This window comes from Globicephala melas, chromosome 6 (assembly GCF_963455315.2).
Source record: "Globicephala melas chromosome 6, mGloMel1.2, whole genome shotgun sequence".
NCBI classification, from domain to species: Eukaryota; Metazoa; Chordata; class Mammalia; order Artiodactyla; family Delphinidae; genus Globicephala; species Globicephala melas.
The window spans coordinates 40749493-40821581 of record NC_083319.1 but is presented as its reverse complement, the minus strand read 5'-3'; the positions used below and the strand labels follow the sequence as shown (position 1 = coordinate 40821581).

Here is a 72089-nt window from a genome sequence, read left to right as displayed (position 1 = left end):
CTGCATCTATTGAGATGACCATATGGTTTTTCTCCTTCAATTTGTTAATATGGTGTATCACCATATTGAAGAATCTTTGCATTCCTGGAATAAACCCCACTTGATCATGGTATATGATCCTTTTAATGTGCTACTGGATTCTGTTTGCTAGTATTTTGTTGAGGATTTTTGCATCTATGTTTTCAGTGATATTGGACTGTAGTTTTCTTTCTTTGTGTCATCCTTCTCTGGTATTGGTATCAGGGTGATGGTGGCCTCGTAGAATGAGTTTGGTTGTGTTCCTCCCTCTGCTATATTTTGGAAGAGTTTGAGAAGGATAAGTGTTAGCTCTTCTCTAAATGTTTGATAGAATTCGCCAGTGAAGCCATCTGGTCCTGGGCTTTTGTTTATTGGAAGATTTTTAATCACAGTTCCAATTTCAGTGCTTGTGATTGGTCTGTTCATATTTTCTATTTCTTCCTGATTCAGTCTTGGAAGGCTGTACATTTCTAAGAATTTGTCCATGTCTTCCAGGTTGTCTATTTTATTGGCATAGAGTTGCTTGTAGTAGTCTCTTAGGATGCTTTGTATTTCTGTGCTGTCTGTTGTAACTTCTCCTTTTTCATTTCTAATTCTATTGATTTGGGTCTTCCCCCTTTTTTTCTTGATGAGTCTGGCTAATGGTTTATCAATTTTGTTTATCTTGTCAAAGAACCAGCTTTTAGTTTTATTGATCTTTGCTATCGTTTCTTTCATTTCTTTTTCATTTATTTTTGATCTGATCTTTATGATTTCTTTCCTTCTGCTAACTTTGGGTTTTTTTTGTTCTTTCTCTAATTGCTTTAGGTGCAAGGTTAGGATGTTTATTTGAGATGTTTCCTCTGTCTTAAGGTAGGATTGTATTGCTATAAACTTCCCTCTTAGAACTGCTTTTGCTGCATCCCATAGGTTTTGGGTCGTCGTGTCTCCATTGTCATTTGTTTTTAGGTATTTTTTGATTTCGTCTTTGATTTCTTCAGTGATCACTTCATTATTAAGTAGTGTATTGTTTAGCCTTCATGTGTTTGTATTTTTTACAGAGCTTTTCCTGTAATTGATATCTAGTCTCATATTGTTGTGGTCGGAAAAGATACTTGATACAATTTCAGTTTTCTTAAATTTACCAAGACTTGATTTGTGACCCAAGATATGATATATCCTGGAGAATGTTCCATGAGCACTTGAGAAAAATGTGTATTCTGTTGTTTTAGGATAGAATGTCCTATAAATATCAATTAAGTCTATCTTGTTTAATGTATCATTTAAAGCTTGTGTTTCCTTATTTATTTTCATTTTAGATGATCTGTCCATTGGTGAAAGTGGGGTGTTAACGTCCCCTACTATGAATGTGTTAAGGTCGATTTCCCCTTTTATGGCTGTTAGTATTTGCCTTATGTATTGAGGTGCTCCTATGTTAGGTGCATAAATATTTACAATTGTTATATCTTCTTCTTGGATCGATACCTTGATCACTATGTAGTGTCCTCTTTATCTCTTCTAATGGTCTTTATTTTAAAGTCTATTTTGTCTGATATGAGAATTGCTACTCCAGCTTTCTTTTGGTTTCCATTTGCATGGAATATCTTTTCCTGTCTCCTCACTTTCAGTCTGTATGTGTCCCTAGGTCTGAAGTGTGTCTCTTGTAGACAGCATATATATGGATCTTGTTTTTGTATCCATTCAGCCAGTCTGTATCTTTTGGTGGGAGCATTTAATCCATTTACATTTAAGGTAATTATCAATATGTATGTTCCTATTCCCATTTTCTTAATTGTTTTGGGTTTGTTATTATAGGTCTTTTCCTTGTCTTGTGTTTCTTGCCTAGAGAAGATCCTTTAGCATTTGTTGTAAAGCTGGTTTGGTGGTGCTGAACTCTCTCAGCTTTTGCTTGTCTGTAAAGGTTTTAATTTCTCCATCAAATCTGAATGAGATCCTTGCTGGGTAGAGTAATCTTGGTTGTAGGTTTTTCTTCTTCATCACTTTAAATATGTCCTGCCAGTCCCTTCTGGCTTGCAGAGTTTCTGCTGAAAGATCAGCTGTTAACCTTATGGGGATTCCCTTGTGTGTTATTTGTTGTTTTTCCCTTGCTGCTTTTAATATGTTTTCTTTGTATTTAATTTTTGACAGTTTGATTAATATGTGTCTTGGTGTATTTCTCCTTGTATTTATCCTGTATGGGACTCTGTGCTTCCTGGACTTGATTAACTATTTCCTTTCCCATATTAGGGAAGTTTTCAACTATAATCTCTTCAAATATTTTCTCAGTCCCTTTTTCTCTTCTTCTTCTGGAACCCCTATAATTTGAATGTTGGTGCGTTTAATGTTGTCCCAGAGGTCTCTGAGACTGTCCTCAGTTCTTTTCATTCTTTTTTCTTTATCCTGCTCTGCAGTAGTTATTTCCACTATTTTATCTTCCAGGTCACTTATCCATTCTTCTGCCTCAGTTATTCTTCTATTGATCCCTTCTAGAGTATTTTTAATTTCATTTATTGTGTTGTTCATCGTTGCTTGTTTCATCTTTAGTTCTTCTAGGTCCTTGTTAAATGTTTCTTGCATTTTCTCTATTCTATTTCCAAGATTTTGGATCATCTTTACTATCATTACTCGAATTCTTTTTCAGGTAGACTGCCTATTTCCTCTTCATCTGGTGGGTTTTTGTCTTGCTCCTTCATCTGCTGTGTATTTTTCTGTCTTCTCATTTTGCTTATCTTACTGTGTTTGGGGTCTCCTTTTTGCAGGCTACAGGTTTGTAGTTCCCGTTGTTTTTGGTGTCTGTCGTCGGTGGCTAAAGTTGGTTCAGTGGGTTGTGTAGGCTTCCTGGTGGAGGGGACTAGTGCCTGTGTTCTGGTGGATGAGGCTGGATCTTGTCTTTCTGGTGGGCAGGTCCACGTCTGGTGGTGTGTTTTGGGGTGTCTGTGGAGTTATTATGATTTTAGGCAGCCTCTCTGCTAATGGATGGGGTTGTGTTCCTGTCTTGCTAGTTGTTTGGCATAGGGTGTCCAGCACTGTAGTTTGCTGGTCGTTGAGTGAAGCTGGGTGTTTGTGTTGAGATGGTGATCTCTGGGAGCTTTTCGCCGTTTGATATTATGTGGAGCTGGGAGGTCTCTTGTGGACCAGTGTCCTGAAGTTGGCTCTCCCACCTCAGAGGCACAGCAGTGACTCCTGGCTGCAGCACCAAGAGCCTTTCATCCACATGGCTTATTTGTAAAGCATGCAACATCAATGTGTGCTATTCTGCACAGCAGAGCTGGAGAGGAACTAGCTCTGCTCCACAGCACAGCAAAAAACAAAAAAACCCTCGTGCAGCTGCGTCCGCACACACGCGTGTTCCGTCGCTGGGCTATACAAGGGCGATTCAGCCTAACTTGTTGCAGCCAGGTCGGGCCTATCATGGAGAATTTTACACATATACAAAAGTAGAAAGCCTGGTAAATGAACCCCCATATACTTTTAGTCACCCCAAAATTCATCAAACCATGGCCAGTCTTGTCACATACTTTATTAGTTATCTATTTGGGTAAAATGAATTACCCCAAATTTAGCAGTTTAAAACAACATACATTTATTATCTCACAGTTTTTGTGGAGTAGGTCTCTAGATGGGGTTTTTTTGGATCCTCTGGCTTTGGGTCTCTCACAAGACTGTAGTCATCTCAGATCTCACCTGAAGGGTCCACTTCCAAGTTTACTGAAGTGGTCGTTGGCAGGATTCAGTTACGAGAGCTGTTGATGGGAGGCCTCCCTCCTTCCTTTCCACATGGACATCTCTATAGAGCATCTCACAATATGGCAGCTTGCTTCATCAGATTGCCCACAAGAAGGAGAGCAAGAGAGGGTGAACAAGAAGGGAAGTTACAGTCTTTTGAACCTAATCATAAAAGAAGTATCCCATCATCCTTGCTGAATTCTGTTCTTTAGAAAAAAGTCACCAAGTCCAGCCCACACTCAAGGGGAAGGTATTACATAAGGGTGTAACTACCAGAAGGTGGGGACAATAGGGAACTGTTTTAGGAGTCTGCCCATCACACACACACATTCGCATTCTTTCTACCCGCCCAGATTATTTTGAAGCAGATCCCAGATTTCATATCATCCCTTCTGTAACTGTTTTAACATGTATTCCTAAAAGATAAGGGTTCTTTTGAAAAATACATAACCAAAGCACCATTGTTACACCTAAAATTTAATAATATTTTCAGATATGCAGTGTTCAAATTTCCAGTTGTCTCATGAATATAGTAATCCATTGAGATATATTCATGTATTTTAAAATGTCAGAATTCTAAGTCTCTCTTTAATCTATTGTTTTCCCCTTCTCTCTCTCTTTTTTTCCTTCCTTGTAATTTATTTGAAACAGCTACCTTGTTTGACCTGTAGAGTTTCCTGCAGTCTGAGTTTTGCTGATTGGATTCCTGAGTTAAAGTTTATCACATTCCTAATATTTCCATATAAATTGATAAGTATTGATTTTAAGATGGCAGTATTTACACATTGAAATCAAGGTGCATCTTACCATCAAAGGCATTGTGTAATTTCTCAGGTGACAGTTATGATACTGTTGTCATTGCCTCAGCATGAGCAAACTCGTCTTGACTATATTGTTATCGCTTCAGTTGAATTATGTACATTGTTCCTGTTACATGTGTTGAGTTTTATTGCTGTTTAAATTTTTTTTCAAGAAGATTACATTTTGATTTTGCATTGAAAGAAAAAGTTACTGCAAGTTCAGGAAAACACAGAAGCAGAACAGAGGGGATTAAATTTGATTCATTCATGACTGGGCCACTAAAATCCCTTGATGTTTCAGGCTGCAAACCAAATAAGGACATTTGAAGAAGGAATGGAAGTCCTGATGTTGTCTGAAATGGATCAAGGAAGCACCAACATCAGCATTTGCCAACAGAGCGTCAGTCCCTTGGAATAAAATTCCATAGTCAGTAGCGGAGCACTCTTTCAAGTTCTATTCAAGATATATATTATCCTTCAATAAAATAGTGTGGAAAAACACAGAGATCAATGGCTTTGAATATAAAAGTGATTCCTGTTGGATTATTATTTTTTTTCAGAATATTCTGTTGGCTTCAGGAAATACTAAGTGAAAACAAAACTAACAAAATTACATCACTAGTATTAGTCTAATTAAGGCACAGGAAAAGGATGGGCAGGAAATACATCAAATTGCTATCAATATTGATGAGATTCTGGGACATACATTTTTCCTTTATATTTTGTTATTGTGTTGTTTTCCTGAATTATTTACAATCACAAGAATACCTTTTAAAATCAAGGGAAAAAAACCCCAGTAAATATTATTCTTGTAAAAGCACCATGTCAGAGAAGTGACAAGCCAGATTGTGGGATGGCTTCTGTAGGGTGGCTGTGAGGTTCTCAGGCTTGTAGGCTGCAAGGTGAATTTTAGTTTTTGACCTTGGAGGCTCTTGGCAGTCTTCCTGTGGATGGACCGCTGTCTTCTCCCTGCTTGGGACGTGCCCCATCCATCCGGACTCTGGAACTGTTTCAGTGTTGTCTGTGAGGGATGTTCTTCAATCCTTGTTAATTTTTGCCCGAAGTGCTCAAGTATGTTGTTCTCATGATGATCTATCTTGGAGTTCAGAAAGGTCTGTTGGATTCTTCACGTGAAGAATTTTTTATAGCATCTTAATCATTGGCATTTTTGCTAATGTTTTCCTTTTTGTGGATACTACATGGGAGTGATAAATGATATAACTCTCTAAAAATAAGTTTTAAGAAATCATTCCAATAAATGTAAAATAAAAAATTCTAAATGATAGGAAGGTACTTGTATCAGTTTAATTGGCAGGGGGTTTTTTTCTTAGTCACTTTGAAAATAATTGTGTGTTTTTCAATTAAGTTACCAGGTTCAGTGAAATGCATTACTAACAATAAAACTAATGAAATTAAATAAAATTTAAAAAGCTCTGTCCTCTAGAGCTAAGTTTAGGGGATCGGGGATTTGTCTTTTCTCTCCTCATATGTCTCTTCTTGCTGATAATCCCATATTTCCTTGATACCAGATATCATAAGTTGTTAGATACATCATGAATTTTATAACAACTTTTCAGAAAAAAGAAGCACCTATAAAATCACAAAACTTTTTTTTCCTGATAGACATACATTCTTCAGTTTTTAAGTTTGGTTGGAGCCTAAGCTTTTTTCACAGTCAAAGTCTGAAAGTTCTCCTGAGTCGATTTTGGTTTGGACACTATCTGTAGCACCATGGTGACCTCCTCCACCCCACCTCAAAACCTACCTTTTATAATCTGTTCCTCTTTAGCATATTTAAGAACAAAGGACATTTTAAGGCATATCTCAGTATTCAGGCTTGATGAATAATTCCTGTGTGGTTAAAATCATCATTATGCTTTTCCCTCCTAATTGAATTATATATTAATGGACATTAAACAGTTCTTAAGAATCAACTGGGTATTTCTGATAGATGGATACTGGTACCAGAATGATCACTAGAATTCAAGAAAAGATATCATCAAACCTTCATAGTTTTGAGAAACCTATTCCTATTCCAAGAGATTTGGCAATTTCTATTGCCTTTAATTGTATTTTGTAGAGCCTGACAATATTCTGCAAAGACAATTATTATTTGTTTCTCTGTTAAATTTTAATATATTCTTTTTTGAAGACATTTTCAAGGACAATTGGAATCCAAACTTAAAATAAGGTTCAACTACATGCCATGCAAACAAGGCTTATTTCCCAGCTTAGGTGAGACTCAGATGAATCTATAACCTTCTACACACGTGCTAATTTGCACATGTGCAGGCATTGACATCTATGTCACAACTCACTTCTCTGCCAAGTTTCTATTGGCACTGACTGTAAATTACATACAAATTTGAGATATGTTAAAATGTGAAAAGTTCTGCATCTTAGACTTGATGAAATACAGTAGTAAATAACATTTATCGATTGTGTGTATATGCTAGATACCTTACCTATATTATTTCACTTAATTTTCATAATTACCCTATAAAGCAGTGCTGTTATTGCCTCAGTTTTACAGATGAAGAAAACTGAGTCTTGGGGAGTTTAAGTCATTAGCCTAAGGAAAAGGCAGAATTGAGTCAAAGCTTGAACTTGAAGGCACATAGGATCTTTACTTCCCTGCTTCTCTCTTGGTAAACCTTATGTTTTTATGCACTATTAGCACTGTCCAATAGAACTTTCTATTATGGAAATGTTCTCTGTGCTGTCCAACATGGCAGTCACTAGCCTCCTGGGGCTATTGAGCATTTGAAATGTGCTTAGTATGACTGAGCAATTAAAATTAATGTTATTTAATTTTAATTTAGATGGACACGTGTGGCTGGTGGCTCCCACACTGGAGAGTGCAACACTAGAATGAAGGTCACTATAGTCTCATGATAATTCTAAAGAGTTGAGGACACAGAGTTCACTTTTGTGCTTGCAAAAGTCAGGTCTACACAATTGCAAATATTCGGAAGTAATTACTTCTCTGAGACAACTTGACTATTCTCGTGGCTTTTTGGAAGCTGGTCAGCAGTTTTAAACAAGAAGGGGCAGCTAGAAAACTATCTTACCACTGATTGGGGTGCTTACTCATGATCTAGAGAAGTCCCTTATGGGATTCTTCTTAGGTTTACTGTGATGTGTTTTTGTTGATGTTGTTATTTTTTCATTTTTTTTTTACCGTTTAAATATTTCATTTATTTATTTGGCTGTGCCGGGTCTTAGTTGTGGCATGCGGGATCTTTGTTGCTGCATGCAAGTTCTTCATTGTGGCATGTGGGATCTTTAGTTGTGGCACACGGGATATTTTAGTTGAGGCACGCAGGATCTCTTAGTTGTGGCACACGGGATCTAGTTCCCTGACCAGGGATCGAACCCAGGCACCCTGTATTGGTAGTGTGGGGTCTTAACCACTGGACCACCAGGGAAGTCCCTTGTTGATGTTGTTATTAATCCTGTATTTTACATTTTACCTACCAGTTTGCAGTTATCTTATGAAACTTTCCCAAACATTCTATAAGGTAAGTAGATTGGTATTACCATTCCTGTTTTACAGATGAGGGAATTAAGACTCAGAGAGGTTATGTGATTTGCCTAGGGTCACCCAGATAAGGAGTGACTTACCTGGGGTTGGTATCTAGATCTTTGGACTTCTTATCTGTTGTGCTTTCCATACTAGGAGCTATTTCTCCATTTTTGCATTCAAGCATATTTTATTTAAAAACAGCAAACAGACTCTGCAGGAAGAAACTCTGACTTTGGGTGAGGATGATTCCAGGCAAGCTGGTAGAACAAGGTGTCACCCAATGGGCATTGGCCCTCCCAAAGGAAGCCTTTACCAATGGCTTGAGTAATGTCACTGTTTTCAGGGTGATTGGCTTCAAGCCAGGTGGTTGTGGTGGAAGATCAGTTGCTGGGGCACTAATTCTGCTTCTTCTCAATGTGACCGTTTTTTTTGCACTTTGTAGAGAAAATGAGTAGGTCATAATATCAATTACTTCTTGGGTATTTTGGTTGGCTTCAAGTATTTTTCCTTTTGTAATTAAGTGGGAAAGGGAAAACAGATGGTCACCTTGTCAAATCTCGTTTTCAAGTTAAATACACAGCCCTCTTTTCTAAGTAGGCTAATTCCCCCTTTTTTTTTTTGGCGGTACGTGGGCCTCTCACTGCTGTGGCGTCTCCTGTTGTGGAGCACAGGCTCCGGACGCACAGGCTCAGCGGCCATGGCTCACGGGCCTAGCCGCTCCGCGGCACGCGGGATCCTCCCGGACTGGGGCACGAACCCATGTCCCCTGCATCGGCAGGCGGACCCCCAACCACTGTGCCACCAGAGAAGCCCTAATTCCCTTTAAATGGGGATGCTTTAAAATAGGGAGACACTGGTGGTTTTGCATAGGATCTAATGAATGTGTACATAATGTCACCTGCTTGGACAGTGCACTTGGAAAAAATGCCTTAATTTTTATGGAAGTACCACCTGTAATCTTCTGTTGTCTAGAACAGTAATCATTTAGCTTCTCTGTACTTTAGTCTCTTCAGGGTTTTACCTTCTGTACACATAGCCAAAGCACACACAGGGAGCATTGATATGTATCTGGGCACTGGAAGGTGCCATTCAGTTGGAGATTACAGGAACAGTGGGAGAGTTCTGCAGATCGTCCCACCGTCATCTCATTTTGGTTACTTTTTGGATATTGAGGAGGAGCTTCAGAGATGAAGGAATAATAATTACTCAAAACTGGAAGTCGTTTCTTTCTTTTTTTAAATTTTATTTTATTGAAGTATAGTTGATATACAATGTTGTATTAATTTTTACTGTACAGCAAAGTGATTCCGTTATACATATATATATATATACACATTCTTTTTCATATTCTTTTCCATTATGGTTTATCGCAGGATATTGAATATAGTTCCCTGTGCTATATAGTAGGACCTTGTTGTTCATCCATTCTATATGTTATAATAGTTTGCATCTGCTAACCCCAAACTCCCAATCCATCCCTCTCTCACCCCCTCCCCCTTGGCAACCACAAGTCTGTTCTCTATGTCTGTGGGTCTGTTTCTCTTTTGTAGATATGTTCATTTGTGTCATATTTTAGATTCCACATATAAGTGGCATCATATGGTATTTGTCTTTTCTCCTTATGGCTTACTTCACTTAGTATGATAATCTGTAGGTCCATCCATGTTGCTGCAAATGGCATTATTTCATTCTTTTTTATTGGAAGCCATCTCTTTCTATCCCACTTACTTCCTAGAACAATGAGGACCAATTGATTAGGGAGATCTTATGCCCTTCCCAGAATTATTCTCCATATTAAGGAGAAAACAGAAAAAAATACCTTCAGTTTAAAAAAATCCTTTTTTTGAGATGGTGTGAAAACGAGAAGCTGGTCTTCTTGTCTTTGCCAATCCTAACGTCTCTTTTTCACACCTTTTTATGAATGTCTACTTACTTCCTTGCCCTTATAAAGTCACACTCTCTGAATCGGCCACATTACACAGAATAAAAGTAGACTTCCAGACAAAGAGAAAGCCTAGATTCTGCCTCTGTTTCTAGAAAAACATGAGATTCTTGTCACTGCTTTTTTGTTAATCAACAATTTATTGAGCACCTAGTGTGTACTTAGAACTGTGTTGGAATTTTCTTTCTTGCCCTGAAGCAGAACACATTGATTTTTTTTTAAAGATTTAATTAATTAATTAATTGGCTGCATTGGGTCTTTGTTGCTGCGCACAGGCTTTCGCTAGTTGCGGTGAGCAGGGGCTACTCTTCATTGCGGTGCGCGGGCTTTTCATTGCGGTGGCTTCTCTTGTGGAGCACAGGCTCTAGGTGCACGGGCTTCAGTAGTTGTGGCACGCGGACCTCAGTAGTTGTGGCTTGCAGGCTCTAGAGTGCAGGCTCAGTAGTTGTGGCACATGGGCTTAGTTACTCCTCAGCATGTGGGATCTTCCCAGACCAGGGCTCGAATCCTTGTCCCCTTCATTGGCAGTCAGATTCTTAACCACTGCGCCACCAGGGAAGCCCCAAGCACATTGATTTTTAGAACCATCTTTAGTTAAGACTTTAATTTAAAATCCAGTGGTGCCATTCCTCTTGGAGTTCTGAAGTCTTCTGCTTTCTGCCTATTGTTGGCTTGGGAGAAATCTCCTTTTTCTTTATTTCATTTAGCCAGAAGTAAAGGAAACAACTTAAACTTGGTATGAAATTTCTTTTAAAGTGTTTTGACGTTGTGTCTAATGGCCTGGCTAATTCATAAAAGATTTGTAGTTACTTTACATTCTTACTATTTAAAAACATACAGTGTGGAAGGTTAACTAATGTTGTGTGCACACATAAAATATATGCCTACATACAGCACGAGTGGATTTAGGCTTAGTTTATTGAAATATCTTTTAAACTAGAACAACATTATGTACCACCCCCTAACCCTTATGCTTAAATGTTGGCTAACTAGGGGACAATAAAAGATATATATGTAAAAACTTATTTGATAATCATTTTGTATCCTGTGAACATATTGTAGAACCTACATAAGTCTAAATTTAAAAGACAAACAAACCCTGCATTCTACCATTACTGAATAAACATTGTTACTAGCTGGGAAGTGGAGACTTAGATGCCAATTCATTGATATTTAATGAAATTTATTTTTAATGAATTAATTGGTCAGAAGACAAGTCTGGGTCATGTGAGTTTCACTATGTATGAGGCTACACTGCAAAAATAAATGACTTTTTCACTGAATCTTGTTTTCCTCTGTAGTTCTTAAGGAGGGTCCCCTTTGCATCAGTGTTTTGGGCTTATTTATAATTCTTGGACGTAATGTTACACAAAATCACAAATATTTCTGATATCACTGTTATCACTGCATTACTCACTCAGACTGCACATGAGACCAGGAATGTTTTTGCCATTTAAAACTTCCAGAACAAGAGGGAGCAAAACCATGAGTCTCCAAGGTTAAGCAGATGTGGTAAAAGCACATTCACTTGATGTTTGCTTTGCTAGCAAAAGCTAAAGCTTAGTATATGTTACAGATCTCTTTCCCTTTTCCTTTTGTTAAATTGTTAGTTGGTTATTGTTCCAACAGTAATTCCTTTTATTGCTTAAAAAGGAAATTATAAGAACATACTCTTCTTTAAGATCTGAAAACTCAAGTATCCTTGATTCTGTGAAATATATCTTTTATTTTTTAATGAATGCATTGTCTGTGTGATATTAGAATTTAGAAGTTATATTTTACTGGAAATGGCTTTAATAGTTTTGTTTGCTAAGCCAGGTTCAACTTTATATGTAAGAAAACCATATTCAAGCTCTTCAGAATCATTTCTAAGACTCAGATCTCCTTAAGGATGCCTTATTCACTGTTGGCCTTTACGCTTGATCTTTAATTTATAAAATGAGATTTTCCTGTATCTCTATGCCCTATATCCTAACTTCCTACTTTCTTTGTGTGGGGCAGATTTGGAGATGGTCACAAGAATTTATCTTTTTCCCCTCTTTGCATCTTGAAGATGAGAAAAACATTACCTATAGAAACTCCTAGATTATTATTTAGGATAATAATAATGGCATGTGGTACTTACATGAAAGGATGCTATAAATTAAGAGAAATCTGATTCTGATTTGCTTTTAAATGGTTTTTAATCTGGGTACATTCAGAAAAATGTCTATGAGGTACTCTGGATGGTGGGCTTCATGTTCTTGTTGCCAATGGTTTCTGGCATTTATAACTATTTTAAAAAAATTTTATCTTTTTGGGTGCGTTGGGTCTTCGTTGTGGCATGCAGGATCTTCGTTGAGGCATGTGGGGTCTTTCACTGCAGCGCATGGACTCTTCGTTGTGGCGTGCAGGCTTCTCTCTAGTTGTGGCGCGTGGGTTTTCTCTCTCTAGTTGTGGTGCGCAGGCTCCAGGGCACATGGGCTTTGTAGTTTGTGGCAGGCAGTCTCTCTAGTTGAGGGGTGTTGGCTCAGTAGTTGTGGCATGTGGGCTTAGTTGCCCTGCGGCATGTGGGATCTTAGTTCCCTGACCAGGGATTGAACACGCTTCCCCTACATTGGAAGGCGGATTCTTTACCACTGGACCACCAGGGAAGTCCCTGGCATTTATATCCAGATTTCCATTATTTACCCACTTTTGCCTTATCTTCAAAGCCTATTCCCCTGCAGTCACCATCTGCTTTCCCTTCCCTGACACGAGCGCACAGTATTTCATACTCAGCATTGAATACCATAGTTTGCTATTGAGTTCAATATCTAACTAAATACGAACAATGAGTGATCAATATCCATCTGAAAGTTAAAACATTCTATGAGGCCTCACCTTCCCCACCCCAGGGGTTACAACTTGAAAATCAACATTTGTATCCACCTCAGGGAAAATTATTATGGAAATTTTTGGAATAGCTACACACTCCCTATTTGATTTCAAATGATAATATAATCAATCCAGGAAAGGAAATGATAAAATTTAGTATTATGATTAGAAGTGTAATCTGGCTGAAAGAGAAAATTTCTAATTATTAAATTAGAAGAGTCGCAGTTCCTGAAACACAGATTCTGAGCACTGCATCTCTGGAGAAAATGGCTACTTTGGATGAAAAAGTACAGTTGGCACTCTGCCTGTCACGTGGTAAGTGCTCAATAAATATTTGTCGTGTTAGAATGTAAAAGTTAGCCCACTCCCCAAACCATAGGAAGCTTTTCTAATTTTTCTTTTGCCATTTAAAAATAGCATACTGATTTATTTCCATTACGAAAAGAAAATTTTCCTTCTAAACCTAGCTAAAAATTTAATTATATAGTGGAGGCGTAAGAGAAGAAAAAAGACTGAGAAAGAAAAGAGAAAATAAGGGGAAAAAAGGAAGGGAAAGAGGAAGAAAAGAGAAGGAAGGAAGTAAAGGCAGTCTGCGTTCACATTTGGTTGCTGTCCTGAGATTAAGCCCGACCACACAAAAACCCAAAGGAAGCAAGTATCATTTAACATTCCACTTGCAATTCATTTTGTGACTCTATCATTATGCCAGCTCATTTGCAGTTTAAAATGTGTTATAAAGTCAAAACTTAGAAGTAAAATTCTTTCACTTCCTCATACTAGAGTGAGCATAGTACATCTGCCTGTTTTGGATCATTTCTAAGCATTTCTCAAAGGTTAGTTCCACTTTGCCTCAAAGATGGTGTTGTGAACTATTGAAAACTGTTTCATCAAAACTTTATCAGATCATCATTTCTTTTTTAAAACTCCCTATTGGTAGATATTACCATTCAAACAGTTTATCATTAGTCACCTTGCCCTATTAATTTTATTTCTAAAATGTCTCTTGAATATGTCCCCTTTTATCTCTGCCGCAGACATCGTCTTTATGTTCTGAACGCCTCTCACCAGGCCTGCTACTGGGTCCTGGGTTGACTTCTATTCCACTCTTTTTCCTAATTTAATTGTTTCCTTAGGCAGGGAATTATTTTCTGAAGGATTATTTTCTGAAGAAATAGGATAAATCACGAGGTTTTTTTTTTTCCCCCAGGTTTTCATTTTCTTACATAATAAAGTCTGAACTGCTTCAAGATCTTTTATCATCTAGCTCCCAAATACTTCCCCAGCCTCAACTTCTCCTTCCTCCGTCTATGTATATATATATATTTTGTATCAGTGAGTTCCACAGATGCACCAGAAGCTTCCACATTTCTTTGTGAAAGTCTTTGTTCACACTGATTCCTCATCCCAAATGTCCTTACTCTGCTTTTACATGGAAAACCCTAGCTCAATTCAAATATCACCCCTTTATGAAGCCTTGGGTACCTTCCCCAGCTGAAGGTAATTCTTCTTTCCTCTACCCTCCTATAGCATCTGGAGTAAATTAATATATTAGAGGTGGAATAAGTTTTACAGTTCAATCGAACTTCATTCAGGAATCACCTTGGTGTTAGATTATTTAGTTTTCAATGAAAGAAACACAAACTAAATTTGGGTAAATAAAAAAAGTATCTATTGGTTCACGTAACCAAAAATTGCGCTGGCTGAATGCAGTGCCCAGCTAGTGTTCTCAGGGATCTGTCCCATTTCTTGGCTCTCGTTTCCTCCCTGTTGATTTTAGTCTTCAGCAGACCCTTCATTCAGCATGATAGGAAAGTGGTTCTCAGAGGCCCCAGATATACGTGGTATTTTTAGCTCTTAATCTCAGAAGGAAAGAAACCCTCTTCCACAGCACTGATATCAGCCCTCTTCCCCCTCGGACACTGACTGTCCCTGTTTGGGTCATTTGTCCACCTGGTCTCTCTCACTGTTTCTGGGAAGTTGGGTTCTCTCATTGGTCAGTCCAAGTCTTGTGTTCCTTCTGGTGAAGGAGGTGGAGCCACGTGATGGACAGATACACCAGAATACTGTAGAATGAGAAAGAAGCAGTCTCCAAGAGGAAAGTGATTCTTATTACATCCTCTGTTGGGTATTTTAATTTTACCCTTTGTTGTAACTCAGTGTTCAAGTAGATCTTACCCTTTTAATTCTAAGCTTCTTGAGGGCAAGTATCAACACACATTCAATAAATGTTAGCTGATTCAATAAATGTTAGCCCAGTGAAGGACTTATCAGGCAGATAACAAATGAAATAGCACCCAGAGTTACCATTTTAATGGACTAAAGGTTCTTTTTGACCTTTTCAAAGCCTCATTAGTGAGACTTGATATTTTCCGGTGATTAAGGGAGATTGGAGTTCACAGAAAATGGGGAAGGGGATTAATATTTAAGATATAACAGATTTATTTAAAATATCAGATCCCAAATGCTTCTAGTTATGATTTGGCTATCAGAAACCATTTAAAGTAAGATGTTTTGAAGTAGAAAAATTATTGCTTTTAAAGGTAGAGAAAACGTTGATATAGTTTATTACCATCACGAAAACAATACTACTGCATTTCTAATCTCTCACAGTTAGACAGTTTTGTTTTACACTCTTAGAAAGTATGAGGTCTTGCCAACTAGAGTTTTAAAGTATTCAAAATGGGAAATTAAAGTTTAGTTCCTCATTTCTTTTCTTAGTAACTTTAAATAACCTAAGAAAATGACCCTGCTTTGCAATTTTTTGCTCTAAATAGTTTGTGCTTTATTTAAACTAGTTATTTCATTAGCATGATGCTACACAGGAGAGTTGATCACACTTGGCCATGCCACAAGCAGTACCATATTGTGAACACTGAATCTATATTGTTGCTTTTAATGAGCTTTTAATAAAGCAATTTCTAAGGTTGTTATAATCAAATCTGTGTTCTAGAGGTTGTTAGTATAGAGGTTAAGCATTCTGGATTTGGAACCAGACTTAACCTGATGTGAAATCTGACTCTGCCACTAGTTATCTTTGGGTGTCCTTAGACAAGTTACATCAGCTCCCTGAATTTTTTACTTATCTATAAAATGGGGTTAATACTAACTGGCTCAGAGAATTGTGAGAATTAAAGGGGATAATGTGATATTGTGTATGGAGTGTATGGGACATTATAAAGGCTCAGTGTAGTATATGGGCTATTGTCACGATAGCCGTTACTTTACTTCAACCGGTACCTATTGCTTTAGAGAGGAAGCAAAGCTGGAAATCACTGGGGAAGGAATATTTGAGCAGTTGTAATAAAAGTACTCCTGCTTAAAATGGAAAATGTGGCATTTAAAAGAGAGAACAGTGTCCTTATTTCATCACCGATAAGATGTCCTGCTTTCAATCCTTCATGGACTGGTGCCTCTACTACGTGATTCTCTCTGCCTCTCACCTGGACCACCAATGCTTCTCTTCCTTAACTGCAACTGCCAGTATTTTGCAACAAAAGACCCCTCCTCCATAGATGGACCATGAGGACCACGAGGCCAGACCCAGTGTGACTTTTCATCTCCCTCAAGATAAAAATATCTTGCTCCATTTGAGATTAAATTTAATCTTTTTGCCAAATGTGAAGCTGCTATACTCCAGTTTCTTAAATATAAAAGATGTGAGATGAAGCAAGGCATAGCATACAGGGAGATCTAACCAGACATCTCAGAGTTCCAATGAGGCCACAAATCACAGAGCTTCATTATTTGTGATGAGAGTAATGGTAGAAATAGACTGATGGTGGCTTGCTCAACCTAACCCTTGCCACGATTCTGGATTGAACACGCTGTCTCCTGTAAAGAACATCTGTGCTTAGTACGTGCACACAGCAGGTATTGGTTCATTCTTGCACCAATTTCCACCTACTATCATTTGTTGTTTATAGTGATTTTCGAAACTTTTTATTTTGCAAACATTTCAAGCTTACAGAAGTGCTGCAATCTTCGTTAAGAGAACTATATAGCTTTTACCCAAATTCACCAATTTTGTTTTGAATGAACACGTTAAATATTTTAACTCATTATTAACGAGGGAAAAAGGCAATGTCACAACCGGTTCAAAGGTTCATTTATAGATCAGAAATATGGATATGAATTTGCAAATGGATGCAAAACTGGCTTCTTCCACAAAGGGGGAAGGAAGTCAGCTGCACCTCCACTTGACAGAATTTATGTACAAGAATTATTTTGCCTCGCTGTGATGACTCACTGACTTTTAACATTTTGCCACAAATCCTTTATCATTCCCTTTTTCTCTAATTAAATTTTTCTGAACCCTTTGAGAATAATTTGCATGCATCGTGCTCCTATAACCATTAATACCTTTAATTCACTGTGAATTGTGAAAGAAAACACATTTTCTTACATAACCATGGCAGATTATTGAATTCAGAAAATTTAGCATTGATATGGTACTTTTCTTTAATCTACAATCCATGTTTTGTTAGTTATTCTAATAACATCCTTTTTTAACTGTTTTATCATTTAAATTTTATCTTATTTATATTTTTATACAGCAGGTTCTTATTAGTTATCTGTTTTATACATATTAGTGTATATATGTCAATCCCAATCTCCCAGTTCATCCCCCCACCATCCCCCCCCCCGTTCCATTAACATCCTTGATGGCATTTTTCTTTCTTTAGTACTGAATTCAGTCTGGGGTCATATATTTCATATACTTATCATGTCTCTTGTTTTTTATTGAGGTGTAATTGACACACAACATTATATTAGTTTCAGGTGTACAACGTAATGATTCGATATTTGTATATATATATATTTGATTGGATATTTGTATATAAAATGATCACCAAAATAAGTCTGGTTAACATCTGTCACCATACATAGTCACAGAATGTTTTTCTTATGATCAGAACATTTAAGACCTACTCTCCTAGCAACTTTCAAATATGCAACACAGTATTATTAACTATAGTCACCAAGCTGGTCATTACATCTCCAGGACTTGTTTATTTTATAATAAACCACCTTCACTCATTTCACTCTTCAACCCTCCACCCCCCTGCCTCTGGCCACCACCAATCTGATCTCTGTAGTTATCATATCTCTTTACGTTCTTAATATTTTTCAGAAAAAGTTTGAAGTTTGTGTTGGAAATTGTGGCATTTCTATATTTGTGTGTTTGTGTGTGTGTGTGTTGCTTCATTTACGATAATATCCTTAGCTATTATGTCAAAAGCTGACTTAAAAAAATACATTTCAACTCCAAAGTGATACTGGGGGAAAATAGCAAACATAAATCAGAACATCAAAGTAAGTCCCACCATACCTACAGTGTACAAATAGCTGTTGATGAGTTTGCCATGCTTACTGAACTGAATAAATATAAAAGCTTATACGTGTGCATTCCTATTTTCAGGCCCAGTACAGTACGTTAACCTCAGAATATCAAATTGAATCAAGGGTTCTGAGAAGAGCCGCCTGCAAAGCAGTTAGAATGACAACTCTTCATTACACTATCTAGATTTGGGTTTCAGACAACCATAACCGGGGCCTTTTCTAACCTCTCACCTATAGTCAGATACGCACAGCCACTCAAATCAAGGGCTCTGTACCTCTTAAATGTGAGGTCCACTGAGGCCCGCAAAGCTGAGCCCAAAATTGTTAGGACCGATGACATTTTTCCTGGTGAGGCCCAAATAACCAGCCCTTGCAAGGCTGCTGGCCACACAGTATGTCAGCACATGTTATGCAGTCTGGGGCTGAGTGGATGTGTCAGCTGCCCATTAGACCACACTAAAATAGAATTGCTGGGCGCCTGAAGCATGAAGCATGATATTAGATAAAGTGATGAAATTTCACTCGATGAAAGAGCCAGGTCAAGGACAGTTACCTCAGGAAATTCCTTCTTTCCTCGAATATTCTCACAGCTTTGATGAATTTATCGTTTTCTTGCTTATTTTTCATTATCGTTTGGGGCGTTATGAACAATAAAAGGTGCACTCAGCAGGCACTGACATATTGGAGTGATCAGAATCATAGGTTATATTGATTCAAAGAAAGAAAGGGGGGAAAAAGATGGAATTGACATTGCCGCAGGTCAAAAGCCCTTGGAAATGTTGGATTGATTTGTTTAGACAGTTGTTTGATTTCTCTCTCTCTTTCTCTTTCTCTAGCTCTTTTGTTTTGTTTTTGCCTTTTGTTTTTCTTAATAAAGGCATAGGAAAAAGAACAGAAAACAGTAATCTTTTTTATTTTAGGCCAGTTGAAGGATAGGAACAGAAGCATATGGCTTGGCAGAAAGTTTTATTTTTATTTATTTGACTTATAAGGACAGGAGAGAGATGCTTCTTGCAAAGGGCTTCTTTTATCAAAAGGACTTGCAGACTGAGGGTAATGACTGCATACCTGCATTGCTTCTTAAATCTGTGTTGGAAAACCACAGCTGGCCAGGGTAAAGCAGCAGGGAAACAAACAAAAAACACCATTTCGTTTCATTAGTACTGTACTCTGACTTATTTTCATTTACAGTAACATTTGAGAAGCAAAAGAAATGAGAAGTGAATATTCAGATCACTTCAGTTCCACGCTTAGAGCTTAATGATTCTCCCACCTCTCCTCCTCCCCTCCTATCATGCCAGTGAGGGTGAGGTTCTTAAGTGAGCATGGCATCCCGGGACATCCCCGAGGGAGCAGCGCTGAGGCCAGCTAGTCGGAACGTGTAGAGCTCTAATTCAGTTGGTTCAGCTGCTCCTTCTTTGGGTCAGAAAATCCACATTTGCAAATGTGCTCATCTGGGGGGTTGAGGACATTTTGGAGGAATAAGCTTTCGGCACCACCACTTGAGGGTCATTACAAACTCTCAACTCAATAAATGATTGAGGAGCCTTAGTTTAGTAAATTTTGCAGGCAATATTTTGACTTTGGTGCGCCTCTTCTACCTTATAAGAATATAAAGAAGATGAGAAAAAGGGCATCTATTTACAGGTTTGTTGAGTTCTAAAGAGAAAAAGTATTATCTAGATTCCAAATGGTGTCATGATTATATTTCCATATAATATTAATTTTTAATACTAGTGGACAAAGAATTTGTGTGACCCAGTGATCTGTACTTACTTGGAATGTGAACCATAGACACACCTAAAATTTACATCTGCTTTTTTAGCAGACTCCTTACGCATTACAGGAATGTTTCTATAAATTGAACTTCTTTTATAACACCATTTCCTAGGTAAGAGTCTCTGTCCAAGGAAGAAATAATGTTAAATGATAGCCTAGTGGAATGCACAGGAAATGCAGGAAGCCTTGTTGGGTATAATGCTGGTTTTTCAGTGTCTTTATAATTGATAGAACAAAAGTGAGAGGGCAAATTTTTTTTTTATATATATATTACAGGAAAAAAGGACAATTACTTGTTACATAGAAATGTTTGGATCTGATCAACTGTAGTCTTTATTTTCTTTTTCCCCGGGGGTTTTATTTTTTGTTTTTCAAAATATTGAAGTGGTTTGAAAGATCAGAAGGCAGTTATGCCTGGTTTTCTATTATTAGCATGGAAGTGATAGCATCTTTCTTATCCCTTGGGAGAAGAGATGGCAGTTGGAGGCTGAGTTCTCAATGCTGTATCGGCAAGCTTTTCACCAAAGCAAAAGAAGAAATAAGAATATCTGCCTGTAATAAAAGGAGAAGTCTGTTACTTTTTCTCAGTGTAAAGTAAGGGGTAAAGACATACCAATCGAGATGAAAGTGCCATGAAATGGGAGGAATTTTAAACTCTCCCTTCCCTATTCTGGGTGAGTTGGATTCTGGTCTCTTGGAGGCCAAGGACCACTTGGCTGCCACTCTCTGTGTTCTCACGTCTCCAAGAGTCAGCTCACCATCTCCTGTGTTTTTCACTAGTTGCTGGCTTTGTTTGTGTCATGTTATTTTGGCTTAATAAAATCCTTCACTCAGCCACAGGATGGGGAAGGTCCACACCAAGCATTGGTTGGCAAAGTAAGGGTGCGTCAGTTTTTTTTAAGATGCAGGAGGAGGCCTGTGACACATGTTTTCTTCCTCTTCATCGAACCCTTGGGCAGCAGGAGGCAAGAATTGTATTCTACTTATGGTCATCTTGCTTATGATGAAAATTACATGCTTTGTCCGAGTAACAATAAAAAAAAATTACTTTGAAACCTCTCATTGGCACCTTTAATGAGCACGATAGATAGCAGAATATGCTTATCAAAATGTGTCCTCCTTTTCTCCATGGTAAACTCTAGTAAATATTCCATTAGAAGAAGGGTTTGGTTTCCCACATGGATTGTGAAATCTCTTGGGTTATATTAAGGCTGTAAATGCAGCTCAAAGCAGCTCAGAGCCTTGCTCTAGGAGATGGGTGCTTTTTATTTTTGATTCTTTCCCAAGAGGTTCTGATTACCCCAATGCTCATTTGATGCAGTAATGGAAAGGAAATTTCCTACAGGCGACTGCAACAGAGCCTCAGTTGAGTGTTTGCTACCTTAGGAGAACCAGGTCATTCTCATATCTGCTGGGGAAACACATGCTCCCTGAGAGAAAAGAACTGGGAAAACAGACTCCTCTGACAAATGCAGCACTTCTGTTGCAGAACATTCCCAGACAGTGCCAGAGGGCAGATCTAGTATTCCTGATCAAATTGTCTCCACATTTTCTTCTTCTTTTTAAAATTTATGGGTTTTGTCTTATTTATTTTGTTTTAACATGAGAGAACTGAAAGGGCAAACTGTTCAAGATGTACATTCTTCTAATGTGAAGGCTTCATGATTTCAGTTCTGAATACTGATTTCTGTCACCTCGGCCAACAAGAAGGAAGACACATATTTCTTTTTCTCTCCATGATGCCTTCAACGACGTGACACATGGTTGATGGACTATGTGATGATTTAACCAAGCCTGATCTTTCCGCCTGGGGGCACACACAGCACTCAGAGCCTCACTGAGTCCTTATTTATTTATTTACTCATTATTTTTTAGATTTCTCTTGAGAAACCGTGGTATTTAAAATCCACTTCCTTTTTCATCCTTTAAACAGAGAATTCATTTTTCTTATTACAGAGCAACTATCTTCAGAAGCCAAAGTAGTCAAGTTCTAATTACAGGGAAATTCCACAAATATTTCAATTGTGATTCTTTCATTATTTAATTACTAGAGTTTTTGTATGACCTCTTCTTTACCTGGGCACTGCGCAGAGGAGAAATTGCATGTCCTTCAGTCTTAAGGTTAATTCATCAGTCGTGTCACTTTGACTGATTATTTTCTTTCCCATGTACTACACGGCATAACACTTTCTGCTGGATTCAGCTAGATTCATTCCCGTCTGGTTTCCTGTGTTGCTAGTAATGTGACTTGCCAGGGAGTTTGCTTGTAGCCAATGCTGGATTGCCTAAGAGCAATGGGGCACCTCTTGAATGACATAGGAATTCCTTTAACTCCATTGACATTGTGATTCCTTTAGGATAAGACATGCTACAGTCTTTTTTTTTTTTTTTCTTTCTGCCTGGCTTATCTAGGTAGGAATTAATATACAGATGAGTGAGTGAACAGAAAAGAGGATGAGGTGTAGGTCTCAGAGATCTGGGTTTTAGATTATTCACATGGAACATTAAAGATTAAACTACATTTGAAGTGGTCTCAGGGGAAATCTGCCGGTATCCAAGATCCTGTGACATTTAAACATCATTCAAGACAAAGCTGCAAAATGCCCAGTTGGTCTTAAAACTCATCACAAAATGTGGAAACAAAAAGGATGAAGGCATAGCAGAAATACATTTTATTTAGGAAGGCCTTAACAGTACAGATGTGGTCAAAGAGAGTTCTCAGTGGCCATTTCTGAAAGATGTTGTTGGTTTTGACGAATGTCAATTATTACCTGAATCCAACTGAGGCTGAATTTCAAATCCCAAGCAATAAACAAGAGAAGAGGGGTGGGGACTGCTGGTCAGTGAGGGACAGAGGAGTTGGGGCCAGGGAAAGTATCATGGAGAAGATGACATTTGATCAAGACCATGAATGAGAAGTTCAAGTCAGCCTCATAGAATCTTCTGGGTAGGGATAATAGCAAGTTAAAGGCTGTGAGGTAAGAGGGTGCCTGGTGAGTTTAAAGAAAACTGAGGAGACCAGATTTTCATGGAATGTTGCTGTAAATGGTGCGATAGAAGAAAATGTGGGGTCATGAGAGGGTTTTCTTCAAGATGCTTGACACCAACGGGGATGACCCAATAGAAAGAAAGAAATTCATGATGTAGAGAGAAGACTTGGAGAGGAAGTTTCAGGAGTTAGAATGGCTAAGAGAGGGGAGATATGGTCTAGTACACATGGGAAGTGTTGGCTATAGAGAGGAGCCTAAAGAGTTTACCCACTATAGCAGGAGGAAAGCACAAAGGCAACACTCCAGATAACAAAGGAGATTAGTGTTGGGAGCTTCAAAATCTCTTCTGATTATGTGTGTGTGTGTGTGTGTATGTGTGTGTGTGTGTGTGTGTAAATAAAGTCATTGAGTGTAAAGATGGGGAATATGTATTAGAAGTCTGAGGAGAAAGAAAAACACTTGAGATAGTCATCTAGGGCATTGTTTCTTAAAGTGTGGTCCACACCAGCAGCATCAGCATCACCTGGGCATTTGTTAGTGATAGTTTCTCAGGCTCCACCCCCAAACTAACTGATTCAGAAACTTTGGGAGGGGACCCAGCAGTTTGAGTTTTCACGTGCCCTCCAGGTGATTCTGTGGTAGTCTCAAGTTCCGTGACCACTTGTTCAGGGTAATAGGAGAGTGATGGATTATGGAAATGTTGTATGACTGATGGGTAGAAAGAAGGACCTCCCTGAGGACAGTGGTCAGGAATTTGAAATGAGATGAGTCAGCAAGCTTGTGTGGCTTTCTCCAGGCATGGCCATCTCTGTGGGTGGACAGAGCAAGCCAGGTAGATTTGATCTGGCCTGGGTCTTTTTCAGATGAGAACAATGAGACAAGATTGTTAAGAATATATGCCAGGATATAATATAGTGATGGGCCCATTGTCACAAGCTAGGTGAGATGAGAAGCCCAGGGACCGTGAAAATATATGATTAATGCCTGATAGCTGCTGGTGGGGCCAAAGTTTCTTAGAGTTGGAGTATTATCAAGAATGAGCTGGGGCTTCCCTGGTGGCACAGTGGTTGAGAGTCCGCCTGCCAATGCAGGGGACACGGGTTCGTGCCCCAGTCCGGGAAGATCCCACATGCCGCGGAGCGTCTGGGCCCGTGAGCCATGGCCGCTGGGCCTGCACGTCCGGAGCCTGTGCTCCGCAACGGGAAAGGCCACAACAGTGAGAGGCCCATGTACCGCAAAAAAAACCCAAAAAAACAAACTAATGATATGACATTCAAGGATGGGGATTTTTGTTGTTGTCGTTCTTGTGATGGGAGGGAGGCAGTATGAAACCAGAAGGACACCTACCCCGCCTGCAGGCCTGGTGTTGCAAGTCTTGCAAGGCACGACAACTATCACTTGAGAGGGCTGGGTGAAGAGCAAGTAGTTTCCTAAGAGGAGACTCAGTTCATTTAGAGAAAGAAGCGAAAGGAAAGTTCGGAGAAGAACTGAGCGTGAATTCCAGAGGACAGTGTGGAACGGTTCCAGGAATTGGGGGTGAGTGTAGAGTGGATAAGAAAAGGGGAACTGTAGAGATGGTTGAGGAAAGCATCCAGGAAGGTGAGAGGTGATTGAAAGTCTTGGCTTCTTGTGGGGCCTGACACCCATCAGAACACGTGGCAAAATGAGGTTTGCCTAGATGTTCTCAACGTAGATACCGAGCACAAGGCTGGGAGCGTTGTAGGGCAGTGGGCCGTGGTGGTCTTGCCAGCAGCATCCTGAGGCCCTCTCTTTCACTCCTGCCAGTGGTGGTGTGAGACCAGGGATGGGCGGCCTTATTCTCAGTACGTATCTGGAGATCCACGAGAGGTGTGGAGGCCAGGGAAAGGTGATTTTCTCCCCTGTAAGGCTGGCTCTCCAGTCAGAGTAGATTTGAAAGCATCTATTTGAAAATGGTGTTGGAAATGAGTTGAAGAGCAGATGAGTCAAGGCTACTATAATTTCAACACCCTAAACCATGGCCTACTCGAGAGTTATGGGGTGGTCATGCAAGTTCCACTTACCTATTCTTGTCTTCTTTAAACGTTGCAAATGAAAAAGAAAAAAAGGAGATTAAAAAGTATCTGAATTTGTATCCATTTATCCCTTCAGTTTTGTGAGATCAAGTGATCGTACCTCTGGTGTATTCATTGGTATAATTCCCAGCAAAAGAGCCCACTTTATTCCATGTTGGGGCCCCATTCATTTCCCCTGGCATGTTCCTGTATGTGTAGGTATTTGGTTTGTTTACTGGTGAAGAGATGCTCTTAGGACCCAGCATGGTTTGATGGCTTGAGCACAGGTCCTGGGTGTGAGGAGTATACCTAGGATGCAATAATTCATACTTCTCTGGGGATGCACACCTGATGCAGAGATGGGGACTACCAAAAAAGCAGTTGTTTTAGATGCCACATGCTTTCAGAACAGCTAACTCCAGTGGAAGCCTCTTCAAATATGGCAAGAATCCAAGGTCTCTAGGCTGTACACACTGTTTTCACACTGTAAGCCATTGCTCTGTGTGGAAATGCTCAAATGCAATTAGAATTCTTATCATGTGTCTTTAGTGGCAGAATATCGAATGCAGACTGACAGGTCCAGTTAGAAAATGCACCCCTTCCCCACCCCCATCTAGGCTTAATGTACAGCAAGGGAAGGGACTGATGCAAAAATAATACCTCTTGATGCGTCAAGATCGATTCTAGAAAAATGTAAAGAAGACTTATATATTTTCAAGGAAATGGGTAACGGAGGAAGCTCTGGACAGCTTCTGGCGACTTTGAGTATCTGCAGCGAGTTGGAGGGATGAGAGAAAGAGATTTGCTTCTCCAAGGCCTCTCCTAAGAAACAGAAGAAGACAAAAACCAACATGAAATGACAACCAAAAAAACCCCTTTAAACCTGAAAGGAAGCCTTACCTTTAAAGTGGAAGGTCACAAAGAAGACATACAGATGGCCAACAATTGCATGAAAAGATGCTCAACATCACCAATCGTTAAAGAAATGCAAATCAAAACCACAATGAGGTATCACCTCATACTGGTCAGAATGGCCATCATCAAAAAATCTACAAACAATAAATGTTGGAAAGGGCGTGGAGAAAAGGTAACCGTCTTGCACTGTTGATGGGAATGTAAATTGATATACCCACGATAGAGAACAGTATGGAGGTTCCTTAAAGAAGGAGGAGGTAAAAATAGAACTACCATATGACCCAGCAATCCCACTACTGAGCATACCCTGAGAAAACCATAATTCAAAAAGAGTCATGTACCACAGTGTTCACTGCAGCACTATTTACAATAGCCAGGACATGGAAGCAACCTAAATGTCCATCAACAGATGATTGGATAAAGAAGAGATGACACATATATACAATGGAATATTACTAGGCCATAAAAAGGGATGAAATTGAGTTATTTGTAGTGAGGTGGATGGACCTAGAGTCTGTCATACAGAGTGAAGTAAGTCAGAAAGAGAAAAACAAATACCGTATGCTAACGTATATATATGGAATTTAAAAAAGCGGTACTGATGAACCTAATGGCAGGGCAGGAATAAAAACACAGACATAGAGAATGGACTTGAGGGCACAGGGTGGGCTGGGAGAGGGGAAGCTGGGATGAAGTGAGAGAGTAGCATTGACGTATATACACTACCAAATGTAAAATGAATGGCTAGTGGGAAGCTGCTTTGTGACGACCTAGAGGGATGGGATAGGGAGAGTGGGAGGGAGGCTCAAGAGGGAGGGGATATGGGGATATATGTATACATATAGCTGATTCACTTTGTTGTACAGCAGAAATTAACACAACATTGTAAAACATGTATACTCCAATAAAGATGTGAAAAAAAAATAAAGAGGAAGGTCAATCATTTTCTCACTCACTTCTCTTTTTATTACTGTTACCACCAACCACTGTTAGTTTATTTACCGATATTTTCTATATTTAGAAAATATCATTTTGAAAAACACAAATGGAATCAACCTATATCTGTTACTTTGCAATTTTTTTTTTCAATTTAATGTGCTTTGGACCTGAAGTTTTACTGTAATCTTTTGTTCAGTTGTTTAATGCTCTGTGTATACTTATGGCATAATTTATATAACCTATCCTTATTAACCCTTAAATGGCTTCATTTGGACTATTACAACAGTTGCTGCAGTTAATATCCTTGTGCATGTATTTTTGTGCACTGAGGCAAGTCTATCTGTGGGCTAAATTTTTAGAAGTGTAATTCCTGGGTCAAAGAATACATGCATACTTTTTTAGCTTGTTAAAGTATTTTATTTTAGGTTTAAAGTGTTCTTAAGAATCAATAAGTAGAAGATGAAAAAATATGTAAAACTAAGTAATGCTAAAGGTATATGACAGGAAAAGAAATACAATTGGTTAATAAGCAAGTGAAAAGATACACAAAGTCACTCATAATTAAAGAAATGAAAATTAAAACAAGATACTATTTTACCTATAAAGTTCATAAATACTTGTAAGTCTGATCCCACATTTCATTGGTGAGGATGGGGAACCCAGGACAGGCACGTGATATTGGTGGTGGTGTAAGTGATCATCACTTTTTTTTGGAAGATGCTTCAGCAATAGCTTTGCCAATATTTTTACTCCCGAATGCCCTGCCACTTGGCCTGGACCTACACTCTGCTCACATGATTAGAGAAAGATCTTTAGGCTAAACTAATTATAGTTTATTTTTCAGTTTTGAAAGCTGCCTGACTTACCTCATTATGGATCGATTAACTAGTTTAAGTCTGAAGGCATTTTTTTCATTCCTTTAATTAATGTTTATTAGGCATCTATTATATGCCAGTGGGAACACAGTGGGGGACATAGTGATGACTAGCAGTCGAGTGACAGACAAGGCTTGTGCTCTCACAGATTTTGTATGCTAATGGAGGAAGGTGGCAACAAGCAAATGTACAGTCAGATATATAATGTATAGCAGGAGATGACAAGTACTGTGGTGGAAACAAAACAGGTAACAAAACAAAACAGTGGTGGCAAGTGCCTGGAGGGCTATTTAGGTAGTATGCCAGAGAGTCTCTCCGAAAAGGTGATATTTAAGCTGAATGATGAATGACAGGAAAGAGGTGGCTATGCAAAGACCTAGAAAGGGCCCTCTAAGCAGAGAGCACAGCATGGGCAAAGGTCCTGGGGCAGGCAGGAGGACTAGTGTTACGGGGTGAATTGTGTCCTTCCAAAATTCATATGTTGAAGCCCTAACCCCCAATGTGACTGTATTTGAAGAAAGGGCCTTTAAAGAGGTACTTCAGGTTAATGAGGTCATAAGGGCAGGGCTCTAATCCAGTATGACTCGTATCCTTATAAGAACAGGAAAAGACACCAGACATGTGCATGCCCAGGAGGAAGGCCATGTGAGCACACAGGGAGAAGGCAGCCCGCTGCAAGCCAAGGAGAGAGGTCTCAAGGGAAACCAAGCCTGTTTGGTTTGGGCTTCTAGCCTCCAGAATTATGAGAAAATAAACACCTGTTGGTTAAGCCACCAGTCTGGTATTTTGTTATTGCAGCTCGAGCACACTAAGACAACCAGTGTGGCCGAAGCTTAGTGACGAGGAAGCAAAAGGGAAGACGTGGAGTCTGCGATGTAGGCAGCGGCCAGAGCCAGGATGACAGGGCTTTGAGGGCCAAGGTTAAGAGGCTGGGTTCCATTCTAAGTGTGATAGGAAGGTATGTGTGGGTAACATTTAAAAATCTTGCTCTGATTGCTTTGATGAGAAAGGAATGGCATGGGCAAACAAGGGGTAGAAAGGACATGAGGAAGCCTTCACACAAGTCCAGAAAAAAGAGCAGGTGATGGTGTCAGCTAGAGTGTAGAGGTGGAGATTGAGGGAGGTGAACAGATTTGGGATGTGGTTTGCTGTAAGTGAGGGAAGCCTAGGAGACCCCTCCCCATTGGTGTACCAAGAGGTGGTGGGAGTGATCCATCCAATAAGGGATGCACTGTCCACAGAGAATTTAAAGGCACTAATAACATCGACCAAAAGTCTTCTGCTTTTAATTATCATCATGTGCTGATAATTCTAGACAGTGTCCGTGATACCACATTCCTCCTGGCAAGCTTGGAAATCTCCTACTATCTCCCACCACCCACCTGCCTAGGCCCAGAGGCTGGGGGAGGGAGTGTGAGCCCAGTAAGTGCAGTCACCGGTGCAGTGAAGCTGAGTCTCTCAAGTTCTTCCCTCTAAGACTAGCGACTTCCCCTCTCTCCCTGAAGGGTGAGTGGATAAAGGTGTGAGTGGAGAAAGCAACAGCATCCTTTCTGCCAGCACGTTTCCACAGGACGAGACAGAGCAGATCCCTCCTTTGCACCTGAGGCACAGACATAGGGAGAGGTGGTGAGGTATTCCTGAATTCTCCTTAGCTTCCTGTTCTGTTCTGTTGTCTGTTGAAATTAGAGTTCAAAAGTGAAATCCAAGGGCAAGGCTGTCTTCTGAGGAAAGGGGCCAGCAGCATGTCAGGGCAGACCAGCTCCCCTTGTGCCACTCCCAGCACCCAGCAAGACTGAGGATCATTTCCTGGCACAAGTGAGCTGTGTAGTTCAGCTTTTATGATATAGAGGGGTCATAAAAGAACATGAAGTTATTTCAAAGGCCAAGCTGAGTTTCAGGCTGATTCTTATCTCAAACTATACCCAAGCACATTAGCCAAAATAGCTCACCAGAGATTATGGAATGGATCCAAATAATACAGTATCGATTCCCCAAATATGAACAATGGATCACTTCTTAAAGCCCTAGAAGAAATTAGGGTTCAAAAGTGAAATCCAAATGGAAATCACCTTTCCCTTGTAAACCAAGACACTTAATTCTAAAATGCCTCCCTCCTCCATTTCCCGTTCTGCTGAGTCAGAGAGCCTCACGCAGCTGCTGCAGCCTGTGCCGTCTTCCTGGGAAGCTGCACCAGGGGCTGTATCCTCCTGAGACTGGATCCATCCAGCCCCAGGACTCTAAGGTGTCCCATGTCCCCAAAGAGTCAGAAGGTCAATCTGATTCCTAAGATGGTTGATGATAGCCACAGATCTATACAAATAGCATTCACGGATGGTCCCCAGAGACAGCATGTCACAGATAGAGGCAGTGTTCCCCTTATTTTCTGAGCCAGCAATGGATCAAAGCTGAGAGTTGGTGGAGGAAGTAACACAGAGAAAAGAAAGTACGAAGGAAAAAAATCATTTTGTCTTTAGATTTGCCAGGGTGCCAGCTGTCTGGAGTATACAACATGTTCACTTAAACTCAGTTGGGAAAATTTTCCATCATGAGCTTCAACATACTGCCATATGCTTCTCCCTGAGCCTTACATAAGGCCAGAGCTTCTTGCCTGAGCCACTGCCGTTGGAACTTTCTTCCTCAGAATTCTGAGAAGTAAAGACCTCTGTTTGCTGCATGCTTGTCCCACCAAACTTGCGGTAGCTGTGGATTCCTTCACGGGTGTGGATTCCTCTCTGTGGCTGTCGAAATCCCCCATACCTGTGCCTCAGTGCACCCCCAAAGCTTTTCCTTCTCTCAATTGTTTTCTTAATTCTCGAGGCTGTGAATAAATTTAACTGCTCAAGAGGCAACACAGAAATCCCTTGTTAAACACCCATTTCCTGGTACGTTAAGGCCACAGCTGTGGACAAATGGGAAGAACCAAGCAAATATCCTTTGTGTCTTGTATGCCCAGTCCTCCAAAAATCTCATGCATTCATGTCTCCACACATATCCCCAGACCTTTTTGAGGTGAAGCTCCTTACATCTATTAAGGACCCTACTCTTTCCAGGGCCATGGGTATGTCAAAAGCTCTGTGAGACCCTGAACTCCTACGTGTCTTAAGTGAGGTGACCCAGAGAAGTCTTTACTGATGCCAGATGAGAAATCTCTGTCTCTGCTCTCCACCAGATGCCTGCTCATTCATTTTGAGGCTCTGAGTCACCAGTGGGTTGCTTTCAGTGGTAATTCCTCCCGTGGCTGCCCACCTGAGGATTCTGGGCATGGATGCAGATAATTGTCAGTTGCTGGGGCCTGTGATTACTAAGTCTAGACTCCTTGGCCCTGACATCCCAGACCTGCTTTAGCCATCCACTTGTAAGAGGCGGAGGAACTGGAATAGAGGGAGAAGGATGTGGCCTGCATCTCAGTCACCATAAGTAACGGAACAAGAAAGAAGCAGGTGCTGCTTCTGAGCACATGAAAAGTGAAAAAGGAAGCTGATGGCTTAGTTTCTGCATTGGAGACATGGTGTCTTAGTCCATTTGGGCTGCTATAATGAATTACCATAGACTGAGTGCCTTATAAACAACAAATATTTATTTCTCGTGGTTGTGGAGGCTGGAAGTCCAAGATCTAGGTGCTGGCAGATTTGGTGTCTGGTGAAGGCCCGCTTTCATTAATGGCTGTCTTCTCACTGCAACCTCGCATGGTGAAGGGATGAGCTAGCTCCCTGGGGCCCTTTTATAAGAGCACTAATCCCGATCAGGAGGGCTCTAACCTCATGACCTACTCATCTTCCAAAGGCCCTACCAACTAATACCATCACTTTGGGGGTTAGGATTTCAACATATGAATTTTGGGGGGGCACAAACATTCAAAGAACATGATAATCCTGGCAGTTACTATATGTGGTCAATGAATGTTTGGTCCACTGACCCAAACAGTTCCATAGGCAAGGACTAGAAACTTGCTGCAAAAGGCGGGTTGTGGGTGCCACTGGGTGGGCATGCCTGGGCTTGAGATTTGAAAGAAGATGCTGGTCTTTTTACAACAGCAAGATACGGTAACTGTGAATTAGTAAAATGTGAACCATTGAATATCTGGCTCTGACTGTATGGATTGGCCACTACTTTTCCCATGGGGCAGAGAAACTTAGAGAAAGAGAGGGGACAGGAAAGCACCAAGTATTTACCATAATACTTGTGGTATTTGTGCAGAATGCCAGATAGAGAGGCGTGAGCAGTGTATCAGTTGGGGTTCCAGCAAAAAAAGAGAACCAGTAGAGTGTGTGTGTGTGTGTGTGTGTGTAAAATGATATTTGTTGCAAGGTATGGGCTCGTGTAATTGTGGGGACTGGTGAGGCAAGTTTGAAATCTCTAGGGCAGTCCATCAGGAAGGGAAGGCTGGAAACTCTGGGGCAGGAGCTGATGTTGCAGTCCACGGGAGAATTTTTTCCTTACTCAGGGAAACCTCAGTTCTGCTTTTCAGGCCTTCCAACTGCTTGGATCAGTCGCGTCCAGATTATCCTGTCCAAAGGATGATCTCCTTTACTTAAAGTTAACTGATTATAGATATTAGTCACATCTACAAAATATCTTTGCAGAAACACCTAGATTAGTGTTTGAATAGGTACTAGAGTTGAGCCAATTTGACACATAAAAATTAAGGGGGATTGTCTGCCTTTTTCCAGCGGCTGGGCAGATGGTCAGGGAAAGGCGTTTCAGAGAGTGGGAGCGCCATATGCAAAGAGGAATTGGAAGAAACTTAGAGTGAAGGAGAAGAAGGTTACAAAGGCAGATGAGAAAGTAGGCAGAGGCAAAATCATAAGTACCATTCTGTTTTAGAACGAGACAGTTTGGATTTTATCCAGACAGAGGAGTCTTGAGATTCTAAGGTAGCAAAGGATATGACAAGATACGTCATAGATATGTCGTAGAAAGATCAGACAGGTGACTATATAAAGGGCCTGGACAAGCAAAACTGGAGACAAGAAGGCTGACTAAGAGATAGTGGACAGGATCCTGGCTGGAAATGTGTTTTGGGGTAAAGTTTGAGAGCAGGGTATAAATTCACTGTAATTTAAATTATTTAAGAAGTAGAATTTACAACACCTGGTCAGGATTGAAATGGAGTTGAGAGAGAAGTCCAGCTGCCTGGTCTGGGCAACAGGGTTTTTGGCTATTCATTTGCTGACAGAGTAAATTGGGAAGGAGATACAATTTGGTGCCTCTGCTGACATGTAGTGTGCGTCATGGCTTTGGTATCACAAGATGTCTGTGAACATCCATGTGTTGATAGGCAATTCTGGAGTCTTGGAGAGATGTCTGAGCTAAAAATAAAATGTTGTGATCTTTTGATGGATATTTACAGGAGAGTTATGCAAATGGAAAAAGATTATTTAGGAAGTCTGTGAGCAAGAGAAAACCCCAAAGAGAATAGGAAAAGAGGAAATAAGAGAGAAGAGAAGAGGGACAAGGAGAGAATCCTCAGGGACACTTAACATTTAATAGACCGAACAGGAAGAGAATCTTGTGAATGATGTAAAAATCAGATGAAGAAGAAGCGTATGCTCTTTCCAACCACTCCCTAAACAGTGATTTTCAATAAAGTATTGCCTTTGGTCCTCTTCTGTTCTTTCACCAGAGATGTATCAAATGCCTTCTGGTGCCACACACTATCCTCGAGATACAATGATGAACAAGTCACCCTTGTGACTTCTGCCCTTGAGTACTTTAGATCAAGATTTCTTGTGTCTGTCGATGCTAGGATGGAGCAGAATCACCCCCAGATGAGAACCGCTGCTCTCAGGTCTAACGGCAGGGACAGATACATAAGCAGAATGTAATTACCTCATAATATATGTTATAAGAGGTTTAAAATTGGTCAAGATAATTGGTTCCAAATGACAGAATCCATTCTTGCTATTTAAGCAGCAAGGGATAATGAATATTCCCAGAAAGGGATATTAGGTAACTTATGGAATCTACGGGAGACTGCCGGGAGCAACACAGCCAGAAACATCACAGCCAGAAAAAAACAGCCAAGTGTGCCCCTCCATATCACTCTGGTAGAGCACCACCACTGCCACTGCCTCCACTTAAGACCCAGTGTACTAGAGCCTGGATACTAGAAGCCCTCCACAGCTACCCCAGGAAAACCTGCCACACTCTACCTGCATGGGTGCCGGATGATCTTCCCATCTGATGCTTGCTCACTTCCAAAATTTCCATAGGCATATCTGATTGGCAGAACTGAGGTTATATACCTGGTTGTGTTTTGTTTGTTTGTTTGGTTTTTTTGGCTGCGTTGAATCTTTGTTGCTGCGTGTGGGCTTTCTCTAGCTGCAGCGAGCAGGGCCTACTCTTCGTTGCTGTGTGCAGGCTCTAGGGCACACGGGCTTCAGTGGTTGTGGCTCACGGGCTCAGTAGTTGTGGCTCACGGGCTCTAGAGCGCAGACTTAGTAGTTGTGGCACACTGGCTTAGTTCCTCTGCGGCATGTGGGATCTTCCCGGACCAGGGATCAAACCCGTGTCCCCTTCATTGGCAGGCAGCTTCTTAACCACTGCGCCACCAGGGAAGTCCCCTGGTTGTGTTTTAAGTGCAGTGGGAACCTGATGATTTTGAAGCAAGGAAATGATGAGATTTTATTCATGATTTTAAGATATCACATCACTTTCCACTTGTGACCTTTGAAATTTATATTCAAATTCAAATTCATAAATAAATCTCTTTATTCCTTAGCACAGGCTTTCTATTTCTAATTGACTTCTCCATAGCTTCTCCTGGTATCTCAATCTGTATCTCAAGTTGACTCCTCTTGAAAACCATTCCATTCTGAGGAAAGGGACCTCTCCTGCACTATTGCTGAGAATGTAAATTGGTACAGCCACTATGGAAAACAGTATGGATGTTCCTATAAAAACTTAAACTAGAGTTACCATGTGATCCCACTACTGGGCATATATCCGGAAAAGACAAAAACTCTAATTTGAAAATATACATGCACCCTATGTTCATAGCAGCACTATTCACAATAGCCAAGACAAGGAAGCAACCTAAATGTCCATCAACAGATGAATGGATAAAGAAGATGTGATACATACATACAATAGAATACTACTCAGCCATAAAAAAGAATGAAATAATGCCATTTGCGGCAACATGGATGGCCCTAGAGATTATTATGTTAAGTGAAGTCAGAAAGAGAAAGACAAATATCATATGATATCACTTATATGTGGAATCTAAAATACGATACAAATGAACTTATTATTGAAACAGACTCACAGACTTAGAAAACAAACTTATGGTTACCAAAGGGGAAGGGGGGTGGGGGAGGGATAGATTAGGAGTTTGGGATTAGCAGATATAAACTACTATACATAAAATAGATAAACAACAAGGTCCTACTGTATAGCACAGGGAACTAGATTCAATATCCTGTAATAAACCATAAGGGAAAAGAATATGAAAAAGAATATATATATATAAAACTGAGTCACTTTGCTGTTCCCAGAAATGATCACAACATTGTAAATCAACTACACTTCAGTTAAAAAACCAAAACCAAACAAACAAACAAAACATTCCATTTGTCTGGTCAAGAAAGCTTGGCAACTGTGAATGTCTTTACGCTATGTCTAATCAGCTGTCCCATTCCGTTGATTCTACTATCCTATTCCCTCTGTCCTCACTTTAGGTTTTGGACGTTTCTCTCAGTTTATCTGAGTCTAGCCATTTGTCCCATCCAAGTTCTTTCTCTTCTTGGCTTCCTGAGTATGGAAAGAAGGAACTAAAATTTATTGAAATTCTATGATGTGTCAGATGCTGTGGCAGGGACTTTGCATAACTGATCTCATTTAGAAGCAACTGGATAGTGTGAGAGGAAGAACTATAAAATCAGAGGATTCTAAGAAGCACAAGCAACTAGAGGAAAAAAATAGATCAATTAGACTTTAACAAAATTAAAGTCTTTTGTGCATCAAAGGGCACTCTCAAGAAAGTGAGAAAGACAACCCATAGATTGGGAAAAAATACTTGCAAATCACATATGATAAAGGACTAGTAGTCAAAACATTAAAGAACCCTTACAACTCAACAGGAAAAAGACAAAACCTAATTTTAAAATGGGCAAAGTATTTGAAGACATTTCTGTAAAAAAAGATATATGGGTGGTCAATAAGCACATTAAAAAGATGCTTAACATCATTAGACATTAGGGAAATGTAAATTAAGGCTACAGTGATATACCACTGCACACCCACTGGGATTGCTATAATAATAAAAGAAAAGGAAAATTACACTTGTTGATGAGGATGTGGGACAATTGGAACCCTTCCACATTGCTTGTGTGAATGTGAAATGGTGCAACTTTTCATAATAGTATCTAAAATTTTAATCATAAAGCCATTTATGAGCCAGGCACAGTGATAAGCACTTACATGCATTATCTTCTAGTTATTTCAGTAACCCTAGAAAGTCTATTCAACTCATTCTTTCCTAGAGTGGGTTTTCCTCAGACTCTCAAGATGCTCTGGGTTAAAGTAAAACAAAACTGGGACACATTGCATCTTCAAAGCACTTCTGCAGAATCACAACACACACTACCCTATTACAGGCTGAGAACTGCAGTAATAAACAGTTAACTTGGATAATCTAGTGTTTTGCAGATCATTTGGCCACTTAACACACTTATTAACAGCAATTGCATGGAACATACTTTGGGGGACATTGACTTGGAGTTGTGAGCTGTCCCACTGACAGTTTCTGCAGGGAACAAGGAATGGTCCTTTTGAGTTTTCACTACCGGCCTACATGAGCATGCCTGCATCTGATAGAGTTAGTTTAAGAAAAGGTAATCAAAATAAACAAGTCATTATTTGATGTTATAGAAAGTAATCAAAATAAACAATTCATTCTTTGAGTGTGTGTTTGTGTGTGCATGCACGTGCATATGTGTTTTCATATAGGAAGTAGCAATATTTTTGAAAGTTTGTTTTGTGCTTTGCCTAATTCTTGACTGTTTACTCTCAAGCTTAATATATTATCAAACGAGTGACTGTAAAGTAAACATAAATGTAAAACCATGTGCAGCGTATCAACAGTTAAGGTTCATATTGGAATGGAGAAACAAGGGAATGGCATTCGGTGTCTGAGCTTCAGTTAAACAAGATTTAAAGCTGATACAATGCAAATGGTCGTGGCAGTAGAAATCCATATTGGTGCTTATGTGGGCTCAGGTACCAGAACTCCATGTGATTAGATGCAGGACCGAAAGGACAGTTTAAACTAAGATTTCCAAGCTCAATTTGGAAAAGTCCTTGAATTTTTATTAAAAAGCCGAGCTTTATACGAATACAGCAGAAGCATTTTCTGGGAAACATGGATGGCTATCTATTTGCTGAGTGATAGCAAGTGACCCTAATTGGCCCTGTTTAGAAGAGAGTCATAATTTATTTGTAAGCCAGTGAACATGGTCTGTCAAAGGATCATTTTCTGCTTTGTGAATTTATTTATATAAGAAGTCTTAGAAAGATATAAAATTTAAATCACATTTGATGAAATTTTTTTTAAAAAAAAGATTAGAATTATATGAATTTAAGACTTTTCTTAAAAACTGGCTTCTACAATTGTCCTGTGCTCCATGTACCTATTAACTTATGGGGGCATAAGAACATTTAAAAATTCATTTGGATTTTTTTTTTTGATTTAACGTCGAGTTTTAGTGCACCAAGGAGAAGGAAGAAAACATCTACCTAAGAGAATATTACTAAGTCAATTTAATGTATAGGGGAAAAAATTTATCATAGGTTTTATAGGATTTGAGTTGTATTTTGTGTTTTCACAGCTGACAATGGAGATGTTTAGATTGAAATATAATCACAATGAAACCTTTTTAATTCTTACTTATAAAGTTACCAAATTTGTAGGTCCTATTCCCTTCCAAAAAGCTTTTAACCAGTAAGAAGCTACAGTAAAAGTCTCAAGTTATATATAATGCCTTTTTAACAGAAATGCTGGTTTTGCAAAATTCAAGAAACTTTTAAAGAATTAAATAATGCTTATGAATTTTTAAAAATATAATAAATTGAATTTTTGTGTATCCACTTTTACTATTAAAGAGAAAAGGGGGGCATTACTATGTTAGATTTGTGTTCACTATAAAAATATACAGAAACATTTGCTAAGTGAACTTTCAGGGTTAACCGTACATTTTAGAAATTTAATGTACACAATTACTCTGATTCTGAAGTATTTCATTTTTCACATAAAGTTTATTTTACTGTGATATTTTAAAATATCTTAAGAGGGGTAAATAAAATGCTGTTGGATAGTGAATCAACACCTGTATCATCTCATCATTACACATATGTTGCTATATCCCCCAATAATCAATGTAGCTTAAAAATATTCAAATAATATGGTACTTGCATTGCCCAGTTTCAATGCCACTCTTAGGAGTAAGCATAATAAAGTATTTTAAAATACATTATTCACAAAACTGCTAGCATCCCAGCATTCTGAAAACTGCACTAGTGCCCCTATGAATTTAATTACTACAAGGAAATAATTTTTTTTTAGTTAATTAATTTTTATTTTTGGCTGTGTTGGGTCTTCGTTGCTGCACATGGGCTTTCTCTAGTTCCGGCGAGTGGGGGCTACTCTTTGTTGCGGTGCGCGGCATTCTCACTGCGGTGGCCTCTCATGTTACGGAGCATGGGCTCTAGGCACGCAGGCTTCAGTAGTTGTGGCACACGGGCTCAGTAGTTGTGGCACACGGGCTTAGTTGCTCCTCGGCATGTGGGATCTTCCCGGACCAGGGCTTGAACGCTTGTCCCCTGCATTGGCAGACGGATTCTTAACCACTGTGCCACCAGGGAGGCCTCAGGAAGGAATTTTTGACCCTGGGTAAAATTATGCACATGAGGGAGTTTTAGCTGGGCTGGACCAGAGACTTAGATTTACCTATTTATGGATAGCCATCACCCCACTAAAGTTCCTCCTTGTGACTGGACAAATAGTACCATTAATTGACAGTTAAAAAACCACACTCACCAGTTTTATTGGGGTTCAGGATGTTCAAGGAAAAGAACTTGGACATGACCGTTACTGGGATTTAGACAAACTAGTGAATTGGAAAGGTCACGATGGAAGTCAATTTCAGAGAATAGCAGTGGCAGAAATTCTCTGAATGTGCAGAAGGAATTGGGTATACAGGGGCTGACTCAGAAATGAGACCTTCAAACAGGAGCAGTGATTTTGGGTACAGAGTCAGGCTGTGATCCTGAATATACTTCCTATTCTTTCTTCCTAGACTGCCTAAGCACTTTGCTAAAAAGAGAGCGTTGTCAGTAGAAATTAAAGAATTGTGGCACTGGAGGCCCACATCAATTCTATTGAAGGTTGGTCTTTTATCCAGAGGGCTCTGGATGGAACAGACTGGGTTGTTTCAATAGGGACTTTAATCATTTTACAATAGGATGTCCTACACGACTAGAAACTGAAAGAGAAGAAAAGGCTGGAGATAATGAGACAGATGGTGAAGACTCTTGGGTGTCAAAACACTGAAATTAGATGCTCCAGGAGCTTGGGAATCAGAGCCTCTATAGGTGAGGCCTGCCCAAGCAGCACATTAGTAATGATGTTCCTGGACTGAATAGGTAGAGAATCTCCAGGCTTCAAAGGCAAGTATGGTGAAGCAAGTACCCTCGAGGGTCTTCCCTTGACAGTTGTGTTTCTCACTGCTCTGGTGAAGGGTCTTGGTAGAACTTATTTGGGTATAGGAAGGGGTTGGGTGAGCAGTTCTTAGATGACAAATCTACTCTAGCATTCCAATTTCCCTGGGTCTTGGAGACTGTCTTCTACAACACACAAACCGAGCCCTGGCATTTCATCTTGGTTTAGTGTGGCCTACCAGGTTTCAGTTAATTAATCAAGCAAACTCTTAGAGCCACTTAGCCACTAAGTAATTCTTTTGCCGCTATGTAGTATGCACACTTCAGTTCTTTCAAAAATATTTTTCAAGCATCTACTGCATGTCAGAGACTCCTCTAGTCCTGGAGATACAGCCATAACCAAGACAGAGATAGTCCCTGCTCTCTCTCTTTCAGCTTGGTTCTAATGGGAAAGACAGACAGATTAAAAATAAATTTTTATTAAATTTTCAAGAATTTAAGTACTTTGTTGGAAAATAAAACTGGTAAAGAGACAGATACTGACAGGAAGGAACGCTTTTAGGTCTGGTGGCAATAAACACAGACATTAGCTCGTATTAGTAAAAGAGTGTTTAAGAATAAAAATAAGTATAATCAGTGCCCCCTACTTTGGAGACAAACTGAAGTACTTAACGTACTTCTATTTTTGACTTCTTCCTTAGCATGGTGAGTTGTTTGGGAAATGATTCAATAGTTATTTGTAGTTCCTAAATTCTCAACAGCAGTTGCCTCCTGATATGTGTCACTATGTATTCTGAGTTGACATCTGCTATCTGAATCACCAAAATAGTGCCTTGTTTTAAAATTTATCCACTATTGGCTTATGTTTTATCTTACTCTAGGCCATGTTATCACTACATGTGACATCTCTGTATATGTGTTTGTGAAACTGGGATAAAGTTGGCAAAACTTGAGATGGAGGAAACTCTCTATGAAACATGTTTTTGCGTTGGTAGAACAGCAGGCATAAGCACGTTAGGAATAGAGGGAAGAAGAGAGACGGAGAGATATTGGAGAAATAAGATCTCACAAAGGAAAGTCAAATGCAATTTGGGAACTTAAATGCCATTCAGGCAACAACCTTTGGAGTTTAGACAACTATAGACTTCTAATTGTAGTTTTTGGTCTCCAGCAAATAGATCAAAATCTCCTTTAGAAATAAAGCTTTTGTTTAGTGGAGGAAAATCAGTTAATGTTTATTGATGGTGATTTTGATGGTAGTACTCATGATGACATTCTATTTGAGGAATGTTTCTCAAATGGGACTTGATTCAGCAAACTTTTACACTGATAGGGAGATGGACGCTCTGACACTTAGATATTGACATATGAAGAAGAGAAATCATTGATATGATTAAGTGATTGTGAAGCGTAGTATACGAGTCTCCAGTTTTGTAGAATTAAATAAAGAAAATCATAGTACAGATTATCCTCTGTTGAACAATATAGATTTGTGTACACCTAATGTTGGATAGCTATCAGAGCATCAGAGCAGTTCCTAAAATGCTTTGTTAATGATTGTTCTTAAGAATTCAAATAAATATTAAGCCTTTTAATTATCCTACCAATTCCCATTCCCTCTTCCCTCTGTGACCAAAAGATGAACCAGTCCCAGGGGAGCCTCAGCAGATAAAGATAGGATTTTTTTTTTTTTTTTTTTTTTTTTTTTTTAGTGTCTTTGCTTTTTCAGTCCATTCCAGGCCACCCAGATCCTTACTGGCTATTTCATAATAAGAAAGCCTATTGATCATTCACATGTCCTTGATAAAGGGCTGGTATAGTTTGGACAAGTGAGCTGAGACTCACCGTAACTGGTCTGAACCTACAACCACTGTTCTTTTTGTTCCAAAACACCGACCCCTGGAGAAAGGGTTAGGAGAATTTTCAAGCCTGATCATCCTAGGGTTGGGCTGTGTATGGAAGTGAGGACACAAGCCTGGGAGTTAGGCAGTGCAGGTACTCGTTCTACCTGGTACTCAGCCTACCTGGTCTGTCTTTGTGAAACATACTAGGTGTGTTTCCTCACCAGATGACTTCATGGGCCCCTTCAAAAGCTCACATCCTGCAATTCCTCTCTGTGACACTCAGAGGCCAAACAAATGATTTGACTGTTTTCCAACCTCCTCTCCAAAGTATCTTGTAATATTAAAGCAGAGTATTTTGATTGTCTTATATTGGGATCTGCTAATGAAGTTGGAGGAGAACATATTATTGTTTTTCAACTCTCTTAAATGGATGTGCTGCTTTTTATATCCTCTCCCTTTTCCATCTGTTTTTCTGGTTTTCTGTTGGTTTGGGGCCATATATACGTGCGCAGTAAGGGCGAGCATTTCTGCAGAAGCACCACAGGCCCACTGTGCTTTAGCAGACTTTATTCTTGTTTGTTTCATGAGGGTTTGTAAAGATTGGGACTTTTCCAACAGTCAGCACATAATTAAGGGCACCTACTATGTACTGGTTCTGCTTTAGTTTCTAGGAATTGGGAGAAATCTGCACATAGAGAGCCACGTGTATCTACATATTAAAACTATTATGCCTATTTCCCTGTATTCTTTTGGGACTAAGAAGTTGATGCAAACCAGCACCATGAATGAACTTGATTATATTTAGGAGAATAATTTCTCACTTCTTGCGTCTTTGCTACAAATTTTAACAATGAATAGCTGTTTTCAGAACTAAAAGTTTGGCAGCCCACCAATAAGATGTAAAATGAAGAGAAACCAAAGACACCTCTATCGTTTTGAAGTACATGGAGCTATTTTTCAGAAGCCAGCTTCATTGACAGAGCAAGTCCGTTAATAACCCTGCAGCACTCCCCTTGTTGGAATAACACAAATTAGCATTTAACCCGGGAGGAAGAACACATGAAGTTATTTAACATTTACATAAAATTATGGAGTAAACTCCAAACAGGTCGCCTCTGAAATGTATAATTACACTCAGCAGTCCTGTCAGCATACATGGAAACAATTTTACTTCCAATCATCTTCTGCTTTTATTCACTCAGGAATGTATCATTAAAATTTCCACAGAACAATGAACCTTAATAGGTGCTAATGCAATTGTGAATTATGGTAATTGTTACCTAAATTAATCTCTGTACTTTCCATTCCTTATTGCCTTATGCATAAGGAGTGTGAAAAAGATAATGTTGAAACTGACATTTGTATAAATGGTGTAAAAGATTTGTCTTACTTGATAAAAATTTCAGGAGAACTTGCTATTTTTTAAAGTAATTTACTTGGAAAAAATGTTAGAATTGCTGCAAGTAGAGTTTATGTAATCTTTTTTTGATCAAATTTGTGATGGACAAAGGCTGTTGACTTGTTTAGGTCGTCTTGGTGGATATACACTCACTAAGATACCCAAATGGCAAATGTGTGCCCCTGTGTCTATATTGCCAGGACAGAGGTGCATTCACACCCATATCTGTATGGGGTCACCATTTGTGTGTTTACCTTCACTTATTTATGTAAAGTACATACAACTTGCTTGGTGCAATGAAGCCCATTGCTATGGACTGAGTCGTGTTCCCTGCCTCCAAATTCATATGTTGAAGTCCTAACCCCCCAGTACCTCAGAATGTGACTATATTTGGAGATGGGGTCTTTCAATAAGTAATTAAATTAAAATGAGATCATTAGGGTGGTCCCTAATCCAATATGACTTGTGTCCTTATAAGAGGGGGAGATTAGGACACAGAGACCCACAGAGGGGAGACCACGTGAAGACAGAGGGAGAAGACGGCCATCTGCAAATCAAGGAGAGAGGCCTCAGAAGAAACCAACCCTGCTGACACCTTGATCTCAGACTTCTAGCCTCTAGAATTGTGAGAAAATAAATTTCTCACAATTGTTGTTTAAGCCACCCAGTTGGTGGTATTTTGTTATGGCAGCGCTAGCAAATGAATGTATCCACCTAGATTGGATGTAAAGAAATGTAGGTCAAATATATTCCAATCTGAAAAAAAAGGAAATACAGGTTTTTGTCCTGTTTCTGTCACTCCTGAGTTATATTTGACCTTGGGTATATCACTTAATCTTCCCATTTGTAATGAGGTCTGGATTTTGTATGTTTGTTTATATCAGACTGCCCAGCATCAGGTCCTTTTTTTCTGCTAACAGCACCCTGGGTTTTCTCCAGGAGAATACTTGCCCTTTGTTCTCAGTCCCCACAGTTTGTGTGAGGCTGTTCTAATGCCCTTGCTCTAGATGTGGGCATGTTACTCGAATCTGGCCAATCATTACGTTTCATGCCCTCTGCTTGCAATGATGGGCTCAAGTATGGGACATAGGACAGAGACCTGGACAATGAGATTCGATTTCAGGACTTAATTTGGAAGTATTGAGCAATTAAGCTCTCCGTTTGTTGAAGCTTCTGAGGTATGGGAGGCGACTGCCCCGGGCTTGCTATAGCTCTGGCAGCCATAGTGAAAGGCCAGGCTAAGAAGGATGCTCACATGAAGGGAGCCAAACCACAAGATAGAGAACTAGTACTAAGGATCCTTTGTGAGCCCTCATGCAGGCTTGCCTGAAGCTAATGATCCCTGGGACCCTGTCATTTTATTAATAAGCCAGTAAGTCTCTCCACTCTTTCTTCAACCTTAAGGCAGCCTGACTTGCATTTCTATTATTGCTACCAAGAGTCATGAGTAATATAATGGCTTAATGCTTTGTCTTCCTCTGCAAAATGAGTGTGCTCTTCTAATGGAAATGATTTTTCCTCAAATTAACTATTACATAGAACACTGATACTTCTCTGGCATGTATGTGAAAGGAGGCAGCAGCAAGGGTGGGAAGTAAAATCTGACCCATTTGATATTCTGCTGATCCCTTTCTTCTGTGTGGAAACCTTTGGGTTAGATGATCCAGACTCCTGCCAATGCTTAAAATCATTAAATCTTATATACTTGGGAATACTTGTAGGTCTGAGTGTGCAGGAACTCTGGGGGCAAAGTGGAGAGCAGGGTGAGGGGAAAACGGACTAACAGGTAAAGAAAGCATTGTCAGAGGTCCCAGGCAGACATTTGTCCTCCAAGGGCTGCTAAGTCACTAAATGGCTGGAGGCAACGGCTGCTTGTGAAGCGCTTTACCATCGGGTAGTTGATTTTGCTATTCATCTCTGGCAGGGCTCCAGCCTGTCATACACAAGCTGAATAATCGACTTCAGAATGCTTATGGGCAGAGGTGTACTTGGCCTGAGAATAGTAAGAGAATTTAAAAGCAATATCATTGTTGCCACCAGAAATCCTCCAGATTGGTGAAAAGCCCACTAGGTTGAAGTGGAATACATCATAATTAGTGATCTTTTATTTTATAGAAAATGCTTTATTGAGCCAAGTCTGGGATGAGCTTTGCCATTTATAAGTCTTTAGAACAGTGCTTATTAACGAAATCTGAAGAAGACTTTGAAAAATGCGTATAGGATGTGTGATCAGTTTTGAGGGTTCTACTTTTGCAGCCCATTTCCCTACTGGACCCCAAGAAAAGGACTCCTGCTCTAGACAGATGTGTTAAACCCATGTTTGTTGATTTTTTTTCCAAATGTTCATAGCAGCTTTATTCATATTTTCCCAAAATTGGAAACAAAATGTTCATTAACAGGAGAATAGCCAAACAAATTGTGGTACATTCATACAATGGAATACTACTCAGCAATAAAAAGAGATACATGGTTCAACCTCTCAAAACTTTACACTAATGAAAGCATTAAGTGATTCAATTTAGTTTCAGAGCTGCAGAGGAAGGAAATGCTAGTCTGTGGTGAAAATATGGATAGTAGTTAAAGTACCAACTAAAGTAGTGGTAGTGCTTTGTTGCTTAGGTAGGAGTATAAGGGAACCTTCCTTTGTTCTGATATGGCTGTGGGCTAAAAGTATCCATTTTCAAAATTGTAGTTAAGATTTGTATATTTCAATTTTATAAAGCTTACCTAATAAGAGGTGTGTACAGCGGACAGATGAATGTACCAAAGCAGAATTGAGGACTGTTGAAGCTAGGGTGTGAAGGTTCAAGGTACTATTTTTTTTTAATATACATCCAATTAAGATGTTTAATTACAAATCTTGACCTATTTTTATGGGCTCCTAGCTCAGATATCCAACAGCATATTGGACAGCTCTTGACACTGCCAGTGGTTTTCTTCCAATCTTAGTCACATAACAGACCTCTATGACCCCGCCTCAATTTCATCCTAGGTTTCTGGTTTGAGCAACTCAGGAAAATTCTGGACTGCAAGAAGTAGTCTGAAGAGGGTTCAGTTTGGGGATAAGGATTGACACTTGTCAGTTCTTGTAAAGGATCTTGTAAAGGACTAACAAAGTGGACCCTAAGGAGCAAACGCAAGTGGGAAAAAACTAGAAAAGTCAAACAAACTGATGGTGATCAACAGTGGACATGCTTACAGTGAACTCAGTTACAAAATCTCTGAAGGTAGGAGTGGGTGGATGGAATCCAAAGGACCAATACTTCTTCCATTATGACAAAAAGAGAAGGGTAGATGGGAATGTAAAGTCTGAAGGTGGGTAGCCAGGAAATGATGAGTTATCTGGCTAGGACAATAAAAGCCTTTTATCTTTCATAGTGTGACACCACATTTACCATATTTTTCAGATTATGTCCCTGAATCTGATTAACACCAAGTGCCTGCCAAACTCAGTTACCAGTTCATGTAAGAGAATCTGGTGCTGTAGGTATTGCACACATATGTAACAACCTGCTCTTCTACGATCAACCCTTTTTAACTCAGATTTTGGACAATATTCTGATAAGCTTATTCTGAGAAAGATCCAAATACACATTTTTATAAGATTCCAGTTCTTAGCTTATTGTGGATGAAGAACTGAAATTTTGCCAGATGATGAGATATGTACCTGAATGGCACAATGATGAAAAGCTTATAACTCTGTTCTAGTTAATAGAAATAACCATGAGTTAAACTCTGCCCCCACCCCACCATCAAGAGGCTCTTTCATAATAAATGTTGGACTATTCCACCTTCAGACTTTTCACTCTTCTAGCTCCAAACTCTAGCATTCTTATTCTTAGTACTTACACCCTTTCTACTCTTTAATATCCTTGTATATAGCCCAGATGATTTCCTTTGAGCTTCAGGTATGAAACCACTGACAAAAAAAATGTTTAAATCTGTTCTCCCAGGAGCTTAAAGATCTTATCTTTATGACAACTCCTATAAATCTTAAAAAAATGATCATTAAATATTGATTTACTCAATTAATTATAAAAACTTTAGAGGTCTAGTATTTGGTCATGTATACTATTTAAAAAATACATCAACAGAAAACTTTCTGAATGTCACTAGACAATGAATTAAGCAAACCTTTACTGAAGCTTAAATTGTGGTGCAGAAATACATTTCAATTGATTTAAGTCCAACACCATGACGAGAGAAATTATGGCACCAAAATTTTCCCTCCTCTATCATACACACTAGGATTAATTTAGATTACTATTCAATCTATAGTTTTCATTTTTCTAGGCTTTGTTCCATACAAATTTGTGCAGTTTTTCAACATTAAATAGAAGTCTTAAATCTATTGGGGGGGGGTGGAAATCAGACCTCAAGCCAATAAATGTTGATCAAATCGACTGGGACACTGTTCAAGAGCAAAATCCACTTTGAGCATTGGTCCTCATAATAGCACCAAAACATAAGGTACTGTGCGCTAATTACAGAATCAGACTGATCCATTGATTGAAATTTCTTCAGTGAAGCTTTGAATCAGCAACATGTTTAAAAGTCAAAAGTGTTCCAACCACTTGATTTCAAACCAAGTAGAATTTATGTTTAGAAACACTGAAAAAGAAGTGTTTCATTTATAAATACAGAAGGAACAAAAACATCTCTGCATCAATCCAGAAAGAATCAAAACTTGTTTGAGGACAAGAAGAAATACAAAATTGTGTCAACTTTGCTCATTTATCAGCTGCAGAATTGTCCGTATTAGCAAATACAGCTAAAAGGCTAAAAACTCTTTTAAGCCTGTATTTCTAGGCATTTCCCTTGACCATTTTGGAATTTTGTGTGTTATGTTTTACGAATAGCATTCTGCTTCACTGTGTAGTATGTCTGAATAACCTAAACAGTTCTCATTCATCACTTGATGTTACTCCATGGAGAAAGAAATGCCAGTAAGAGGAACTGTCAGAACACTATCACATGCATCACAAAGTCACAGAACTTTTTAAGTCACAAGATGGCAAAGACATCAGTTCTGCTTTGAACCAAAGTTTATGGCATTTTATTAATAGAAATTAGTGGAAATGGCTACAGAAGTAAAAGTTAAGGTGAATCATCTGAGCTAACTTGACTTGTTGAATCCAATACAACCTTTATCTGAAATCTCCTTGCTAACAAATTTAGTGATAATTCTTTTATACTACTACTTAGCAAGTTAATAAAGGCATGGTACTCATGAGAAGCTAATCTCATTTAATGGGGGGCACAGAATGGCATACAGTTTCCATACAGTTCTGCCAGTATTCCCTAGTATCAATCTACACCTTCTTTGCTAATCAACACCAGCTTATTCCCAAAGAGCTCATGGTAACGAAAAATGCCAAACTCCCTTGACCTTAAAAGAAAATTAAGCCTAGGGTCCATCCCCCATCCCCCCTCTAGGGTATAAGGTTAGTGTAAACCCACAGTGTAACAGTGTATTGCTTTATGGAGGGGGTGTGGTTGGGAGGGAGACACCGTGGTGAGGAACGAATCAGTTAAAGTCTTACAAGTATAGGAAGCAGTGAGATAGTAATACATGAAATGGATAACTGGTCATTTTCGTAGAGGACTCGACTCGTGGAAGAACTTTGATTGGTGCTGCAAAAACATCTGTATGAAGTAGAAATTGGTTTCAATAACATTAGTAGAGAATATGTTCTAGTAAGTGGAGGTAACTGGATGCAAAATCCTGGTAGCAATTGAATAGAACAGTCCCAGATGGCTAGGCTGAGGCCAACACCTAATGAGGACGAAAGCCTTGTCTGTGGGGAATTTTGGATGATACCTGGAGAAATATTACACTGTGCATAAACCAGATTGAATTGTTTTCGCAAGTGTTGTAAAGTTTCATATAGTGAAAGGTTTTTTCTACATGCACTTCAATTTCACAGCAAGAGTGGCATAGGATACCTAAACACAGAAGAGAGCATTCATGCAAGATATCTAACTCCTTGATATAATAATGCGTACAATTCAAAATGATTACACTATCATTACATCTAGGGCTTTCTGCACCTACAAGGGGGTGGTTATGGAAAGCATGGCCCTTGGTATCAATATCTGAAAAGCAGCCACCACCTTCTTCTATGTGTGTTCTCTTTTTGCTTTTTTCCATCATTTTTCTTAATCAGCTCTGCTGTTGTTGATGCTTCTTAGCAAAACTGGTAAAAACAAAATTGTTATCACTGAATAGAGCACTCTGGCAATCAAGACCTTTAAAACCTTCAGTCTTCTGGGGCGAAGAAAGCACTGTGCGACATTTAGAACTCTGATTTGCAAACAAGGTGGTCACAAATTTTCCTGGCTTGAAGACTTCCACAACTTTCCTGATCAGGTCATCATAGGAGGTCTGACTTAAGTTTGTTTCAAAGCTAACGTAAGAAAATTCTGGTTCTGGAGTGATGTGGATAGATGTGGATAATCCAGTAAATTCCATCTGATTTCATTCCATTCATTGAATACCCACAAGGATCGAACAGTGTGGCATCAATGACAGAACCTGGTATCAGATCACGAATTCTACTCTCATGAGTGACATCCTTTGCAGTAACACCATCTTTCATGTAGCACTGGTCCATAACTGCTGGGTCAAGCTCACTCATCAGAATTTCCAGGGTTTGATATAGCTGATTGATTCCTCGACTCTCTGGGAAATCCAAAGTATACAGGTACCAACAATCAGAATTCATGTGTCCCATACAATTTGCAGCTCCATTTGGGAAAGTTGCATTAAGAAACTCTATTTCTTCCTGGAAATTCCCGTGTGGGTACCCTTGGTGAGAAGGCTTCATGAAATTCTTACGAAAATAAAAGAAGCTTTGAATTGAGTCAAACCCATTGTAATCCCTAGCAAGTTTCAACAGAGGAACCGGCGCTTTCAGCAACAGGGTGGTACCACATGTCTTAAAAATGAAACGTCTCTTGGAGGCAAACATGCTACTCTCACTGAGTACATAAGCTTCCTGCTTGTCAGTTTTTGTCACACTTATGACTGAACATTGCACATCCTTCAGAAGTATGTCCCACTTGTATCTTGGGATGGTGCGAAGATCCCCAGATCCTTGGGTTGCGTCAGGTTGCTGCCGGGAGAACGAAACCTCCAGCAGCTTCTCCGTCCCTTCGAAAAAATGTGCAGCTTCCATCACCGTGAGACTAGTGAACAACCAAAAACCACAGAAAATCAAGTAAATTAAATCTCTTCTCCCAGCGCTGCCACCGCTGCTGCGGATTGTTCCAGCTGTGTTACTAAAGTTCAGGTTCCTTTTTTGCTATAATTTTTTTTTTTTTTTTTTTTGCAGTACACGGGCCTCTCACTGTTGTGGCCTCTCCCGTTGTGGACCACAGGCTCCGGACGCGCAGGCTCAGCGACCATGGCTCACGGGCCCAGCCGCTCCGCGGCATGTGGGATCTTCCCGGACCGGGGCACGAACCCACGTCCCCTGCATTGGCAGGCAGACTCCCAACCACTGCGCCACCAGGGAAGCCCCTTTGCTATAATTTTATATTAACTTTTTTTTAAAAAAAAAAAGGGTTAGTAAAATTTTCCCAGCTTTTTTTTTTTTGTGAGCGAAAGTTGAACGTTAGTCTGTTGGAAATAGAGGCTGATACAGCTCAGTCTCTTGTAGTCTGCTGTTTCCCCATTAGAGAGAGTAGAGCGAGCGCTAGCTAATGTTGCTGGCCATACTGTGGGAGCCTGCTGATTTGTTTTTTAAGCTATTTGGATTTTCTGAATCCAGATTCTTTAAATTGTAATTTACGCAACACTAATTCATTTCTTCAACTACCTTTAATTTCTTTCTTTTATTTTGGGGGTTGCTTTTATTCACCTCTGTGTGTAATCTAAAGGAGTTCCTTGTTAATTCAACAAGTTTTTTGGGAGGGGTACATGCCGTGTACCAGAAACTGTGGTAGAGGCTGGGGATATAATGAGAGTAAAGACAGGGGGGCCAAATCCCCCTGGAAATGATGGGCTCCTGGGAGAACACAGGCCTCAGGTAATATTGTATCAGCAGAATCTAATCTTGTCAGTTGGTTCTGTCTCTGGAGTGAGGGCACTATCTCTGTGAGGCCCAGAGTAGCCAGGGACTGGAGTTTCGAGGGGACTGTGGAATCTGAGGATGTATAAAGGCTGCCCCTTCAGCTGTCGTAGCTTTGCAGAAATGCAGTGGGCATCACAGGGAGGGAGACAGGAGGATTGAGGATGGTTAAGAGTGGCCTATTTTACCAAAGACCTCATGCTAGGGCCAGAACTAGGATGAAGTGAGTGAGATACTTGGTCTCGGGCAGAAAATTTACAGAGGTGCCAAAAAATCCCTCGGTAATCAGGATTCAACAGAACCAGGATTAGGGTGAGGGAGGGAGGTGAGCTGTGCGTGGGATCTTTATTTAAAATTTTGATATTTTCTTCATCATGGCCATTTGGATACTTTGTTCACCATGGATAAATTAATTTTTTTAGCAATATATTTTAAAAATTTTACTGAAGTATAGTTGACTTACAGTGTTGTGTAAGTTTCTGGTACAGCAAAGTGATTTAATTTTATGTATATATATATTCTTTTCCATTGTGGTTTATTACAGGATATTGATTATAGTGCCCTGTGCTATACAGTAACACCTTGTTGTTGATCCATCCTATATATACTAGTTTGCATCTGCTAATCCCAAACTCCCAATCCTTCTCTCCCCCACACCCCTCCCCCTTGGCAACCACAAGTCTGTTCTCTATGTCTGTGAGTCTGTTTCTGTTTCGTAGATATGTTCATTTGTGTCATATTTTAGATTCCACATATCAGTGATATCATTTGGTATTTGTCTTTCTCTTTCTGACTTAACTTCACTTAGTATGATCATCTCTAGTTCCATCCATGTTGCTGCAAATGGCATTATTTCATTCTTTTTTATGGCTAATATTCCATTGTATATATGTACGTAGCACATCTTTATCCTTTCATCTGTTGATGGACATTTAGGTTGTTTCTGTGTCTTGGCTATTGCAAATAGTGCTGCTGTGAGCATAGGGGTGCATGTATCTTTTTGAATTATAGTTTGTCCGGGTATATGCCCAGGAGTGGGATTGCTGGATCCTATGATAACTCTATTTCTAGTTTTTATAGGAACCTCTATACTGTTTTCCATAGTGGCTGGACCAATTTACATTCCCACCAACAGTGTAAGAGGGTTCCATTTTCTCCACACCCTCTGCAACATTTATTATTTGTAGACTTTTTAATGATGGCCATTTTGACTGGTATGAGGTGGTACCTCATTGTAATTTGATTTGATTTGCATTTCTCTAATAATTAGTGATGGTGAGCATCCTTTCCTGTGCCTATTGGCCATCTGTATATCTTCTTTGGAGAAATGTCTATTTAGGTCTTCTGCCCATTTTTTGATTGGGTTGTTTGTTTTTTTGTTATTGAGTTGTATGAACTGTTTGTATAGTTTGGAAATTAAGCTCTTGTCGGTTGCATCATTTGCAATATTTTTCTTCCATTCTGTAGGTTGTCTTTTTTTGTTTATGGTTTATTTCCTTTGCTGTGCAAAAGCTTATAAGTTTGATTAGGTCCCATTTGTTTATTTTTGCTTTTATTTCTATTGCCTTGGGAGACTGACCTAAGAAAAACATTGGTACAATTTATGTCAGAGAATGTTTTGCCTATGTTCTCTTCTAGGAGTTTTGTAGTATCACGTCTTATATTTAAGTCTTTAAGCCATTTTGAGTTTATTTTTGTGTATGGTGTGAGGGTGTGTTCTGACTTCATTGACTTACATGTGGCTGTCCAACTTTTCCAACAGCACTTGCTGGAGAGACTGTCTTTTCCCCATTGTATATTCTTGCCTCGTTTGTTGAAGATTAATTGTCCATAGGTGTGTGGGTTTATTTCTGGGCTCTCTATTTTGTTCCATTGATCCATATGTCTGTTTTTGTGCCAATACCACATTGCTTTGATTACTGTAGCTTTGTAGTATTGTCTGAAATCTGGACAATTTAAATTTTATATTTCAAAAAATACTGCATTAAAATGTTACTTCTCTTGATTGCTAAGATTTTGGAAGGCTCCTTAAATTTTGTGCCTAAAGCAAGTGCCTAACTTTCCTCACCCTGGTCCCAGCCTTGTCTCGCAATGTAGTGGTAAGTCACAGCACTTTATTAAGAAATGTTTGCAATGTATCATTTTTATAATTTAGTTTATATAGGATATGAACTCTTTTGATAAATATTTTGCATAATATATATTTTTATATATATAATTTTTTGTATATATAATTAATTTGACCTCATGGAATACTTAAAAAGTGTAAGGTCATTATAATTTTGAGTCAGTAGACATGAGACACAGAGAGAGAGTATGTGTCTGCACATCGTTTTTTGACTCAACACCTCTCCGTTTGGCTGGGGAATCCTCTGCACTGCACCACATCTGGCTCTGAGGTTTAGTGGCTGTCTCCATCTGCGCTGGGTGGCCACAAAGAGCAGGTGAAGAAGACACTAACTGTGTGCCTGGTGGTGTGGCCTTGCCTGGAGACGAGACCACTGTGCTTTTCCCATTTCCCTGTCCTTCGTGGAAGCCCTCAACGTCACCTCTGGCTTTATGTTGTCCTCATCTCCTCTTATCGCTCCATGTCCCACCTCTCTGTTTTCTCCTCTCCCTAATCTACTTGTTCCCTGGTCTCCCCAACACCAGACTTTGCTCTGGGTTTCATCCCTGACTTCTCTGTCACTGGCATATATCTGTCTCCCACACGATTTCTCCACCATCTGGAACAAGTTCTAGAAGCCTAATTAACTTGTAAAGTGTGTTCAGTTTGGATGGCAAAACCTATCTTTCTTCCCTGTGACTGGAACCTCCTGACCTTTCCTCATAAAACGCTCATGTCCTACTTGCTACCCATGCTCAGTTGTCATTAGTTTGTGTTGACAGTTTATTGTTTACTGCTGACCCTTGTCCATCCACAATTACTATGGTATGTAGCAACCTATTTATTTCAGAGTTAAATGTGTAGAATAAAAACAAAACCAGAAAGTTCCACATGCTAGGGAGAAAAATCCCAGTTTTTAAAATATAACCTATATTCATATAAGTATGAATCCTATTGTAATTTATTTCTCTAAATTAGTGAGTAGATCTCTTAAATATGTCCAGATAATAGTTAGTAATCCTTGGCTTTTTAGATCTCTCAGGCTCTAAAAATTATGCATGTGAATAAACAAATATCTAATGCAAATTTTTCATAGAAGCAAAAATTAACCAAAGAATGATACATTGCAGCAATTAACTAAATAAATGCCTTAAAGTATTGACTATAAATGAGAATGATTCACTCTTTCAAAATATCCTGGACTTCAACATAAAATGAATTTTTATATGAAACTTGAGTGACCAAATCATAACTTGGGAATTAAAATAATGAAGGGAAAAATAGTTTGGTATGTAGCAGCATGGGGTGAGGGTGAGGAGACCAACGTCTTTCTTTTAGTCATTGCCACTGATTGCAGACTAAGCTTGGGCAAGATGTGTACCGGGTAGATGCCTCATGCTGATAAGTGAAGATGGGGGCTAAAATGAATGGCTTCTACCCAGTAATCACTAAAGCTGATTTAAATCAGATCACACAGCTATAACCTTATATTTAAGGAAATAATTTATCTCTGGTTGCATTCCTGTTATGAATTTAAATAGCAAGGGACTGTCATTTGCTTTTAAAAGTTGAAAGGCCAGCACAAAGACGCAGAAAGGAAAAAAATATACAGTGTGCTCCATAAGAGGCCAAGAAGTTTGGTATTGCTTTCAGATACAAGTACTTAATCTTCTATGTAGATATGTAATCCTTAGACTGAAGATAACCTACATTTTTATTAATTTCCATATTCCTCTTATGGTTCTGTGGGATTCATATCTTTTGAGAGCATGAACTAGGAATGAAAATATATTTATTTGTAGATGCATGCCCTGGACAGTTTGGCTTTGGATTAATTGATGCATTTTATGAGTCAAATTTTCCAGGACTTTATCCTGAGTTTCTTCAGAGAAGTGAAGGAAGGCAAAAATAACACTTCTCTGGTGCTTTGGGATCCTTGGTAAGAAGCTATGTGAGAAGCACAAAGTATCGCTCTCATTTGGCAATTGTGATTCTAAGGCATATTGAAGCAGACACCCGAGTGCTCCAAATGACAAGATAATCCAGATAAACTTTACGTGTCTTGCAGCTTTTGAAGTTTCTAAAGCCAAAGAGAGTGAAAGGATAAAAGACAAACCAAGTTCCTAAGTTAGTTCATATCATACACTTAGTGTGTCTGCTTCCTATGACTCCTGGCTGCCAGCAACAAATACTCCAGCCAAGCACCTCGAGTCAGTGTATCTGCATGTGGACAGTTCTATCACACATATGTGCCACGGATTACAAAAATGAGACTGTCTTCTTATGTAACTTGCTTTATTTTAATGAACATAGTACTGAGTAATTAAATATGCTGCTCTACAATATCAGTTGTAAAAGCAGAATAGTTCTCCATTATATAGATGAATCAAAATGTGTTTAACTAATCCCCTATAATTGGATATTTACATTATATGGGAAGCCACCACCAACATATCAACATGGAAACAGATTTAACCTTTTAAGTTTCCTAAAGCTATTAATAAGAATGTAACCTGTGGAAGACCCAAGTGGATAGAGCCAGAGTCTTGGGAGGTAATACACAGTGGGGGACTTCCCTGGTGGCGCAGTGGTTAAGAATCTGCCTGCCAATGCAGGGGACACGGGTTCGATCCCTGGTCCAGGAAGATCTCACATGCCGCAGAGCAGCTAAGCCCATGCACCACAACTACTGAGCCTGTGCTCTAAAGCTCATGAGCCACAACTACTGAGCCTGTGTGTCACAACTACTGAGGTCCACATGCCTAGAGCCCGTACTCTGCAGCAAGAGAAGCCACCGCAATGAGAAGTCCGCACACCATAAGGAAGAAGCCCTCACTTGCTGCAGCTAGAGAAAGCCTGCATGCAACAACGAAGACCTAACACAGCCAAATATAAATAATTAATTAATTAATTAATTAAAAAAAACACATTTAATACACACTGGGTCAGAGGCCTTGGACCCCACAGATCTTGGGGGATGACTGGATGTTTAGGTAATAATCCATGTGAAGCCATTGTGTAACTGTATCAAATGTACAAAGTACGACACATTTAGGCTAAGAAATTACTATCTTTCAACATAAACTTATTCTTTCCAGCTAAAGATATTAGCATTTAGTTATTCACTAAGGTTTATACAGTTTTATTTTGAGTATATCTTTTTTAGAAGAGCCTTAATATGGACTTGTGTGTACAATGCAGTTTAAAAAGTGGACAACTGCATTATAATCAAATGAATGCATTTATTTATTTATTTTTAACATCTTTATTGGAGTATAACTGCTTTACAACGGTGTGTTAGTTTCTGCTTTATAACAAAGTGAATCAGCTATACATATACATATATCCCCACATCTCCTCCTTCTTGAGTCTCCCTCCCATCGCCCCTATCCCACCCCTCTAGGTGGTCACAAAGCACTGAGCTGACCTCCCTGTGCTATGCGACTGCTTCCCACTAGCTATCTATTTTACATATGGTAGTGTATATATGTCCATGCCACTCTCACTTCGTCCCAGCTTCCCCTTCCCCTACCCCATGTCCTCAAGTCCATTCTCTATGTCTGTGTCTTTATTCTTGTCCTGCCCCTAGGATCTTCAGAACAATTTTTTTTTTTTTTTTTTTTAGATTTCATATATATGTGTTAGCATACGGTATTTGTTTTTCTCTTTCTGACTTACTTCACTCTGTATGACAGACTCTAGGTCCATCCACGTCACTACAAATAATTCAATTTTGTTTCTTTTTATGGCTGAGTAATATTCCACTGTATATATGTGCCACATCTTCTTCATCCGTTCATCTGTCGATGGACACTTAGGTTGCTTGCACACCCTGGCTATTGTAAATAGAGCTGCAATGAACGTTGTGGTACATGACTCTTTTGAATTATGGTTTTCTCAGGGTATATGCCCAGTAGTGGGATTGCTGGGTTGTATGGTAGTTCTATTTTTAGTTTTTTAAGGAACCTCCATACTGTTCTCCGTAGTGGCTGGAGTAATTTACATTCCCACCAGCAGTGCAAGAGGGTTCCCTTTTCTCCACACCCTCTCCAGCATTTATTTTTTCTAGATTTTTTGGTGATGGCCATTCTGACTGTAGTTTTGATGTGCATTTCTCTAATGATTAGTGATGTTGAGCATTCTTTCATGTGTCTGTTGGCAATCTGTATATCTTCTTTAGAGAAATGTCTATTTAGGTCTTCTGCCCATTATTGGATTGGGTTGTTTGTTTTTTTTGACCTTGAGCTGCGTGAGCTGCTTGTAAATTTTGGAGATGAATCCTTTGTCAGTTGCTTCATTTGCAAATATTTTTTTCCCATTCTGAGGGTTGTCTTTTGGTCTTATTTATGGTTTCCTTTGCTATGCAAAAGCTTTTAAGTTTCATTAGATCCCATTTGTTTATTTTTGATTTTAGTTCCATTTCTCTGGGAGGTGGGTCAAAAGGCATCTTGCTGTGATTTATGTCATAGAGTGTTCTGCCTGTGTTTTCCTCTGAGAGTTTTATAGTGTCTGGCCTTACCTTTAGGTCTTTAATCTATTTTGAGTTTATTTTTGTGGATGGTGTTAGGGAGTGTTCTAATTTCATACCTTTACATGTACCTGTCCAGTTTTCCCAGCACCACTTATTGAAGAGGCTGTCATTTCTCCATGGCATATTCTTGCCTCCTTTATCAAAAATAAGGTGACCAGGGCTTCCCTGGTGGTGCAGTGGTTGAGAGTACGCCTGCCGATGCAGGGGACGTGGGTTTGTGCCCTGGTCCAGGAAGATCCCACAGGCCACGGAGCTGCTGCGCCCGTGAGCCATGGCCGCTGAGCGTGCGCGTCTGGAGCCTGTGCTCTGCAACGGGAGAGGCCACAACAGTGAGAGGCCCACGTACTGCAAAAAAAATAAATAAATAAGGTGACCATATATGCATGGGTTTATCTCTGAGCTTTCTATCCTGTTCCATTGATCTATCTTTCTGTTTTTGTGCCAGTACCATACTGTCATGGTTACTGTAGCTTTGTAGTATAGTCTGAAGTCCGGGAGCCTAATTTCCAAGCTCTGTTTTTCTTTTGCAAGATTGCTTTGGCTATTCGGGGTCTGTTGTGTTTCCATACAAATTGTGAAATTTTTTGTTCTAGTTCTGTGAAAAATGCCATTGGTAGTTTGATAGGGATTGCATTGGATCTGTAGATTGCTTTAGGTAGTATAGTCGTTTTCACAATGTTGTTTCTTCCAATCCAAGAACATGGTCTATCTCTCCATCTGTTTGTATCATCTTTAATTTCTTTCATCAGTGTCTTATAGTTTTCTGCATGCAGGTCTTTTGTCTCCTTGGGTAGGTTTATTCCTAGGTATTTTTTTCTTTTTGTTGCAGTGGTAAATGGGAGTGTTTCCTTAATTTCTCTTTCAGATTTTTCATCATTAGTGTATAGGAATGCTAGAGATTTCTGTGCATTAATTTTGTATCCTGCTACTTTACCAAATTCATTGATTAGCTCTAATAGTTTTCTGGTATCATCTTTAGGATTCTCTAGGTATAGTATCATGTCATCTGCAAACAGTGACAGCTTTAGTTCTTCTTTTCCGATTTGCATTCCTTTTAATTCTTTTTCTTTTCTGATTGCTGTGGCAAAAACTTCCAAAACTATGTTGAATAATAGTGGTGAGAGTGGGCATCCTTGTCTTGTTCTTGATCTTAGAGGATATGGTTTCAGTTTTTCACCATTGAGGACGATGTTGGCTGTGGGTTTGTCATATATGGCCTCTATTATGTTGAGGTAAGTTCCCTCTATGCCTCCTTTCTGCAGGGTTTTTATCATAAATGGGTGTTGAGTTTTGTTGAAAGGTTTTTCTGCATCTGTTGAGATGATCATATGGTTTTTCTCCTTCAATTTGTTAACATGCTTTATCACATTGACTGATATGCGTATACTGAAGAATCCTTGCATTCCTGGGATAAACCCCACTTGATCATGGTGTATGATCCTTTTAATGTGCTATTGGATTCTGTTAGCTAGCATTTTGTTGGGGACTTTTGCCTGTATGTTCATCAGTGATATTGGCCTGCAGTTTTCTTTCTTTGTGACATCTTTGTCTGTTTTTGGTGTCAGGGTGATGGTGGCCTCATAGAATGAGTTTGGGAGTGTTCCTCCTTCTGCTGTATTTTGGAAGAGTTTGAGAAGAATAGGTGTTAGCTCTTCTCTAAAGGTTTGATAGAATTTGCCCATGAAGCCATCTGGTCCTGGGCTTTTGTTTACTGGAAGATTTTTAATCACAGTCTCAATTTCAGTGTTTGTGATTGGGCTGTTTATTCTTTCTATTTCTTCCTGGTTCAGTCTCGGAAGGTTGTGCATTTCTAAGAATTTGTCCATTTCTTCCAGGTTGTCCAGTTTATTGCCATATAGTTGCTTGTACTAATCACTCATGATCCTTTTTATTTCTGCAGTGTCAGTTGTTACATCTCCTTTTTCATTTCTAATTCTGTTGATTTGAATCTTCTCCCATTTTTTCTTGATGATTCTGGCTAATGGTTTATCAATTTTGTTTATCTTCTCAAAGAACCAGCTTTTAGTTTTATTGATCTTTGCTATTGTTTCTTCACTTCTTTTTCATCTGTTTCTGCTCTGATCTTTATGATTTTTTTCCTTCTGTTAACTTTGGAGTTTTTTTTTCTTTTTTCCTCTAATTGCTTTAAGTGTAAGGTTAGGTTGTTAATTTGAGATGTTTCTTGAGGTAAGCTTGTATTGCTATAAACTTCCCTCTTAGAACTGCTTTTGCTGCATCCCATAAGTTTTGGGTTGTCGTGTTTTCATTGTCATTTGTTTCTAGGTATTTTTTGATTTCCTCTTTGATTTCTTCATTGATCTCTTGGTTATTTAGTAGTGTATTGTTTAGCCTCCATGTGTTTGTATTATTTACAGATTTTTTCCTGTAATTGATATCTAGTCTCATAGTGTTGTGGTCAGAAAAGATACTTGATACAATTTCAATTTTCTTAAATTTACCAAGTCTTGATTTGTGCCCCAAGATATCATCTATGCTGGAGAATGTTCCATGAGCACTTGAGAAGCATGTGTATTGTGTTGTTTTTGGATGGAATGTCCTATAAATATCAATTAAGTCCATCTTGTTAATGTATCATTTAAAGCTTGTGTTTCCTTGTTCATTTTCATTTTGGATGATCTGTCCATTGGTGGAAGTAGGGTGTAAAAGTCTCCTACTATGATTGTGTTGCTGTCGATTTCCCGTTTTATGGCTGTTAGCATTTGCCTTATGTATTGAGGTGCTCCTATGTTAGGTGCATAAATATTTACAATTGTTATATCTTCTTCTTGGATCGATACCTTGATCACTATGTAGTGTCCTCTTTATCTCTTCTAATGGTCTTTATTTTAAAGTCTATTTTGTCTGATATGAGAATTGCTACTCCAGCTTTCTTTTGGTTTCCATTTGCATGGAATATCTTTTCCTGTCTCCTCACTTTCAGTCTGTATGTGTCCCTAGGTCTGAAGTGTGTCTCTTGTAGACAGCATATATATGGATCTTGTTTTTGTATCCATTCAGCCAGTCTGTATCTTTTGGTGGGAGCATTTAATCCATTTACATTTAAGGTAATTATCAATATGTATGTTCCTATTCCCATTTTCTTAATTGTTTTGGGTTTGTTATTATAGGTCTTTTCCTTGTCTTGTGTTTCTTGCCTAGAGAAGATCCTTTAGCATTTGTTGTAAAGCTGGTTTGGTGGTGCTGAACTCTCTCAGCTTTTGCTTGTCTGTAAAGGTTTTAATTTCTCCATCAAATCTGAATGAGATCCTCGCTGGGTAGGGTAATGTTGGTTGTAGGTTTTTCCCTTTCATCACTTTAAATATGTCCTGCCAGTCCCTTCTGGCTTGCGGAGTGTCTGCTGAAAGATCAGCTGTTAACCTTATGTGGATTCCCTTGTATGTTATTTGTTGTTTTTCCCTTGCTGCTTTTAATAATTTTTCTTTGTATTTAGTTTTTTAAATACAAAGTTTGATTAATTTGTGTCTTGGCATGTTTCTTCTTGGATTTATTTTGTATGGGACTCTCTGCGCTTTCTGGAGTTTATTGACTGTTTCATTTCCCATATTAGGGAAGTTTTCAACTATAATCTCTTCAAATATTTTCTCAGTCCCTTCCTTTTTCTCTCCTTCTTCTGGGACCCTTATAACTTGAATGTTGGTGCATTTAATGTTATCTCAGAGGTCTCTGAGACTGCCCTCAATTCTTTTCATTCTTTTTTCTTCATTCTGCTCTGCAGTAGTTATTTCCACTATTTTATCTTCCAGGTCACTTATCTGTTCTTCTGCTTCAGTTATTCTGCTATTGATTCCTTATAGAGAATTTTTTATTTCATTTATTGTGTTGTTCATCATTGTTTGTTTGCTCTTTAGTTCTTCTAGGTCATTGTTATACGTTTCTTGTATTTTCTCCATTGTATTTCCAAGATTTTGGATCATCTTTACTATCATTACTCTGAATTCTTTTTCAGGTAGACTGCCTATTTCCTCTTCATTTGTTTGGTCTGGTGGGTTTTTACCTTGCTCCTTCATCTGCTGTGTTTCTTTGTCTTCTCATTTTGCTTAACTTACTGTGTTTGGGGTCTCCTTTTCTCAGGCTGCAGGTTCGTAGTCCTGTTGTTTTTGGTGTCTAAGGTTGGTTCAGTGGGTTGTGTATGCTTCCTGGTGGAGGGGACTGGTGGCTGTGTTGTGGTGGATGAGGCTGGATCTTGTCTTTCTGGTGGGCAGGACCTTGTCTGGTGGTATGTTTTGGGATGTCTGCGACCTTATTATGATTTTAGGCAGCCTCTCTGCTAATGAGTGAGGTTGCGTTCCTGTCTTGCTAGTTGTTTGGCATAGGGTGTCCAGTACTGTAGCTTCCTGGTTGTTGAGTAGAGCTGAGTCTTAGCATTGAGATGGACATCTCTGGGATGTCCAAACAGCTTTCGCCGTTTGACATTACGTGGAGCCAGGAAGTCGCTGGTGGACGAATGTCCTGAACTCTGCTCTCCCACCTCAGAGGCACAGGCCTGACACGGCTTGAGCACGAACACACTGTCAGCCACATGGCTCAGAAGAAAAGGGAGAAAAAAAAGAAGGAAAGAAAGAAAAAGATAAAATACAATAAAATAAAGTTATTACCATAAAAATAAAACAAATTACTAAAAGTAAAAAAAATTTAAAGTAATTTAAAAAAAGAAGGAAAGAAGAGAGCAATCAAATCAAATAATTTTTCTACCAATGATAACAAGCGCTAAAAACTGTACTAAAAAAAAAAGACAGACAGAACCCTAGGACAAATGGTAAATGCTAAGCTATACAGACAAAATCACACAAAGAAGCATACATATACACACCCACAAAAAGAGAAAAAGGAAATAAAAATCTATATATAAAAAAAAAATGAAGAGAGCAACCAAATCAATAAACAAATCTACCAATGATAATAAACCCTAAATACTAAACTAAAATAAACATAAAACCAGAAACAAATTAGATGCAGAAAGCAAACTCCAAGTCTACAGTTGCTCCCAAAGCAAACTCCGAGTCTACAGTTGCTCCCAAAGTCCACCACCTCAATTTTGGGATAACTTGTCTATTCAGGTATTCCAGAGATGCAGGGTGTATCATTTTGATTGTGGAGATTTAATCCACTGCTCCTGAGGCTGCTGGGAGAGATTTCCCTTTCTCTTCTTTGTTCGCACAGCTCCTGGGGCTCAGCTTTGGATTTGGCTCCGCCTCTGTGTGTAGGTCTCCTGAGGGCGTCTGTTCTTAGCTCAGACAGGACAGGGTTAAAGTAGCAGCTGATTAGGGGGCTCTGGCTCACTCAGGCCGGAGGGAGGGAGGGGGATGGAATGCAGCGTGAGCCTGTGGTGGCAGAGGCCATCTTGACATCGCAACTGCCTGAGGCGGGCCGTGTGTTCTCCCGGGGAACTTGTCCCTGTATCATGGGACCCTGGCAGTGGCGGGCTGCGCAGGCTCCCGGGAGGGGAGGTGTAGATAGTGACCTGTGCTTGCACACAGGCTTCTTGGTGGCTGCAGCAGCAGCCTTAGCATCTCATGCCCGTCTCTCGTGTCTGCGCTGATAGCAGCAGCTCGTGCACGTCTCTGGAGCTTGTTTAGGCGGTGCTCTGAATCCCCTCTCCTTGCTCATCCCGAAGCAATGGTCTCTTGCCTCTTAGGCAATTCCAGGCATTTTTCCGGACTCCCTCCCAGCTAGCTTTGGCGCACTGGCCCCTTCAGGCTGTGTTCATGCAGCCAACCCCAGTCTTCTCCCTGGGATATGACCTCCGAAGCCCAGGCCTCAGCTCCCAGCCCCCACCTGCCCCAGCAGGTGAGCAGACAAGACTCTCGGGCTGGTGAGTGCTGGTCGGCACCGATCCTCTGTGCGGGAATCTCTCTGCTTTGCTCTCTGCACCCCTCTTGTTGCACTCTCCTCCGTGGCTCCGAAGCTTTCTCCCTTGGAAGGCTGGTGCAGCATACCAGACATGGTGGCAGCTCACATACATTGTCTCTGGTCTGCCAGCTCACCTTGCTGCTGGGGGACAGGACCCACACTCATCCTGCTCCCAGCTCCCACCAGATCTGCTCTTTGAATCATGGGCTACAAATATATGCAGCTCCATGGTTAGTGCACATTTTTCCTGTAGCTCATCCAAGGCACCAGGGTTGGAGGTGGTGAAAAGCAGGTGTCAGTTTCCATTTATCCATTTCTCATCCTCATCCAGCTTCCTTTCTGGCTGATCTCAAGTAATTGCACAGACTCCTTCAGCTTCCATGATTATGTACAGTCTAACGTCTATAATAAATTTCTTTTGGAGACCATTCTTCGCAGTTCTGTTTCTCTTTAGTCGAATGCTGATGGCTATAATAAGAAAAAAAATGTACACACACACACACTGAACCTGAAAAAAAGCTTCAGGAAGATGCACGTGGTAGCAAGGCCTCAGCACTGAAGAATGGATTGCCAGTGGAGATTGAAAGAGACTTTAGTATAGGGGCCGATGTGCAAGATGTGTGAGACGTATGAAAAAAATGATGGGACTATCCCTAGGGGCCTGATGGGGAATGACCCTAGGGACCTGGGAACATGGAGCACAATTCCAGATACAAAGGCTTTGAGTAGTATAACAGAGAGAGAGCTCTGTATTTTTGAAATTAGTGGACCAAAGTTTATGAATGTAGGGCCCATACATTGAATATGCATATAAGAAACTGTAGGAAGGACAGAAAGGTTATGGAAACGAGTAGTGGACATTGGGTAGTTTTGCCTGCCTAGTAAATGCCTGCAGTCTCCCAGCGCTGTAGAGCTTGTGGCGACTCTCTGGGAATGTACGAAAGATGCTCCTTTCAGCCAGATGATCCAATCTAGGGTACCTGATTTGGAGACTGGACCACATCCTACCATCATCCTCTCATTTCACCACTCAGCTTGTGCCTTTGTGCCCTGATCACGTACAGCTGTATGCATACTCTCCCCACACTCTTTCTCCATGACGTTCAGGTGGGTGGACTGCAGCCTACCCCAGATATGGGGTGGATAGTGGACCAACTCCTGGCTACATTCCCACAACTGATAATCCCAATGGAAAGAGACTCTTATTTTCCACAGAGAAATAGAATCTTATTGGCTTGACTTTGAGGAACATGCTTACTCCTGCACCCATCCCTGTAGTCAGCAGTATGATCTCCTATTTAGGCATGTGTCATGGACTGAATTGTCTCCCCTCCCTACAAATTCATATGTTGAAGTCCTAATCCCTTAGTACCTCAGAATGTGACTGTATTTTGAGATATAAGGCCATTAAGGAGGTAATTAAGGTAAAATGAAGTCATATGGGTGGGCTCTAACCCAGTCTAACTGGTGTCCTTGTAAGAAGAGGTTAAGACGCAGACATGCACAGAGGGAAGACCATGTGAAGACACAGGGAGAAGACAGTCATCTGCAAACCAAGAGAAGAGGCCTCAAAAGAAACCAACCTTGCTGACACCTTGATCTTGGACTTCTAGCCTCCAGAATTATGAGAAAATAAATTTCTGTTGTTTAAGACGCCTAGTCTGTAGCACTTTGTTATGACAACGCTAGGAAACCTATACAGCATTGTTCTTATTAAATGACTCAGTTTTTATAAAATGATACCAAACTAATCTCTACTGTCTGCTTAGATATATGTCTGTGTTTAACAAGTGACATAAGCTAGCCCCACAATGATTACCCACTTGAACTTGAGGCCCACCCACCATTTAGCAAAAATTTAGCTGAACAGAATTTATGAAGGGAAGTTTGATTAAAGGCCTTCATGATTATCAATTTCATAGATATTCTAAAGCTTACCTCTGAACAAATTCCATCCTTTGGTAAGCTGGATCCTCTGCTGTATAATGTTGGTTTAACATTAGATTGTGCTTTTTGCTGGGGTGTCATCAGCATAGACTAAAGAATATTCTAGAAGAGCCTCAAGAAGTACATTTGTGTGTCCACTGAAAGTTTGCTACTGAAAACATTGCATGAGATTTTTGCTAGGAGAACCCTAGGGAGAAATTTCTTATTTAAGCACCAAGGATATCTGTTCTTCTCATGATCAATTAATCCAGAAGATTTAACTTAGTTTTAATTTTTGCAAGCATGACTAGAAAGTTGGGTAATAGTTATTAAACTTAATGTGCAAAAGAATCACCCGAGGAACTAATTCTGAAATTCTTCTTGAGAGTGAGTAGGGAAATGTAACAAAATATCCAATTTAGAGTAAGCTTGATCTGATCAAAAAACTTTCAACTGTTCCTTTATGTACTTTTCAATTCCTATTAGGTAAAATTGCTTAGGTCCCATCTCCCTTTATTTTCCTTCCTAGGATGGTACCTGGATACATGAAGAGGCTTAGGCGTCTCCATGGTAGTGGGTGGAGGGGCCCCTGTTCTTGAGTTATCACTGGTTTTGGACCCTTGTTCTCTACTTTGCCTCCCATCTAGCCCTCTGACCAGGCCACCCAGTTCCACCTTCTACTGTGGTGTCACTTTGCCCTACCCAGCACAGTAGTCCCCACATCAGTCTGGCTGGCTCTCAACTCAGACGCCCCCACACCATGGGTCTTGAAGGAGGATCAGAAGTACTAATCCAGATAATTCTCTAACAACATGGTCTGCTTTTCTTATTAGGCTGAGTGGCTCTATGTTGGTCGTCTCCTCCTTGAATCCCAAAGGAAGAAAATGGAGCAAAGGTCCCTTCTCGTTGAGGTTTCTTCCCTTATATGACACAAATAACCCTCTCTAGGCAAAAATCTGAGAGGGGAATATCAGGAGACATAAGAATGAACACTTGAATCTCATTTTTCTTTCTCTTCTGTTCCCTATAATTCCCCAAGCTGGAAATGGGGAGGTTTTCATTTTTCTTTACCTACATTTTGATCTTGCTACAACTGAACAAGAGATTTCCTGCCATTGCATTCACAGGTGGAAATGGAATTTTCTCAGCACTAAGAAGAACTCAGTAGGCCTGGGTGTTCCCGGATTGGTTGATACCCTAAAGAAGGAAATAAGAGCATTTGGGAAAACCTTTCTTTTTAAAAAATGCATGGCTCTAAGCTTATTGACTTTCTGCTAAATCCTATTTTGTATGTGAGATGTTAAATAGTACATCAGTCTTTATTTTTGTTTTTCTCTCCTCACCACATTTCCCAAAGTAGATGGTTGCTCTAGGACATGTACTTGGAAATGCAAAACAAATAAAGCACATTAATAATTTAAAAACTGTCTCCAATATATACTGCTATATTATAAATTATAATAAAAGATAGATATCAGAAAATAAGGAAAAAGGGGCCTTAAAGGAGAGAAGAAAAAGTAAACAGTAAACTCCAGGTGCTCAAAACTGATTTTTTTGGTCCTAAAGGCATAGATGCTGAGAAAAAATAGTTGGTATCTGGGCCATATTTTGAGGGCCCCTAATTTGGGGCATCTATTGGTACACATGAATTACTTTGAAAATTAGATGTGAATTATGCTATCAGCTGGTTGTCTTTGGTAAGGGATTCAAGAGTTGAGTTCAAGTATTTCTAAGAGTATTAGTAATCCAAGTAATCCACATTTTCTTTGCTTCAAGTTTTTTTCTTCTTTTTTTTACAAACTTTGATAAAGCCATTCTCATGTCTTTCTTGCTGACCTCAAAGGAATGTGGTGGGGAAAAAGATTGAAGAAGAATAGAGATCCATTTAGAAGGTTGGGATATTAAATTGATTACATCATTTATTGTTACACATCAAGAATGGACAACTTTCTTATTCTGTATCCTTTATTATAGAACCCTTACAAGCTGGAGTCCAGTTATAGACTTTGAAAAGAGGTATCTTTTCCTGTCTCATTTCACATTTCCTCACTTCTTGTTTTGATCGGGATTGAGAAGGACTTAGAAACGCACAGTCATTAGGCAGGGCAGTAGGAGAGTCCTGGCATGTGATATCAGGTGACAGATGATTCCATATGGTGGCCAAACCTCAAAAAGAAAAAGTAGAGCACTTTAAAGAGTAACAGGAAAGATTTCAGAGCAGGATGATTTCATTACAGGGCTTTATTATTTAGACTTCTTCAGCAAGCACACATTGACACAAAATCTTGGAAAATTTTGAAAACTATAGTTGGTTACAGCCTCCCTCATTTCCCTGTTTTCTTCCCGAAAAGAATCCCTGTTTTGACAAGAGGTTGTTACCAGCCTTAAATTCCATCTTTACCATGAAAGTAAGTTGTGGTTTTCATTCCTTTTGCAACCCACACACCGATGTGGCACTCTACCCTAATCTCCATTTCCCTCTCCAAAAGCCTATCCTTTTCCTCTCCACATCATAGCCCTTTTTTCCTGAGTACTTTTGTAGCAATAGGTACATGTCATCACTTTTTTTTTTGGTTGAGAAAACACTGTAATAAAGGTAGGCCATTGAATATATTTTGGTGGTGTGGTTTGTAAGTGAGAAATTTTTTAAAAGATGCCTTTCTTGATGAATCCATTAGTGTTGTCTTGATTGAAAAAATGTGATGCCAGGGTGGAGTCTTCTTTTCTTCCAAGCACCTCTGATCCCAGTGTACAAATAATGTTTATATTCCAGTTCACAGGAAAAAAAAGGAACGTGAAAATATTTCATTGAAAGCTGACAGCTTTAACGAACTTTAAAGGTTAACCCTGGTGCTAGTTAGCATATCTATTCATGTCTCCATCAGTCTATTGAATTACTCAGCTGAACATGCACACAAAAGCAAAACTTGAAAAAAAATACCCAGAAAGCCAACATTAATAATTCATAAATACTGGAGGCTGCTGACTGACAATTTTCCCCCTACTGTGTTGAAGTCTGTTAAGAACTGAATCCTGATAGCTCCTAAGTTACTTTAGAAACTCCATGAGCAACCCTGTCCAGGAATGTTAATGTTTCTGTAAGTGGTTCGCTACTGAAACATATCGTGGATTTTCCTCCCCTCGAGCACTTGTTCGTGTTCCTTTGGATTAGTATAAGGTACAGCTTTTCATGAGATGTTTAACTGACAGTTTTTATATTTGAATTTCACAAGCATCTGCAGACCATAAAAAACTCCAAATTCAGCCATAATCCTCTGTTACAAAGTAAATCGGCATTTTTGAACAGATTCCAGATACCAGTTATAGCATTAATGAGGATATACAATCACGTTGTCTGCTTGGGCAGGATTAGAAGTGATGCTGCTCCTGACAGGGCTGGCCTGCCTCAAAATTCATTGTCCTCCTTCTTCCACATACATACAACTGTGCTTTATCAAACCTTCCCATTGAAAATAGAAGCTATCAACATCTTCAGGTATTAGCCATTTTCCCAGGGAAATAAGGGATAAATACTACCACTGTTGCCTGACAATAAGTTGATTTCAAGCTCTTGTATAAAAAGAATAAAAATTCAAGCTCGATGCTATTAAAAGATTTAGCAAAGAGCTCCCGCAGAGGCCTGAAGAGAAGGGGACTTGGCATGCTCTCTACCTGGTACCAATTGCTTTTCTCACCTGGGTTTGCTTCCGAAGGGGTTCCAAGGCTGTCGTCTCCCAGCTCACGGTCAGAACTTCTACCACTTGTCAGTGATGAAACTCCCTTTTATGTTTTTCCACTCAGAATTTTTATTGTCATGCCTGCCCTTTGGAAAAAGCAATGGAGGTATGTGGACGAGGGTATCTTCTCAGACTTGGGAAATGGTTATTTTGATATGAGGTTTTCTGTTGGTTCTCACAAGCCAGCTTCTAAACATGAAACTATGGTGGTGTTCCAACGTTAAAAACCCTTACTTGACTTCCTAAATTGCAGTCTTAGTAATCGGTTCATATTAGGGATAGTTAGAGACATAACTCAACCTCTGCCCTTGGTAGCGACAAGCTTGTTTCCATTTCCCTTAAATTGTAGTTACGGCAACAACTGAAAACTATTATGCTAACTAAAGTCCTTCCTCACTAAAATCTTAGACTCATGAACTGGCACTAAAGGTTTAAGTTTCAAGAAGATTTATAAGTTGTAGAGTAGAAACTCAAATATAATTGATCAACGTAAGGCAGTGGTTTCCCTATTAAGTAATAAATAAAGCCCCAAACACATATTGAGCACCTTTCCTCTATGAAGAACTTCACCAGCTACAACTAATGTATTAGTCATTTGGGATAGATGTAGTTTGAAATCCTGCACTGCTGATTAATAACTATGCAAGTTTGGACAAACTGCCTAAAACTTTTGAGCCTCTGTTTGCTCGTCTGCAAATTGGGGGTAATAGTATTTACCTAATAGGGTTGCAGTATGGGTTAAATAAGATGATGTAGATGAAACATCTAGCAGAATTAACAGTAAATCTTATTTCCTTTCCCTTACATTTGAATCAGAACAATCTTCTTTGTCTGTGTGTGTGTGTTTCTTTAGTATAATCCTGTGAGGAAGAAGAAGAGACGTGAATAACTTCTATTTTGCAAATGAAGAAATCCAGGCATGATCAAGTTACATGACCTGCCCATGTAGGTCATGGTAAACCGTTCCTTGGATTTTCTGGTCACTGTCTGTGACCCTCAAAGACCCATAAGACAAGTGGGTCAATCATTATTTCTCAGCTTGATAATATTTTAGAAAACTTTCACTTTAAAATCCAGAATTTTCCTGTGTCCAATGCACATTTTAAAAATAATCTATTTGCTTTTATTTTCCTTTGGGGATTTGAGGCAGCTTATAACACAGCAAACCAAAGTGAACTTGACAAAAAAGAAATAAAATATCAGGATCAAATAAAAAGAGCATAATTATACACATCATAAGGCTCAAACCTTGTTGCCGTAGCTGGCTTGTGAATTTGGCTCCGAGCCATCATAAAATTCCTTGAGGGCAGTGAGTGATGTAATAGACAATGACCTTAGTCACATTTTTGTAACTTATAAAACACTAAATTTCAAGACTATATGATGACATTTGATAAAAACTGAAGGTAAACATTACTCTCTTAGGAATAACTCTAATGCATGCCAAATATGTAACTTTCTGGTAGTTCAGCTCACTTCAAGGTATAAGTACCTAGCAAAGTTAATAAACTGCATAACGATTTCTTAGAATGGTTTCTCTGTATTACAGTTATTTTGCAAAAATCTCATTAACTTTCTGTCCCAAATTTATAAAATGTATATAAAAAATTCAGAGCAACATAAATACTAAGTAATTTTTCTCTCCACTCTCCTTTTCTTCCCTTTCCCATAAGCAGTATTAATAGTTGGTGTGTATTAGTCTATTCCACAGTAGAGAATGCTAAAAGTGCTAGGTATAATGCTTCAAAAAAATCCTTTTTTATAAAAGATGTACAACTGAGCTGGGGTTAAAGTTAACATCAATTTTAGACAAACTTTTCCAAAAACTGAAAAAGAAACACTTCTCTATATTTTTCATCTGGCCAACATACACTGTCGATACCTAATTGGCCAAAGAAAACAAAACATATAAAATTATAAATCAATGTCTTGAACATAGATGTAAAAATCCTAAGCAAAAATATTTAAATAGTAAGTTAATGACGTATGGAAAGGCTAATACATCACAACTGAGTTGTTTATTCAAAAAAATATAAGATTAACTTAACATTTGGAAATACTTGAAATTAATTGACCAAATGAAGAAAAAAATCATACTTACCTCAGTAGTGACAGAAAAACTATTTGATAAAATTAAAAAATGGTTCATGATAGAAAACTTTGATAGCAACTAGCAAACCAATGATAAAGGAGAACATTCTCAGCCTGATGAAGAGTATTACTATAGATTGAATGTTTGTGTGTTCCCCAAATTCATGTGTTGAAATCTTAATGCCCAATGTGATGGTATTAGGAAATGAGGCCTTTGAGAAGTGATTAATAGCTTTGTAAAAGAGACTCAGGAGAGTTCCCTTACCCCTTCCACCATGTGAAGACACAGCAAGAAGTTGGCAGTCTGTATAACCCATAAGAGGGGCTCCACCAGAATCTGACTGTGCTGGCACCCTGGACTTGGACTCTCAGCCTCCAGAACCTCCAGAGAAGTAAATTTCTATTGTTTATAAATTACCCAGTCTGGGGTATTCTGTAATAGCAGCCTAAATGAACTAAGCAGGTATTCTACAAAATACTTAGAGTCAACATCATACTTAGTGGTGAGATGTTGAAAGCTTTCTCTCTTGTATCAGGAACAACACTGGATCCTAGCTCCTGCAAGTAAGCAAGGAAAAAAAAATATATTTGAAAATGATGAAACAAAATTTTCACTGTTCACTGATGACATGAATGTGAACGTGGAAAATTCGAAAGAATTAACAAAAAGTTAAAGAGTGAATTTAGCAAAAAACTGGGTAAAATATCAATACCCAGATATCAGTTGTTTTTCTCTATACTAACCAAGCAATTAGGAAATAAAGTAAAAAACACATGATTTATAGTTGCATCAAATAACATCAGATAACTAGAATAAATCTACTGGAATATGTGAGAATCCTGTACACTGAAAACTAACTTTATTGAAAGACACTGAAGAAGACCAAAATAATAAAAGGATAAACCATGTTCTTATATGAGAAATCTCAATATTAAAAAGACATTAGTCCTTCCCATATGGATTTATAAATTCAATGCAAGTTCAGATTTATTTGTTTATCTGTTATCTATCTCCTCCACCCATCTGTCTGTCACAGAAAATGGCATGCTGATTCTGTAATGTATATGAAAATGCAAAGGGGTAAGAAGAGCATTTGATCTTGAAGAAGAGGAACAAAGTTGCAGGACTAAACAAGCA

The 72089-nt window shown here is 39.3% G+C and overlaps 1 protein-coding gene across 1 annotated transcript; it reads right to left on the bottom strand.

The window, feature by feature from the left end:
• Positions 1-48779: 48779 nt before the first annotated feature.
• LOC115863927 (S-adenosylmethionine decarboxylase proenzyme-like) lies at positions 48780-49794 on the bottom strand. Its single transcript, XM_030877191.1, is given in 3 exon segments — positions 48780-49073; positions 49075-49597; positions 49679-49794. Coding segments are annotated over 3 exon segments (933 nt in total).
• Between the last annotated feature and the right edge of the window lie 22295 nt (positions 49795-72089).